Source organism: Aegilops tauschii, chromosome 5, assembly GCF_002575655.3.
Source record: "Aegilops tauschii subsp. strangulata cultivar AL8/78 chromosome 5, Aet v6.0, whole genome shotgun sequence".
NCBI lineage: Eukaryota > Viridiplantae > Streptophyta > Magnoliopsida > Poales > Poaceae > Aegilops > Aegilops tauschii.
The window spans coordinates 413,327,449-413,398,123 of record NC_053039.3 but is presented as its reverse complement, the minus strand read 5'-3'; the positions used below and the strand labels follow the sequence as shown (position 1 = coordinate 413,398,123).

At 48.1% G+C, this 70,675-nt stretch overlaps 4 protein-coding genes and 1 pseudogene across 7 annotated transcripts; 2 read left to right on the top strand and 3 right to left on the bottom strand.

Moving 5' to 3' along the window:
* The first annotated feature begins 27,864 nt into the window (after nt 1-27,864).
* Nucleotides 27,865-30,141, top strand: LOC109765519 (heat shock 70 kDa protein BIP4-like; annotated as a pseudogene).
* A 588-nt stretch (nt 30,142-30,729) lies between these two features.
* Nucleotides 30,730-40,809, bottom strand: LOC141022106 (uncharacterized). 3 transcript variants are annotated; one of them, XM_073497972.1, is made up of 3 exons: nt 31,584-31,725; nt 31,205-31,462; nt 30,730-31,088 (listed from the first exon to the last, which is right to left on the bottom strand). In XM_073497972.1, exons 1-3 carry the CDS (start codon nt 31,647-31,649, stop codon nt 30,954-30,956), a joined length of 459 nt encoding a protein of 152 aa, XP_073354073.1. In that variant the 5' UTR covers nt 31,650-31,725; the 3' UTR covers nt 30,730-30,953. The 3 variants fall into 3 exon arrangements, with proteins under 3 accessions (XP_073354073.1, XP_073354075.1, XP_073354074.1); XM_073497974.1 differs by lacking the exon at nt 31,584-31,725 and adding an exon at nt 40,707-40,809 and having other exon boundaries at nt 30,732-31,088; nt 31,205-31,467; XM_073497973.1 differs by having other exon boundaries at nt 30,732-31,088; nt 31,205-31,467; nt 31,584-31,727.
* LOC109765521 (uncharacterized) lies at nt 40,560-43,186 on the bottom strand. The gene is made up of 4 exons (XM_040390647.3): nt 42,767-43,186; nt 41,231-41,390; nt 41,030-41,092; nt 40,560-40,874 (listed from the first exon to the last, which is right to left on the bottom strand). Exons 2-4 carry the CDS (start codon nt 41,369-41,371, stop codon nt 40,830-40,832), a joined length of 249 nt encoding a protein of 82 aa, XP_040246581.3. The 5' UTR covers nt 41,372-41,390; nt 42,767-43,186; the 3' UTR covers nt 40,560-40,829.
* A 44-nt stretch (nt 43,187-43,230) lies between these two features.
* Nucleotides 43,231-46,899, top strand: LOC109765522 (calcium-dependent protein kinase 22). The gene is made up of 6 exons (XM_020324304.4): nt 43,231-44,216; nt 44,342-44,494; nt 44,723-44,838; nt 44,931-45,098; nt 45,621-45,851; nt 46,456-46,899. Exons 1-6 carry the CDS (start codon nt 43,367-43,369, stop codon nt 46,594-46,596), a joined length of 1,659 nt encoding a protein of 552 aa, XP_020179893.1. The 5' UTR covers nt 43,231-43,366; the 3' UTR covers nt 46,597-46,899.
* Nucleotides 44,540-55,213, bottom strand: LOC109765520 (uncharacterized). 2 transcript variants are annotated; one of them, XM_020324300.4, is made up of 10 exons: nt 54,831-55,213; nt 54,597-54,749; nt 54,035-54,249; nt 53,875-53,945; nt 49,418-49,577; nt 48,732-48,924; nt 48,366-48,521; nt 48,169-48,257; nt 47,350-47,443; nt 44,540-45,066 (listed from the first exon to the last, which is right to left on the bottom strand). In XM_020324300.4, exons 1-10 carry the CDS (start codon nt 55,114-55,116, stop codon nt 45,056-45,058), a joined length of 1,428 nt encoding a protein of 475 aa, XP_020179889.1. In that variant the 5' UTR covers nt 55,117-55,213; the 3' UTR covers nt 44,540-45,055. The 2 variants fall into 2 exon arrangements, with proteins under 2 accessions (XP_020179889.1, XP_045084985.1); XM_045229050.2 differs by lacking the exon at nt 44,540-45,066 and adding an exon at nt 47,127-47,249 and having other exon boundaries at nt 54,831-55,211.
* Between the last annotated feature and the right edge of the window lie 15,462 nt (nt 55,214-70,675).

Genomic DNA, 70,675 nt, shown 5'->3' with positions numbered 1-70,675 from the left:
CATGGTACATGCTATCCTAGACTACTCTACACATGAAACTGCCACACGAGCGTCCGGGCTGCGCTTGGCTCTTTGCCTCTTCGGGAAGTCGAACAATGATGGAGTACTACTGCACTGGAGGAGTACTACAGTACGCTTCTGGCCATCTGACACCGATTGAACTGCTGCATGTCCACCGCGTGCGGGAGGGAGAGCATGTAGCGAAAGCTTCTCCTAGTCTTGCCAGCCACCACGCTCATGGGAGAGGGAGGGACGCTCCTGCCTTTGCGTGTATGACAGGTGGGCCCGATAGGTGTGTGGCCAACCTGTCATACAGCCAAAGGCAGATGCAGTTAAGTCCGCGAGGGAGAGGATAATCAAACTTCTCGTTGATGTACGAGTTGACGCGACACATCAAAGCACTGCACTCGATATATTTCAATAATTTGCGGTTACCGATGCATTAATTACAATGCATGCATGCATGCCGTGACTCTCCTTTTGATACTTGCATGTGTTGATTTAATGCACCTTGAAGTAGTATAAAATATGTGACGGTAAAGCTTTGTAATACCCCGGCCCAAGTCGAGAGATGGTTGTGCACGAGGAGGGCGAGATCATGCAGACTGAACAGGACCCGACGATGGAGCTCTCCAAGGTCTCGATGGACCTCACCATGCTCCACTGCCCCTTGTGCCTCCGCCCCTTGAATTGTGGTTTCTCAACGAGTTGTGCTGAACTTCTTGTGAATTGTGGTGGTTTTCAGTAATGAAAATCGGAAGGGGCAAGCCCTTCCTTGATTAAAAAAATTTAATCGTCCTTATATATTCATCAGTCTTGCTATAAGTCGCAGTAGATGCTATATAGGTCCGTCGGATCTTACATCAAGATCCGTGCTTTCAGATTTTCTTTTTTCTCTCTTAAATCTCAGTCGAGTGAGACATAGCCACGCCATTAAACAGAGGCTCGGGTGCCATTAATGGAGACCTTGGGAGAGAGGTGGACGGCAGATGGAGGTCAAAGGGCTCTCCTCCCGATAAGCACGCGCAGGGGTCTGATCGCACGCCTCTCGTACTCAAATAGCTACCCTACACGGCGCCTCCTAGCTAATAAAAAATGGGGACGCGTGGCGGCACGTAAATGGTACTAGTAAGTAGAACGCCCACGGTTTCAATAATACTTGTGTTTCCGATTGTAACGTGACAGCACTTGTTCCAAAATGACTTTGTTGATTGTTAATGTGTGTGCCTTCGCAAATCGGACTGCAAATTTACCACAGCATGTTGGTGCCATGTCATGGCACCAAGCCAAGTTTCATTATTTTCATGCGTGTTTTGGATTTACAGGAATTAAAAAACTAAGTTTCTCAATGTTTCCAACCCAGCCACGACGCCCAGAATTTTGAATTTCATTCCCATTTCTTGCATGGAACCTAGAAATTTGCCCGAGGACACACATGTGATTTTTCAACCAACTTTGGTGCACTGGAACATGTGCTTGTATTTCAAATTTGAATTATGCACACAAAGGTGACACGTTCCCTCCCAGAACCACGAGCCTTCTTGAGAGAAGCTTCGATTTGCAAGAAGCTTATACCAAAATTTGTTCCTATTCGGCCTTTTTTTTACCATGGCATGGTACTACCATGACATGACACCATGCCAAGTTTCATGATTTTAAAACCAAGTTTCTCAATGTTCTCGACCGAGCCACGATGCCCAGATGTTTGAATTTTATTCTCATTTTTTGCATGGGACCTACTCCCTCCTTCCATCTATATAGGGCCTAATGTGTTTTTCAAGACAGCCTTTGACTATTGACAAGATTAATAGCACATGAGATGTATACTATGAAAATTATATTATTGGAAGCTCCTTTGACATACAAATTTGAAGGTATGCTTTGTGTAAGTTGCATGTCATATATTATTGCTCTAACGTTTGGTCAAAGTTAGCCTCGAAAAACGCATTAGGACCTATATAGATGGAAGGAGGGAGTAGAAATTCACCCGAGGACACAAATGTGATTTTTCAACCAACTTTGGTGCACGGGAGCATGTGCTTGTAGTTCAAATTTGAATTATGTGCATTAAATGACCAAAAACTCAATTAATGTGTAAATAAGGCCAAACGAAACCGGAATAATTCCAAAATTTAACAGGGCACTCATGTAGTTCTATGTTGCCTTTGTAAATAAACTCAAGGGGGACAACGTATATCGTTTCGCACTCAAAGGTGGCACGTTCCCTCTCAGAACCACGAGCCTTCTTGAGAGAAGCTTCTATTTGCAAGAAGCTTATACCAAAATCTGTTCTTATTCGGCCAATTTTTTTACCACAACATGGTAGTACCATGACATGACATCCATGCCAAGTTTCATGATTTTCAGACGTTTTTTGGATTTACAAGAATTTTAAAACCAAGTTTCTCAATGTTCTCGGCCGAGCCACGATGCCCAGATGTTTTAATTTTATTCTCATTTCTTGCATGGGACCTAGAAATTCACCCGAGGACACAAATGTGAATTTTGAACCAACTTTGGTGCACGAGAGCATGTGCTTGTAGTTCAAATTTGACTTATGCACATTAAATGACCAGAAACTCAATTCATGTATAAAAACGACAAACGAACCCGGAATAATTCCAAAATTTAACAGGGCACTAATGTAGTTCTATGTTGCCTTTGTTAAGAAACTCCAGGGGGGCAGCGTATATCGTTTCACACTCAAAGGTGGCACGTTCCCTCTTAGAACCACGAGCTTCCAAATCGGCCCAATTTTTTACCACAACATGTTAGTGCCATGACATGACACCATGCCAAGTTTCATGATTTCCAGGCGAGTTTTGGATTTACATGAATTTAAATCAAAGTTTCTCGATGTTCTCGGCCGAGTCATGACGCCCAGATGTTTGAATTTCATTCTCATTTCTTCCATGGGACCTAGAAATTCAACCAAGGACACACATGTGATTTTTCAACCCACTTTGGTGCACCAGAGCATGTGCATGCAATTCATATTTAGATTATGCACATTAAAAGTCCAGAAACTCAATTAATGTATAAAAAGGCCAAATGAACCCAAAATAATTCCAAAATTTAACAGGGCACTCATATAGTTCTATGTTGCGTCTGTAAATAAAATCAGGGGGAGGCAGCGTATATCGTTTTGCACACAAAGGTGACACGTTCCCTCTCGGAACCACGAGGCTTGTTGAGAGAATCTCCGGTTTTGCAAGAGGCTTATACCAAAACTTGTCCCAATTCAGCCAAAAATTATACGTATGAAAACAGGGTTTAGATTATCCCAAACATCTCGCTACCTAGACCAATAATGTACTATGATTTGAATTCAACATAAAATGGATACAAATATTTGAATTGGAGAGCGTATGGTACATGTAGTTCATAGTGAAATATGATTACTGCTATATGTATGTTTTTTGTTATCAAGATAATATTTAAATTATTGTATAACTTGACAACAATCGTATTCAAATAAGGAAAATTGATTCCAATTTAGTCCATATGGTAGACGACAATATATATGTTCACATGGTGGAGTAAAATGTTCATATATGATGGAAGATCAAAATGTACGACTACATCAATTATAAACCGCAAGGTCACCTAACGATATATTCGAATTCAACATAACATGGATTCAAAAATTCAAATTCGAGATCATGGCATCTGTAATCATATAAAAAGGGACATTACTGATTTGTTTTTTGTTGTTGTTGAGGGAAGTGCGAATCGATTTGGTACTGTGCAGGGTAATCTTGTTCTCCCGATTTTTTTTTCATTTTCTTGTAGTTTTTTCAATGGCATCTATAGCAATATAGTAAAAGCGGACATGACTCTCTTGTGTCTTGTATGAATTGTTTTTTTTACACGCTAAGTTTGTTCTGCCGAACAAGGAATCCGCACCTTGTTATCCCGAAATTTTCAAGCTCGGGTATCTTTTGTCTCACCAGCTTTGAAACTCCCGCTTCTTCAACCCGCGCCGCGCCTTGTTATCCCGAAATTTGGACGCGCGCGAGAACTCCCTCCTCATCCGAAATCACTCCCGCAGCCCAGACACGCGAAATCCCCCTTCTACCCCTCAGCCGGAAATGAAGCTCCGCGTTGCGGTGTCAAAACCGGTGGGGGTACGCTGGTAACTTACCCTACATTTCGGACAAGCGCGTCCCTAAGCTTGGCTCCCCCTCCCCCTTCGCCCCCCCCCCCCCCCATTCATACGCCGAGGCCTCCCGACAGCCGCCCAGCCGGAGACTCTTCCCCGACTACGTCGTCCACCGCAACAGCTCGCCGTCCCTCATCTACCGCACCGGATGAGGATCCATTATCGATCTCGTCGTCCCGCCGGATCAGCCGCCCCATCCTCCACCTCCAAGGAGCTGCCCCGACGTTCGCCTCGTCTATCGCGCCACCTCAATCCCCACAGCGCCGTCTTGACCTGCCCCACCGGAACCGCAGCACCCTCCCCAATTCCTCCGATGAAGCCGAGGCCAACTCGGCGCCACCAAGGAGGTTCTGCACTCACCGCTGCATTTTATCTTTTATTCGATCTCACGGGGCTGCCGGTGCTCGATACCGAGCAGACATGGCGTGTCTCCATTGACGGCGCCGTCACCGGCCACATCATCCACAGCGTCTCTCCCCCATGTCGTTGCTTCCTCGGCGGCGACTTCCACAACGGCACTAGCTGCAGCTGCTCCGGCTCTCGCTCGCGTTGCGGCTCTATTCTTGCTGTCGGTCGCGCTGCTGCACTGCTCCTGCTTTCGTTCGTGCTGCTGCTCTGCTCTTGCTCTCGCTTGCGCTGCTGCTGCTGCACGACCTCCGGCAGCTACAGGAGTTGCTGCTTTAGCACTCCCTCGCGGTGCTACTGCACGACTTGCTCTCTGCTAGTGTGTTCCCTGCTCGAGCGTCTGCTGATTTAGATCACTACTTCTCTACTACTAGTGCTTGAACGCCCTAAACATCTATTGCAATGCTCTGTTACTAGTTCAATCAGTTTCGACAGTAAAATTCAGTTTCGACTGTGAAGTTCATTTTCTTCAGTTAAGTTCAGAGTGAACAGTACTTACAGCATCTGTTGGAGTGGCCGTGGCGCGGCTGATGCGTTTTACATCTAGCACTTTTTGGTGATGTATTTTACATCATCTATTGCATATGATATTAGGGTCCCACTTCAGATTAACGTTGTCTGTCTTGTCATGCTTCAGCCTCATCGCCGTACACCTTAGCGGAGCTGCTCCAACGACGGAACCGTCCATCACAGCGGAGCAGTACCCTCGGCGCCGTTTCCAGAGGCCTCGGATCTTCTTCCCCGCCTCCGACAGTCACACCAGCATCATCACCATCGTCCACGTCCAACCCAATGATGCTGAGGTCCACAAGGCTATGCCAAAGAGGTTGTACACTCGTCGCATCACTTTGTTTCTCCATTCCTCTATTCCTCCAATTCATGTGAGCCAAACACCCAGGTTGACTGAAATCCTATGTTTCCAAATGCTCTGTTTTGCACGTGCATTCCTATCCTATTCCTGTGTTTTTCCTGTCCCTGCGTTTATAGAATCCTCCAATTCTAAGGAGCCCTTATAGATTTACTTCATTTTCATATAGGCGTCAAAGAAAACTCTGTGTGTTATGTCCTGCTCCTGCCGTGCCGTCATCCACCCCACCTGAGGTGCACCATCGACAGAAGTGTTCACTGCAGCAGAGATCCCCCCTGCAGACTTCCTTTCGCCGCCTCAGATCATCTTCCCCGTTGCCGGCAGCCACGCCAACTGCATTACCATCATCGACTGAGCAGATGAACCTGAGGACTACACAGTTCCGGAAGAGAGGTCGCAGTCTTTCGTGTTTGCTTACGTTATACATCGGTTATTATTACCTGCTACTTTATCGTTCAATCTTGAGTTTTCAATTGCCCATGGGTCTCATATCGAGCCAGCAACGAATAGTATCTGTCTACTATCTGGTTCATCTGGGGTCTTCTATGTGGTTCATGTTGGGTGGGCAACAAACAATAGATGATCCATTGTCTATCTTTTTAAACTGAAGCTATAATCTACCTGCTATCATTAGTTTTGGATCCATCCACTCGTTTGCTACCATCAGTCTTGATTTTTGCATGCACCCCTTAGGCCTTACAAAATCTAACTATTTTTTTATTATGCATGTCAGATATTGTACACAATCGTACTGAACATGTAGAGAAAAAGAGAAGACCGTTGCATGCAAATATAATGTCATGCAGACGCCGCTCCATGGTGGGCGAAGTGCCCCCCCCCCTCCTGCATTTCCAGATTGTATTCTAGAGGAAGATAATTGTTCAGATGGAGATTCAGAAGGAGCCGACCACGCTTGTTTACCACCTGAGGTGTTTGCTCTAACCTTGCATGCTGATGTTGGTCATATCATGCATATGGCGCCTTGCATTGCTTACATTATACATCTTATATGTCATCAGCTTAGTTTAGATTTGCTTTGTGTGAATGCCACCTGTTTGGTTTCTATATCATACTCCCACCATTCCTAAATATTTGTCTTTTTCAACAAGTGACTACATACGGAACAAAATGAGTGAATCTACACTCTAAAATATGTCTATATACATCCGTATGTGGTAGTCCATTTGAAATCTCTAAAAAGACAAATATTTAGGAACGGAGGGAGTATATGGGAATTATGCAATGCCATCTTCTTTAGCCAGGCATCATATACGTGAATCATGCAATGCCATCCTATTTAGCCAGTCATCGTATATGTGAATTGTATTGTGCCATATTTTTCCATAATGTATTCCATTTGTCAACAATGTTTATACATTCATCTACTCTTGCTGTGCATCAGCCATTTGAGTCGGTCATGGGAAAATCTGGAGTGAAAACAAGGTCTTCTGAGCAGTCAGTGCTACCTGTCGATGCAGATTTCTTGCTGGTTATAGTTAGCTCCTCGGAGGAGGATTCAGAGAGAGATGACCAGTCGTATCCCCCCCCCGAGGTGCATGCTCTAACTTGGCTGGGTTATATTGCTCATATCATGCATATGGGGTCTTGCATTGCCATGCCATCTGCTTAGATTAGACATGCTTTGTGTGAATGCCTCCTATTTGCTTTCTATATCAGATATGTGAATTATGCAATGCCATGTTTTTCAGCCAGTTATCATATATGTGAATTATGCACCGCCATGGAGCCAGGCATCATATATGTGAATTATCTCATGCCATCTTTTTTTATTACGTATTCCATTTGTCGACAATCTGTGTATATTGAACTACTCTTCATGTGTATCAGCCATTTGAGCCGGTTATGGAAAAATCTGGAGTGAAAACAAGGTCTTCAGAGCAAGCAATGGTACCTGTTGAAGCATATATCTCGATGGTTACAGGGAGCTCCTCAGACGAGGATTCAGAGACAGATGACCGGTCCTATATCCCACCTGAGGTGTATGCTCTAAGTTGCAATGTTTATATTTCTCATATGATGCATATGGTGTCTTGCATTGCTTAGTTTAGACATCATATGCACAATATTGAATTCTACCTGCTTAGTTTAGAGATCATACATGCGAGTGCCAGCTGCTTAGTATATGAATCAATTATGTCAATTATATCATGCCATCCTGTATACTTAGACAACATGTATGTGAATTATTTCATCCCAACCTATTTTAGAAAGACATCATATAGTTTTGTCATGTCATCCTGTTTAGGTACTCATCATATGTTGAATTATGCCATTATATCCTGTTAAGTTATCCATCATATATCTGAAAATGTGTCATGCTATCCTGTTTAGTTAGCCATCATATATGTGAAATTGTGTCATGCTGTCCTGTTTGGTTAGACAACATATATGTGAATTACCACATCTGTCTATCATACAATGTCTGTACGTTCAATTTCTTTTCTTGTTTATCAGCCATTTGAATTGGAGGGGGTGATGGCAGTATCTAAGGGAGCAAAAACCCGTTCTTCACAAAAGACAGTGCTACCCGTCGATGCAGATAGAACCATGGTTGTACTGGCCCACAAACTAGCCCCACCACACATAATCGAGACTCTTCCAGATTGCACACTTACACCGTTGGGCAGAGAACCAGCTACAACCCATCTAACCGCAACCCCAGCGGATAGTAACCCACTTATAGTTGACAAAGCACCATGTCCACCACAGAGTACCCCCACACGAGCATTCTATAAAGCTACTGCAGTGCCCAAAGCACGAAGACCACCACAGCTAACCCAAACTCCATGTTTAAAGCAGAAGAGCAACTGTTCTCAGGTCAGATTCCGTAGCTATGGTCCATACTCCTTTGCTGTTGCATCACTGTATTTACTCATACCAACTACTTTCGAATTTGAAGGATCCAATTGAAACTCCAATGGCGCAACAGGTATGTTTTAAACCTATTTCTTTAACTGGATTGCTGTTCTAACTTGTTGCTCTATGTTGATTTCAGTTTAAGTTGTATAAACAGTTATGTTCTCATGTGATGCACATTACAAGTGCTGCCAATATTGTGTAGTTTCTCACACTTATATTCTGTCTATGCTGCTGTGTCTTAAAAATATATGAGTTGAACTATGTCTCTATCTTGATTACGGAACATAAACTAGAATGATATGGACAATACAGTGACCATAGTACATAGATATATGTTTGTTTCATGCTGTTATCCTGTCCACCTTACTACTGAAACGGTTTACCAAAATGAGTTTCGTATACTACAAGCTAAACCTGTGATGTGTCTGCTTGTTTCTCTTGTAGTATGCAAACAGAATATTGGAGAAGAGCACCCCACTATGCAATGGTAGAGAAAGTAATGCAGATAAGGTTCAAGATAGTGAGACAACCCTGTTGGTCTCCAAGAAAGGTGATAAAAACGATCTTCTAGACAGTGAGAAAACCCCACAGTCCTGCGTTGATGTAGTGTTCGAGTTACTGGCCAGTACCGCTGGCACAAGCTCTTCGAACTCACTGCCTGAATCACTTCGGCTTCTTCAGTATCAGCTACAAGATGAAAGGCATCAGTCAGCTGTGCTGCGGCAAGAAGCCGAAGGACTGAGGAAGTCCCTGCAGAATTCAGATGCGTACTTTCTTGTGCAACGGCAAGCGCTGGAGGATTTAAGCGCCAAACAAGAGAAAGTTAATAAGCTTGCTAAGCATCTTGCCAGCATTATGGGTACCCAGGATATTGTTTCTTGAACTCTTCTGAAGTGGTTTCAGTTCTGGACTTGTTTTGTTGCGGCGTTTATATGTTGCTTTGTTCCCTATATTTGCACTGGTGGCGAACTATGATGCCCAGTGGATGTAATATGTGTAATAGCCGTGATAGCCTAGCATAAGTTGCTTGCTTATTTATTTCCTTGTTGTCTTGTTTATTTGTTTGCTTGTAGTCAGTGCAGTTCTTTTTCCGCGGTTTGCTAGTGGCTGCAATAACCTATTTTTTAAAACTAGGCCACAATAACCATGGGCTAATATTTACTGTAGTGACACTGGGCCTCCTACGGGCCGTAGAAACAGTGGGCCTTCTACGGGCCGTAGAAACAGTAGGCCTTCTACGGGCCGTAGAAACAATGGGCCTTCTACGGGCCGTAGAAACAATGGGCCTTCTACGGGCCGTATCATCAATGGGCCTTATACGGGCCGTATGATCGATTGGCCAAACATGGGCCAATAACAGGCCGCATTATGGCCGTAAACGGGCTAGAGTTGGAATCGTCCGTTCATGGGCCGACCATAACGGGCCATCGTTAATAGGCCGTATTTGATGACACTATGAAAACGGTCCAATGTATTAACGGACCACAAATGGGCCGACTGTAACCACGGGCTGAATTTGGCCCACAAGCAGAAAATGACAGTAACGGGCCGTAAGTAAACGAATGCTAGAAATGAGCCCAAGAATAAATGGGCTCTGAGAAGGCCGAAAGATAACATGGGCTGGAAACGGCCCAACGGAATAACGGGCCGTTAATGGGTATAAAGTGATACACTGTTCATTACGGGCCAGTTTCACCACGGGCCGTTAATGGGTGTAAAGTGATACACTGTTCATTACGGGCCAGTTTCACCATGGGCCGTTAATAGGCCAAGAGTTACATAGGGCCTCATATGGGCCGAAAGACGTCATGGGCCATACATGGGCCAGAAGTGAAAACGGGCTGGAATCATATTGGATGGCCCAGATGACACTACTGGGCCTAATTCGGATAGGGCGTAACGGGCCTTGGGTTAGCGGGTTGTAAATGGGCAATATGCGAGCAGGCCATTAACAGGCTTTCCATGGGCCGGCCCGCCAGCTTTTGACCAAGTCAAACGGGTCGGCCTTTTCACAGGAATGGGCCTCTGTTGGGCCGTGCCACGTGTCGACGTATCATAGGCGCCTTCTGTCCAATGAGTGGATGACATCTGTCCCAACGATGAGCCGACACGTGTTTCCTCCAGCCAATGATGATTTTACACGTGGAAAATCCCCATTGGTCGGGGCTGTTAACGGGTTATCGGATCCAAAACCCGACCCGATAGCTTAACGGCGTTCCATTACGGTGGATGCCACGTGTCGGTCACCCTTGACGAAAGCACTTCTGTGACGCGTGATTATCGTCATGGAAGTGGACACTTCCGTGATGATAATTTTGGTAATGTCATGGAACACTTCTACGACAGCACAGGTATGACTATCTTGATTCTGTCATAAATTTGTCATGGATGTACATGCATGACAAAAAACGCGACCTACTGTGACAAACACGTATCATCACGGAAGTGTATTTTTTTTGTAGTGTTGCCTCTAACAAATGGACGTACACCGACCGATCTCTCGCTATACATATAGCTAGCTAGGTCCTTATAACTCGTTTTTACCCACACGTCAATTGATCTACCTCATTAGTTGTGTCTCTCCCTTCCTCCGACAAACAACAATTGATCTACCGATCTAGTTAGGTTTGCTTACCAAACACATGGTTCCCCTTCATCATCCATGGATGCGTCCCGACAGATCTATCATGCACAGGCACACACAGAAACACATCCCCACTCTTATTGGTAACATTGCAGTTCCACCCTCAGTTTGTCTAGTAGGCCTCTCCCACCATCTTCGAGAAGCAACTCCATCACCCATCCAGCACTCTACCCCTCTCCCTCCCTCTCTCTCTCCTCTCTCTCTCTCTCTCTGTCCCATCATATTTCCCGTCCTTCAGTTATGTATGGATGTCAACCGATCTCCCTCAAGACATAGCTGGGTCTCTTGTTCTCAACACATATACGAGTCGTTCTACCTCTATAGTTAGGCCTCTGCCTACCCCTCCCCCCACCCCCCTCCCCCCACACACACCGATACATCGAGCACTCTAGTCATGTCTCCCTGCCACACACAAACTTGACATGTGCCCTCTAATGTTCCGGTAGGCCAGTCGCCCTATATCTTTGACTTGCACACACACACAATTTTGATGGCTCTCTTCATCGATCTCGCACCCACCCACTTGATCCTCTCTTTGACTCTATCGATAGCTATGACCCCTCCCTCTCTTCTCGTGGATTGCCCGACCCTCTATGTATGATATGCATAGGCCTCCATTTCACACACATTGCATGCAAAATTTTGTTTGAGATGTCATTGACACATATTCCCACAAATAATTCATGAAATCAACCCCCCACCCCACCCCCCACCCCAAAACAAAAAACACTCACGAACGCGGTTTGTATCTCTCACACACACCCACGTAGGTGGGGGACGTGCACGAAGAGAAGAGGTGCATGCACGGCGCACGTACTCCCGTCTCTTTCCCAACCACACCCGCGCGGGTACACGGTGGAGCTCATTTCTGTACGAAAAAGGCAGCCCACGTGGTAATTTGGCACGTGTACTGGTTATCCACTTGGTGGAGGGAGGATCGTCTACCACGGGTGAACAAACAAATTGCGACTTGACGTGTTATGTTAAAAAAAGAGGCAAACCATGTGGGGCCTACCTTAGAGGCAAGGCTCTATACACTGGAGTACTTTTGATGTGTCCCGTCAACTCGCAGAACGAGGAGAAGCTTGCTTAGTACGCTGTCTCCCCCGCCCACGGGCGCGGTGGCTCGCAGGATGAGGTGAAGCTTGCTCCGCCTTACGCCCGCTCCCTCGCCCATGCGCGCAGTGGCTCGCAGGACGAGGAGAAAAATTTACTACTCCCTCCGTTTACTCCTCCTCCCTACTACCTTGGTTATAGAGATTATATCATATTGTTTGGAATATATATGTCCTTTAGTAGATTTCATTATGAACTACTAGTACATACTCCAAACACTGATGTATATAGACGTATTTTAGAGTGTAGATTCACTCATTTTGCTCCGTATGTAGCACTCTCCCTCGCCCCTCGACCCTCGCCCATGTGGTGGACGTGCAGCAATTCATTCGGTCTCATATAGCCAGAACGATATATGCTGCACTACCATTATTGCTCGACTTCCCGAAGAGGCGAAGAGCCAATCGCAAGGTTAATATTTTGGAGATGCCAAGCGCAAGGTTATAGGAGAACGAGTAGTAGGTGCCGCGTCATTTATAAATAAAGTTTTTTTTCTTCAGTGGCACGTACGCAATATGATAGGTTCATATGGAGAGAAAAGGAAACCGCTCCACTATATACATAGTCAGGACGGGCCAGCCTACACGGTTGCTTGCTGGGGTTGCTCTCTTCACACTCTCTCGCACAAAACGACTGTGGCCACATCTCTAACATCCCGGCGAATCACGTCCGCTTGGGGAAGGGGTGGATGCTTAGTGTAGATGCGGTGGTCGTCGCCGACGGCGAAAACCCACTGTCGGCACGTCCCGATCAGGGGTCCCCGCCGTTCTCTCTCACAAACCCGGTGAGGTTGCCTTCGTCCCTTGCTCACTGTCGCGACGTGGGCAGTTGCCGCCTCCCGCCGCCCTCCTCAAGGTTGAGCTACATCCCTCAGGTACAACTCCCTTTACAGCCGGCTTGCACCACTGCTCCAGCTGCCCACATCACTCCCTGTGGATATTTCTCTACTTCTTTGACCCGCACATACCTCTACTGGCTTCTACGTACTGTATTTGTGATGAGTTTATGTCTCATCAACTAGTCCCAGTAATATTATTCTAATCACGCTTCTTCAATTTCTTTGCCACAGGGATGCTCATCTCGATTTTGGTGAAACTGCACAAAATGATCCGATGGTCAAAAGGTTGCAAACTTCATTTATTAGGAAGCTCGAACGTTGCCAGCAAATTGAGGCCTGGTCAGGGTTCACGATTCAATGGCTAGGGACTGCATGGATCTTTTTCTTTAGCTGCCTCTGTTCCAAAATAAGTGTCAACCTTAGTAGTAGTACAACTTTGTACTAAAGTTTGCACAAAGTTGAGACACTTATTTTGGAACGGAGGGAGTACATATTTGCTATGATCTGTCAATCATTGAGATGCAATAGCATGCATGTTAGTCAACTTTGTATTTGATGAAATGTTGCAACGGGCAACCTTGGACGCAAGATACATGTAACAGAAGCTGGAAGCTTCATAGCATTGTACAAATTTATCTCGCTGATAAATTACAGTACGTACTATACTAGTACTTCCTCCGTTCCTAAATATAAGTCTTTGTAGATATTTCACCATGAACCACATGTGGATGTATATAGATGCATTTTAAGTGTAGATTCATTCATTTTGTTCCGTATGTAGTGGAATCTCTACAAAGACTTATCTACTAGTAATAGCTAGCCCCCACTACTAGGAATTCTCTATCCTCTCCTTGAGCCACATCATCAAAATTGATGTAGCCGTTAGATGAAGTAAATCAGTCCATAATAGCCGTCTGATCTAGACGTTGAGAGGCTCCGCACTAAGCCACATGCAAGCATGCAGCAATACCGTGGCACATGCATGTGAGTGGGTTTTAAATCACATCAACATGTCTGCATGCAACCATGCACCGGTAGCATCCATGTAAGTGAGCTTTTAAGTCCCATTAACATGTCAAAAAGAACAATATAATCCCATTATGCAGTAGGAGTTGGCTGATCTTTTTTCCTTACGTGGGATGATCTAAATGATGATGGGAGTTTATTTAGTTTGGCTACCACATTTGTCATGCGGTTATAGAGTTTTTTTTAGTTCTATGAAATCGATAATTTTACGCAGAGAGATATACCGCTGTTCCGCGGCAACGCGCGGGGACTCATCTAGTAATATTTAGGAACGAAGGGAGTACTATGTAAAGAGTTAGGTGTCGCATGGTGATAGTGTGAGGTGGGCCATGTAATCACTGAGCCTGCGTGTTTTCACTGCTCTTGCATGCCTCTGCTGTAAGAATGGAGAAAATTGTAATCTAGTAGTAGTACCTCCTTTCGCCGAAAGCGTGGGACATCCAGCAGTCCTACCACCTCAGTAATAAAGCCCAATGAGCCGTCAAATCACATAGACCCAGCAGTAAGTTGGACGGACGAAGCAACCATCACTCTTGCGCCAGTGAGAGGTCGCATCCACTTTGCCCGGGCATGAATGGGGCACCGATTCTTTGGAGCGGCGCTGACCGTTTCGGGCGGGAAGCGAGCGCGGGCGATGGAGGGGCTTTGGGTGGGCCAGGCTGGTCAGGAGCGGGCGTGGCAGTTGTCCGCATGTCCCTACCGGACACGCCCGGAAACGAGAGGATGCACCGACTCTCGCGGCTAAAATCATACACTACACAACATCTCTCTGTAGGAGTAGGTCGATCTGTCGCTCTCTCTAACACACACATGCTGTTAAACACACACACACACACACACGCACGCACGCACCTTGGTCCCGTTGCACCTTCTAACGTGACTTATTACACCTAGACGAAGGGAGTAATAAGTATACGAGATACGGTGGCACACTGACTTAAGTAGAATACAAGTGCCCAAAATTTGTGTGCATGTTATAATAAGGATTCACTTAAAATAGTACGTGAGCGAACAGAGGGATCAATTGGACAGTGTTCTCGAGCAGTAGCGAAATGTGTGAGGTAAGATACACCGCTGGAGCTTTTAATTTTTATTATTAATTTGTTTGTTTCACCCTCTGACTGGTGGGACCCAACGTACTACGTGGAGAGAGGTAAGGTGACTAAGGCTGATTATTTCTGCACCACTATGGATAGTCTTACCACCAAAGCCACATGACATGATTATGATTGAAATCCCAATGACTCCCACACACACACAAAAAACACGGCATGCTTGTCACACGAATGCAGGAATGTATAAAAGGTTATTTCCCTCTCGTTGAACATAACGGGAGGGTTGTGTAGCTGGTTAGCCTGTTCACTCATCAAACTTGAGGTCTCGGGTTCGATAACTACACTTGAGCATAATTTGTGCCAGGAGGATTCTTTGACTGGTCAAAATGTTTTCTAGGGTTTGCACGCTTCACACTCTCTCTCCAGTATATATATACACGCTGGAGCCTCGGCACTTGTAGTTGCTCTCTTCACACTCTCTCGCCCTCTCCCGCTGGAGCCTCAGCGCTTGTAGTTGCTCTCTTCACACTCTCTCGCCCTCTCCAGATCTAAACAAGAATTCGTTGGCCTCTCTCTCCCCTCACTGCTGCTCAAAGAGCCGGCAGGATCCGTCCGCCGGGAAGGGAAGGAGGTTTAACGCTGTCACCATCGGCGAGGGACTACCGGCGCAGCTGTTCACTTTCCACCCAGCGGCGGCGCGGGAGGGCCTCCGACCACTTCTTCTTCGTCGCCGTCCCGTCGCCCACCGAACCACGCCCCAAGACCCCTTCTTCTTCGCCGCCATCCCGTCGCCCACCGAACCACGCCCCAAGAACCTTAAGATATAATTTACTTACTCCACATGCATTGCTCTAGCTGCATGTATACCATGAATCTAGGACGTGGTTCAAAGAGGAAAGGAGTGGGGGAAAGTAGTGGGAAAAGTTGTATATAGCATGAATCTAGGACGTGGTTCAAAGAGGAAATGAAGGGGGGAAGTTGTATAGCATGAATCTAGGACGTGGTTCAAAGAGGAAAGGAATGGGGGAAAGTAGTGGCGAAAGTTGTATCGCATAAATCTAGGACGTGGTTCAAAGAGGAAAGGAAGGGGCGAAAGTACTAGTTCAAAAAGGAAAGGAAGGGACAAGGCTGTAGAGTTTGAGCAGGACTAGATTTGCTGCGCTCACATAGGGAAAGGTGTCTAAAGATAACAAAACTGGGACCAACACAAATATGCTCCTTGGTTGTTTGTTCTTTGTTGCAACAGACTGTGCATGACCACAGTACATCGGTAGATGCACATGGTGCTGGTGCGTCCACTGTCCCGTGCAAATCATTAGCTGTTGTTAATCTAAGGCCATGTTTGGTTAAAAACTCCCTAGTCCCTACCTACTTGGTTCCAAGGACTAAACATGGACTAGAGGTTATTAAATGACATGCTAAAAGACCATGTTACCCCTAGTAATGAACTAATAGAGACAAGGTGCGATGCGTGGCAGGGGCAACTGTTGGAAAAAGTCCCAGAAAGACTCCCTCGGGGTCTTCTTTCTTTAGTCCCAAATGCCCACTTTTAGTCCCTAAAAGTCCCTCCTGTTTGGTTTAGATGGGACTGACACGGAGTTTTTTTAGTCCCTACACCAAAATGTCCCTGTAAACAAACAACCTCTAATAATGCCACTGGAAAATTGATGCAATGCCACAGTTAAAAGCAAATTACATGTTTAACGAATTTTATTGTTAATATAATCTCTATGTTAATATTAATCAATGCCACCGTTTGAGAAATGCTAATGTCTTGCTTTCTTTCCCATTTAGATAAGGTAGATGCTTCTTTTTGTTGGCTTCTGTGTCATCCACCGTTAGTGACCACTAATTGTTTCCTTTGCACCTCTGTGTAAACAGGGTTATCTACTTCACCTCGTTGCCATTGTGACCTTTTGTTGCACTGCACAAAACACTTTTGTTTTAAGAGTGTTTTGTGCAGTTCAACCAAAATGTCACACCGACAACGTTGCTTGATTGCTTGATCTTAGTGGAACTGCACAAGAGGAGATCTTACTTCCTATCCGTTAAGGCGAATTTGGTTCAGATCTTCTTCTTGTGAGTTGTTTGAATTCCGCATCATGAGAGGTCAGTACTAGCCTTCTTTCACTTGATTCTGCAGTGTGCTTTCATATGTTGTGCTACTTGTACGATAATGTTGCTTGATTTTAGTGAACTGCACAAATGGAGACAAGACTTCCAATCTGTATGTGCACCGTAATATCCCATTGAGGTAAGATAAGGATATTTCACAACTGCTGGCCTGTATTTTGCCACTTTCATCAGAAAATTAAGTTTAGTATTATACTTGTGCTCCCTAATTGACATGCCAAATCTTACATTGAAGGCGAAGCTTGTCTGTTATTGAACCAAGTGATGAAGGGGAAGAACAAGCGAAATAAAAACAAAAATCAACTCCCGGTGCTGTAATGAAGCACTGGAACTGTGATGACAGAAGTAATGATATAGTTTTGCATCTTAATTTATTGCTATGGCTGGAACGAGCAATTGTTTTGCCACTGATTTGATGCCACTCTTAATGTAATATGTAATTATCTCTACTTGTGCAAACAGGGATCTTCTTTGAAGATACCATATATTTTAGTGGAACTGCACCAAGAAGATGTTGGAAACATTAAACTAATCGAGGAGTATATAGTAAGCATGGCCACCACCGTAGATAGCAACAGATGGTTCCGGAGAAGTGCTTCATCTGTATGCTCTACACAATAAGCCTCCTGACAAAGGTTGGTACTCGCCCACTGATTTCATCCATATGATTGAGCTTTGTCATCTCTATTGGTGTTGTGCTACTGTTTAGAAATTGTCATGAAAAAGTGGTATTGTCCTTGAGAAGTGCTTCATCTGTGATGTTTTAAATATTTCCTTTCCTTTTTTTCGAGCAAACAGGGATGCTAGCATTGAGTAGTCCTCTTGTCTTTGCACAACAGGATCATCTTCCTCTGAAGAAGAATATGGAGTACGTGAAGTGACTAGTTCCGATTATGCCAGGATGAAGAAGCCCTGTCTATCTTCTCATCAGAAGGAGCAGTTGAAGGATGGTTACATTACTCCCCACAAGACCAAACTAACTTAAGCTCAGAAGGACTGACAAATCTCCTTTTTTTGCTGTGATGCACGAGTACAATGTTGTTTTAGGATTCTTTCTGGTGAGTTCCATTTTTCTAAAAGTGTGCTCTACATGGACCATGTATGTGCCTGTTGAAACTGTCAATTCATAGTACAGTTTGCTTTATACTAATCACTTTTTTGTATTTGTGCAAACAGGGGTGCTCAGCTTGATTTCAATGGGAACTGCACAAAATGTTCATGAATACATCGAATCATTCATTTCCACCACAAGAAAGGAGGTGCCGATAAGTTCAAGGCGTTGCAACATATAAGGGCGAAATCATACAAGCTACGCGCGAATTTGGTTGATTTTGGTGGAACTGCACAAAAAGAACAGCTAGTTTATTTAGCACGAGGTGCCATGTCAATGTCCGAACTGATGGCAAACCCTGCCCATTCCACAATCGTAGGCATTTGATATTTTGGAATGGGACAACCTTGTCAAATTTTGCTCATTGATTTTAGCAAGACATGCGTTTGATATTTTCGAATGGGACGCCCTTTGCTGTCAGCAGCGTCGATCATTTTTTTCTTTATTCTTTAGTTGTGAAGTAAATATTGCCTCTGACATGTGAGTCGCTGAGATGCATAACCATCGATTGTTTTGAATGTTCTCTATGAATTGCCAGGCCTGTGTGTTTGATTGCAATGTATAGCAACGCTAAAAAGCTGCTCAAACTCTTTATACTCCTTCTGTTCCTTTTTACTTCACACATTGTGAAAGTGCATACTTTTTTGTATAAGATTGGTCAAAGTAGAGATACTTTGACTGTAGACAAAACTTGTATGCAGACTAGAAAGGACCGGAGGGAGTACATGTGAAACTGCTGCAAACGAGGTGATCACCCTGGGAATAATGCTAGTACGTATTGTTTTGCATGTTCATCCAATGCCAGTGATACAGGAATTCGAACTAATCAAAATAAATTCATTCATACACGGTCGGATTTCATATAAACATGCCGGATTTCATTATACTTCATACATTCTTCAACTAAAAAGGGGTGCGCTGGAGGTATAATTAATTAACCGAAGCTACCCACCTGTGTCCCGCTGAGCCGAACAGAAGCTTCAGTGACTTAACTGCAGGTGCAGTTGCGTAACTGACATGTGGCCTGTTGGGCCCACGTGTCAGTCAGCCAACTGCACCAGCAGTTAAGTAGAAGCAGTGTTCTTCTCCAGCGCAGCTCTCCGACTCCACGTCGCCGCCAAGAAGCTAACCGGCCGTCAATGGTCAACCCGCCTAGCTTGGCTTCAACCGGAGGGTAGCAGCGGTGGCCTTACTTGGACCCGAGCGGCGGCGACCTACCGTGTTCTACTCTTCCTCGTTTTCTATGTGGCGCGGCCTCGTTGGCAGCAAGGCGGGGCCTCGGCGGAGCCGGCGATGTCCTCTGTCTCGTTGCCAGCGGGCGGCGCCTCAGCGGAGCGGTGGAAATCCTCCCCCACGTTGCCGGCAGGGTGGGGCCTCGGCTGAGCCGGCGATGTCCTCTGCCTCGTTGTTGGCGGGGTGGGGCCTCGGCGGAGCCGGCGGTGCTCTGCCTCGTTGTTGGCGCCGCGGGGCCTCGGTGGAGCAGGGCCTCGTCGACACCAGCGGAGCGGGGACTCGTTGGAGCCGGCATTGTCCTCTGCCTCGTCCTCGGTCTCGCCAAACAGCGCCTCGCCCGCTTCATCGCCCTCTTTGCTAGCCTCTTTGTAGGCGGCCACAGCCTCCGCCACCCGCATGCGGTACCGGCAGCGCTCGAGGCGGCCCTTGCGGGCGGAGCGGTATGAGTCGAGCAGCGCCTCCTGCTCCGCCCGCTCCGCGGCGATCTGCTCCTCCGCCTGCAGGTGCTCCTGGAGGAGATGGTGGTTGTAGGCGGCGTCGGCCTGCGCCTCCCGGAACTGCTCCTCACGCATCTGCCTCACCCTGTCCATATATTGGGCACGGGCCTCGCCGATGGTCATGGTGCAATGCACCGGCGAGGATGGCGCAGAGGAGGGGGTTGGCGCCGGATCGTCGACTACCATGTTCTCCATTGGGACGTCGTCGTCCTCCGGCTGCCTGCCGGCCAGCCGGTCGGCAGCAATGGCTGCCATCTCCTTGTGGTCCGTCGTCCGCCCGTCCCGAAGAGCGCTGGAGCGCGAGGAAGCCATGGTGGGCAGTAGTGGTGCGGACAGGAGAAAGGGAACGGATGCGGATGACTGCGGCTATGGCCGGCGCAGTAGTTTATATAGAAATTGTGGGCGGGCGGAGGGACGGACGTGTGGCGCCGGAGTAGCCGCCTCGGCAACCTCGTATCATTAATGTGGGCGGCAGATGGACGGACGGACGACACTTGTGTCGTTTGAAGGCGGAGCAATCGCCTGCACCGGGAAGCGGGGCGGGCAGCGCTGACTGTTTCGGGCGGAAAGCGCGCGCGGGCGAGGAGATGACTTTACTTTGAGAGGATGACAATGGGGACCCACCAGGTCCATAGCCTCACGTACGCAAGTGCCTCCTTATTTTATATATATATATATAACTATAATTTATTTTGCTTCCTCCTGGTTTCCTGACATCACGGTCCCACACCATTGTCAACCTATGTAGTAGTCAATAAACGAGAGAAATGCACAAGAAGCGGCCGACAGCTGGGACCAAGCAGCTCGAGCAGTATTTGTGTTTTTGAGGTGTGAGCACTGCAGAGTTTTCCGATGTTTAGCCCAGATATTAATTTTTCTCCTCTGAACAACAACGAAAACATCGCTGCAGGTATTAACTGGGCGGGCTATGGCCCGTCTAGCCCAGGCCAGATATCCAGCCCAGATATTAATTTTTTTCAAGCTGAAAATGGCTAGCCCAGCTATACTTTTTTTTAGGAATACCCAGGCAAGGTCAAGTTGTTATTCTCCGCCCCGCTAGGCTGCAAATCTTTCCTAGGAAGGATGCATTAGGCTTAACAAGAAAATGGGCTTTAAGAAATAATAAATGGGATGTAATTATAAAAACTGGGCAGTAACTATAAAAAATGCACCAAACACGTGATTACTTTATAAAATATTATTTTTGGATATTGAAAATTTTAATTTCATTAATTGTTGCGAGCGCAATGTTTTGTTGGATTTTTACGTAATATAAATTTATGTTGAAATTGTATTTAATCTGACTAGAAATTTCGGGATAAAAATATTTCGGATCCCATCAAAATGTGGGAAATTTTATTGAATTCTGTTTTGAACGGTTGGTTGAAATGGGTTGTACTTTTAACAAACTGTAAATGGGCTGTAGTAAATTCCATTAGAATTCAAAAATGGGCTACACATTCTTACAAATCTCAAATGGGCTATAAGTTCTCTGCCACACACTTCTGGCCTTACTAAGTTGACGCGTCCCCTAAAAAAACAGAGTTGACGCGTATGCAAGGCTTTGTCAACTTATAGTCAACACACGGTTCTACCAGCAGTGGCCGTTCGATGTCCATCCAACGGATGCCGTGCTTCTTCTTCAATCTCGGATATTCTAGCTTCACCCGTTCAAAAAATGATTCCTCCCCCTGACATCTGGGGCGCACCGTTTCGGAAGCTGACCTGTGGGCCTACTAAGTTGACGTACCAAGGGCTTTGTCAACTTAGTCAATATAAACGATTCTAGCTGCAGTGACCGTACGATGTCCATCCAACGGCCGTCGTGCTTTTCAACCTCTGGTCTTCTTGCTCCAGCCGCCCAAAGCAGCGCCGGTCGTGCAGCCTGCTCCTGCCTCCCGTGGCCGGCTGTGCTGCCGCGGAGGCCTCACCGCCCCCTATACTCCCACCGCTAGCCAGGCCATCCCTCCACTCACCCACACCCCCTGTTATTCTGCGGCGACGGCAGCGCAGCCGAACCAGTGAACCCTCGTACTCCTCTCCGCGTGTGCATCCACTGCCGCGTCTTCCCCGGCTCCGCGTCGTCCCCTTCCTAGGCCTCGCCATCGTCCACCGCCCTGGTGCTCTCGGCGCGGCGTGGTCAACGTGGTCAAGGAACGACTTCCATCGGACGTGGACTGTACGTGGAGAGGCTGACAGCTGGGTCCACGGCAGCCGCAAGGAATTGCCTCCTTATTACGCGGAAAATAATTATTCCTCCACCTGACAGCGGGGACCCACCGGACGGGCCACCCGTATTTTGCGAAAAAAATCGCTTCCCTCTGACTGCTGGGACCCACCGGACGGGCCACCGTATTTCGCGAAAAAACGTTCCCCCCGCTGTCAGCTCGGACCCACCGGAAGTGCCTCCTTATTACGCACAAAAAAATGAATACTCCCCCGGCTAGCTGGGACCCACCTTGGTGGGAGGCTGACTTGTGGGCCTACTAAGTTGACGGGGACGAAGGGCTTTGTCAACTTAGTCAATATGAACGATTCTAGCTCCAGTGACCGTACGATGTCCATCCAACGGCCGTAGTGCTTCTTGAACCTCTGGTCTTCTTGCTCCAGCTGCCCAAAGCAGCGCCGGTCGTGCCGCATGCTCCTGCCTCCCGTGGCCGGCTATGCTGCCGCAGAGGCCTCACCGCCCCCTACTATTCCCACCGCTGGCCAGGCCCTGCGGCAACGGCAGCCTCACACAGCAGCCGAACCAGTGAACCCTCGTACTCCTCTCCGCGCGGGTTTCCACTGCCGCGTCTTCCCCGGCTCCACGTCGTCCCCTTCCTAGGCCTCGCCGTCGTCCACCGCCGTGGTGCTCTCCGCACGGCGTGGTCAACGTGGTCAAGGAACGACTTCCATCGGAAGAGTACTGTACGTGGAGAGACTGACAGCTGGGTCCACGGCTACAGCCCAGTTTTTTTGTGATTTGCCAAGTAAGTCGCTTTTGTCAGGCCTGTTGGGCTGCAAATCTTTCAAGACGAGGAGAGCTTTCATTCGGCTGGCCGAGAAAATGGCCCATCAGTAATGAGAAATGGGATGTACATTTTTAAAACACATCAAATCGGCAATTAGTTTCAAATATTTTTATTATTATTTCAAGATTTTAAATTACATTAATTTTTATGCGTGAAGAATTTGTTGGATTTTATATTGATATACATTTATTTTTAAAATCAGTTTGGATGTGAGTCGAAATTTCGGGATTAAAAACAGTTCGGACCGCACCGAAATATGCAAAATTTCGTATAATTTTCTAACCGTGGCCACAATATGGGCTGTAATGCTAACAAAAAGAATATGGGCTCAAAAAACCCTTAAGAATTAGCAAATGGGCTGTAAATTATTAGAAATAATGGCAGATGGGCTGTATGCTGTTTTCCACAGATTTGAGGCTTTCATAAAAAAAGGTTGACGCACAAGCACTGACTGTTGGATGTCCATCCAACGGTCGTCGTGCTTCTTCAATCTCTGCTCTTCCTGCTCCAGCCGCTCAAACAAGCGCCGGCGAGATTGCCTGCTCCCTCCTCCCCGCGGCCGGCTGTGCTGCCGCGCAGGCCTCACCGCCCCACCGTACTCACGTCGCTGGCCTAGCCATCCCTCTACTCACCCACACCTGCTGTTATTCTCCGGCGACGGCAGACGAACCAGTAAACCCTCGTACAGTCATACTCTCCTCCGCGTGGGAAACAACTGCCGAGTCTTCCCTGCCTCCGTGTCGTCCCCTTCCTAGGCCTCGTCGTCGTCCACCGCCGTGGTGCTCTCGGCGCGGCGTGGTCAATGTGGTCAACGACCGACTTCCATCGGAAGAGTACTGTGCATGGAGACGCTGACAGCTGGGTCCACGGCCGCAGCAAGGAAGTGCCTCCTTGTTACGCGCAAAATAATTATTCCTCCACCTGACAGCGGGGACCCACCGGACGGGCCACCATATTTCGCGAAAAAAACGTTTCCCCCTTGACTGCTGAGACCCACCAGCTACACCTTCGCACGCAAGGAAGTGCGTCCGGGCAAAAAAACAAAACGATTCGCCCCCCTGACTGCTGGGACCCACCAGCTACATCTTCGCACGCAAGGAAGTGCCTGACAATCGGGACCCACCTGGTCGAAGCGTACGTAGCGTTGTCATTCTGGTCGCGAACGTGTACGTACATATATACTGGTGGATGTAGAGGCGCGCACGTGTTGTAGTAGAGGCGCGCACGTAGCATGTACACGTATGTACAGCGGCCAGGGTGCAAGAAAGAAAATACGGCCACGTATGTGTACATACGGGCGGGGTCTCGAATGCCTACTCGCGCATACGTACGGCGAGGGCTCGTTGACATGGCTGGGTCGGAACGGAGAAACAGCGTCGTCGTCGTGTTCATGGGGAGGCAACGGAATGCGTCGTGTTCATGGGGAGGCAACGGAATGCGTCCTGTTCATCGGGAGGCAACGGAACGCGTGGGAGCCAACCGGCTGGGTCGGAACGGAATGCGTGGTCGTGTTCATCGGGAGGGCTTGGACGGAACAGGCGATGGAAACGAGGCCTGGCGTACCGCAGAACGGAGGAGACGGCCGTGTGTTCGACCGGCCACGTTCGAAACGGGATGCTGTTCATCGGGAGGGGGTCTGGCGTACCGCAAAACGGACGAAACGGACCTCCTACGGTCGAAATAGGGGTCCTGTTGATCGGGAGGGGTGTGGCGTACCGCAAAACGGACGAAACGGACCTCCTACGGTCGAAACGGGGTCCTGTTGATCGGGAGGGGTGTGGCGTATCGCAAAACGGACGAAACGGACCTCCTACGGTCGAAACGGGGGTCCTGTTCATCAGGAGGGGTATGGCGTACCGCAAAACGGGACTCCACGGGATACTGTTCATCTCCACCGTCGACCTCCTCCAGCCTCCACGGGCTACCGTCGACCTCCTCCAGCCTCCACGGGCTCCTGTTCATCCAGCCTCCACCGCGCGCTACTCCACCGGCTACTGTTCAACCACCCCTCCACGGGGACCCCTCCACCGTCTACTGTTCATCCAGCCCTCCACACCACGGGGTCCTGTTCAACCATCCCTCCACGGGCACCCCTCCACCGTCTACTATTCATCCAGCCCTCCACACCACGAGGTCCTGTTCATCCAGAGGCAAAGCCACCGCTCACTGTTCATCCAAACCCCCCTCCCCCCGCAACGCTCACTGTTCATCCAATCGATCGGCTTCAGTTAGCAGCAGTAGCGAAGGAATCGCTCGATCGGGTTCAGTTAATAGTCATCGATCGATCGCTCGGATTCAGTAACGCGTAGCCTGCAGTGCAATCGCTCGGATTCAGTTAAAGCCCAACACATCGCTCGGGTTCAGTTAGAGCCAACGCCTCGCACACACGCGCGTACGTGTACGAGAGAAACGCGCATCGCTCGGCCCCCGACCTCCCACCGTAACCGGGAACTCCCCGAAATTTTCCTTCCCCTTGCTTCTACCATAATTTTTTCCGTCATGGCAGCCCAAAGAATGTCATGCAGCGGCGTCTCCGGCCCGCCCAGGACGAAAAGCCCATTTTCTGTCATGATTTTTTGTCATAGAAGTAGGAGCCCACCACATCTATGATGATACGGAGTTTTGTCACAATTATCGTTATAGAAGTGTCATATGTATGACAGAAAAAAATTTCGTTCGGCTCAAAATGTCATGGATGTGTATTTTTTTTTAGTGCCTCCTCCTGCCCACCGTGTTGTTAGGCAATCCCCAAGGGCATAGCCCTCTAGTGACCTCCATGATGCTCCGTCGGCGACGACGGCTTGCTCTCCGTTGATGTAATCAGCCAACTCAAGAGAGGAATAGCAATGAGTGAGGTGGTGCCGGGTTGCGTCTATTAGTGATGAGAAGCGGGGCTGAGGAGGTGACATCATTGTGTGGGGGATCAACAACGGGCAACTCGTTGTAAGATTAGCACACGATCGTCAATGTCCCGGATTGCCCCACAGTGGAACGGGAAGGAGCGAACGTGAGTTGGTTATTTTGATTTTCGTAAAAAGGACCCAAATATGTAGCGCCTGTCAACTGGAGGGCAGGCCCCAGTGAACATTTTGTTCGCTGGGGGAGGTTCATTCCAGCAAACTAAATTGCCCCATGTGGAACGTTCGCTCGAGCATGGTCCAACGCGACCCCCAATTGGCCCAGATAGCACGCGGGGGGAAAGCCAGGCCAAGTGAATTGGTTTTTTTAAATATCATCGGAAAATATCAAAAATGATGATGCATAAAAGGCAGAGAACATAGATTTACAAATTCCTATGCTCTAAAAATATGAAAAATGCCTATATTTTCTTTGCCGAAAATAAGAAATAAATTTAACATGCTATATATTAAAAAATGTCATGCCCTTCATAACAGAAAAAGGCATGCTCTTTATGATAAAAGAAATGACATGTTCGTACTAACTAAAATTGCCATGCTCTACAAAAAATTACATACTCTTTATAAATAAAAATGCCATTCTCTTTAAAATTATAACTGACATGCTTTATAGAAAAAAATGCCAAGTTCTTTATAACAAAAAAGACATGCTCTACAAAAACGCCATTCTATTTAAAAAGTGGCATGCACTTCAATAAAAATGACATGTTATTTAAAAATGCCATGCTATTTGAAAAATGCCATGCTCTTAATAACAAAAATGCCATGCTATTAACAACAAAAATGACATGCTATTTTAAAAAATGACATGCTATTTTAAAAAATGGCATGCTATTAAAAAATTCATGCTACTTTAAAAAATTCCATGCTATTCAAAAAAATGGCATGTAATTTTTTTAAATGACATGCTCTTAATAAGAAAAATGTCATGGTCATTAAAAATAAAAATGCCATGCTCTTAATAACAAAAATTTCATGCGCTCACAAATAAAAATGCCATGGTATATGCATTGCGAATTCCATGGTTTCTAAAAAAATGACATGGTTCCTACACGAAAATGCCATGCTACCTATAATATAATTGCACATGGAAAGTTTAGAAAAATTCCCCTCTAAACAAAGGTACTCCCTCTGTAAACTAATATAAAAGTGTTTAGATAACTAAAGTAATGATCTAAACGCTCTTATATTAGTTTACGGAAGGAGTACATGGCAAACAAACAAATATAATTTGCACATGGGAATTTTTTTTAAAACATGTTCTCTAGAAAAGCATGGCAACCTTTTGGATTTGTACGGATTTTTGTTCTTTTAAAGTATGGAATCTTTTTGGAATTTATGGATTTTTTTCAGTTGAAAATTTCAAATGAAAAAATAATTCATTTTAGCTGAAAAAATATGACAAGTTTGATCTGAAATGTCCACAACCAGCTTCCGATCCAAGTGGTGAGCCCGCCCTCATTTCTGCATGAGGTTGCCATATTTTTGTGGAAAGTAAAAAAAACTGTTCGCCAGGAATGTGAATGTAGCGAACGTTTTTCTGTAGCTGACGTGTAACCTCTCCCTGCTTCAAGATTCATGAGCAAGATCCAAGGGTTATTGGTGCGTTCGCTGGAGATCATCAAATACCTGACGTTCGTCAGTTAGATATTCCGTAAAAAAATCGTGAGGCCCACTCAGAACAAAGGGCCCTGAAAGGCCCATGAACGAAGGGAAACCGAAAACAAAACACATCGACGTTCCTACCGAGATCAGTCAGCATGCATACGACACGTCAGGGCATCTTCTTAGCCGTCAGATCAGCAAAACGCACGGCTGAGATCACCGGACGGACGCGTCCAGACGTCCCACGACGATCGGAGTGGGAGACCGCCTCCGATTCATCATGAAGCACGCACGCTATGCCGCTATATATACGAACGACGGCAAAGCAAAACAGACCAATCAAATCAAATCAAACCAAGCACAACGAGTCAGTCGGGATGGCTCGTGCGCCGATGTGGATGTTCGCTACGCTCGTCGCGGCATTGTTTCTCGTGATGCCAGCCGCTTCCGCTGCGCCCACGGGCGGCGACACGGGCACCGTGATCGGCATCGACCTCGGCACCACCTACTCGTGCGTCGGCGTCTACCGGAACGGCCGCGTCGAGATCATCGCCAACGAACAGGGCAACCGGATCACCCCCTCCTGGGTCGCCTTCGCTGACGGCGGCGAGCGGCTCATCGGCGAGGCCGCCAAGAACCAGGCGGCCGCCAACCCGGAGCGCACCATCTACGACGCCAAGCGCCTCATCGGCCGGGACTTCGCCGACGCCGTCGTGCAGCGGGACATCAAGCTGCTGCCCTACTCCGTCGTCGACCGCAAGGGCAAGCCGCACATTCAGGTGCGGGTCAAGGACGGCGACGTGCGCGTCTTCAGCCCCGAGGAGGTCAGCGCCATGGTGCTTGCCAAGATGAAGGAGACCGCCGAGGCCTACCTCGGCGAGAAGGTCACGCACGCCGTGGTCACCGTGCCGGCCTACTTCAACGACGCGCAGCGCCAGGCCACCAAGGACGCTGGCGTCATCGCCGGGCTCAACGTCCTCCGCATCGTCAACGAGCCCACAGCGGCGGCAATCGCCTACGGCATCGACGAGAAGGGGCCCGAGAAGAACGTCCTGGTGTTCGACCTTGGCGGCGGCACCTTTGATGTCAGCGTGCTGTCCATCGACAATGGCGTGTTCGAGGTCCTGGCCACCAACGGCGACACCCACCTCGGCGGAGAGGACTTCGACCAGCGCTTGATGGACTACTTCATGAAACTGATCAAGCGGAAGCACGGCCGGGACATCAGCGGCGACCTGCGCGCGCTGGGGAAACTGCGCCGGGAGTGCGAGCGCGCCAAGCGTGCGCTCAGCAACCAGCACCAGGTGCGCGTCGAGATCGAATCGCTCTTCGACGGCGTCGACTTCTCGGAGCCGCTCACCCGGGCACGATTCGAGGAGCTCAACAACGACCTTTTCCGCAAGACGATGGTGCCGGTGAAGAAGGCCATGGCGGACGCTGGGCTCAGCAAGGCTGACATCGACGAGATCGTGCTCGTCGGCGGCAGCACCAGGATTCCCAAGGTGCAGCAGCTCCTCAAGGACTACTTCAACGGCAAGGAGCCCAACAAGGGGGTCAATCCCGACGAGGCCGTCGCGTACGGCGCCGCCGTGCAGGCCAGCATCGTGAGCGGGCACGTCGACGAGAACACCAAGAAAATGATCCTGATCGATGTCGCGCCGCTTACGCTAGGCCTGGAGACGGTCGGCGGTGTGATGACGAAGCTGATCCCGAGGAACACGGTGGTGCCGACGAAGAAGACGCAGGTGTTCACGACGTACCAGGACAAGCAGACCACCGTGTCCATCAAGGTGTACGAGGGCGAGAGGAGCATGACCAAGGACAACAGGCTGCTCGGCAAGTTTGATCTCTCTGGAATCCCACCAGCTCCGAGGGGCGCACCGCAGATCGAGGTGACGTTCGAGGTGGACGTGAACGGCATCCTGCACGTGAAGGCGGCGGACAAGGGCACCGGCAAGTCGGAGAAGATCACCATCACCAACGAGGGCGGCCGGCATAGCCAGGAGGAGATCGACCGGATGGTGCGCGAGGCAGAGGAGTTCATGGAGGAGGATCGCAAGGTCAAGGAGCGGGTCGACGCTAGGAACAAGCTCGAGGCGTACGTGTACGACATCAAGAACACGCTCGACGGCAAGATGGCTGACGCCATGGAAGGAGATGACAAGGAGAAGGTACAGGATGCAGTGAGGGAGGTGAACGAGTAGCTCGACGACAACCCGGAGGCGGAGAAGGAGGACTACGATGAGAAGCTCCGGGAGCTTGAAGACGTGTGCAACCCTGTCATCTCGGCGCTCTACCAGAGGTCTGGAGGTGCACCGGATGATAACAACACTGAAGAGGACGATCATGATGAACTCTAGGCATGGGCAGTTTCACTTTTATCTATGTTGCATCTTCCTGTGATATAAACTTGTTATGTAATTAATCCTCTTTTGTAGCTTATTAATCACTAGTTCAACGTAATTTCCCCCAATCTTATGTGTGCGCTCTTTGTTTCAATGAGTCACGGGAAAGCAGGTATAACTCTAGCGAATCTCTAGGCTTGTGTGTCCTTAGTCCTTACTCACGATCCAAATTCTAGTCAAAACACTTCTGGTGCATTTATCTTTAAAAAAAATTCACATGGAGGGCTTAGATTGGACACTTTTAGACTATGCCCCCTCCAAACAAGCATATAGGCTAGAAGGTTATGCTTAATATTGATTTTATGGTTGCTGAGGTGGTTCCAGATAGCATGATATTGAATACACCGTCTCTCTAGGCCGACGGAAAGTACGCAAATTCCTAATATGGACTCTCACACTTTTCCATCCTTAGCATTTTTTGTGTACAAAACGTGTGATGCTGATGTTTACCTTGCATGATCAAGTAAAACTAGTGACAATACCATACAGCTCATGCAGTTTTCAGCACCATCTTCCTTACCATTTTCTCTTGCATAGAGATCCACCCGAAAGTGACCAGCTAATGGTTTCTTAGTTGTCACTCAAAGTAACTTTTTCTATGGACACTTCAGTATGACTTCTTGAAAATGTTCAAACTACACCCCAGATTATGGATTGTGTAAACTATCTTGGTCTCTCCCGTGGTGTGCTATCAAATTATTGATGAAATCATAGCTTAAGTGCAGTATGCACTTTCGAATATACTGGTGCAACCATGTATGTTCCATTCCAGTGCAACCCAACTAAGTCTATAAATTCTGGATCCAGCGGCACTTTACGAAATCAGCCATTGAGATTTTTGGCTGGCTTCTTCTTACCATAACATTAGTATTCCAAGATATATATAACAACAAAAACTCACAAATATAAAATGGCGCTTTTCGTCGCTAGTGCTTTTTATATATGATGCTCTTCATGCCCTTGCAAGTAACAAGCGTTCCAGTTTGAGAAACATACACAACTGTGCAACACTACGAACACACATGCAAATTTGCTCCATGTTCTCAATTCCTCCTCTCCTGCCGCCACCACAGCGAGTGGTGGTCGTTGGGGCCGGACCCCGGGTAGTCCTCCAGTTGCATCTCCATCTCCATCCTCTTGCTGACAGCACCGCGGTCGACCTCTCCCGCTACGACGACCTGGGGTGATCATACCAAAAAATTCAGGCCAATTACAGTTTGCACCTGGCATAGTATGGTCTGAAACTGCGACTAGCTACTTGGATGAACACAAATAGCCAAAATACTATCATCACCTGACCATCTGCTCCACTGGAATCTGGGATTGCCTCGGTCTCCTGCAGCTGCTCCCTCGGGGCCACTGATGGCATGGGACGATTACCAGGTGGGAATGAAATAGCAGCCCTCGAAGCATGGATGAGGCAGCAGAAGCCGAGCAGGGACACCACTGCCAGGTGCAGCGCAGGCAATCTCTCCATCTGTCTCCTCTTAAGCATTTCTTCAAGTGCTCCTACTCTTCTTCTTCTGCAACCATGAGGGCTCATGTAGAGGGCCTGAACTGCAAGCCATTTTATAGCACAGTTAAAAGTCATGGAGCAAGGAGCCACCCACAGATTGAGGCCTCTGAAGCAACCTCCACAACCTTAGTTAGTTGCTATATAAGTAGTTCATCACCTTTTCCAAGTGCTTCATTAGCTCACATGATGAGCTTTTTATGACTGGAAAGGAGGTGGCTAGCATTTCGTAGGCATGTGTGCTGTTTCTTGAAAACTCGGCGAATTGCTAGGCAAGCACGCGAAAAGGGGCAAGCAAAAAGGAATGATTATGGCCAGGAATAGGTTGCAAGGGGTATAAGTAAAGCAGAAAGTTAGGACTCAATGCAATTTCTTGCATATAGGATGGTGACATGGTGCAAATGATTCTGAAGATTTTTCTTCCAATTTTTCTTCCAATCCGGTACCGGATGTTCTTATCCTGATCGATGCAGCCAGTGTGGGCTTTAGACTTCAGGCAAACTAAAGTTGGTCCCTTTATTTTGAGCTCATAGTGGCTTCAGCACTTAGGTAGATAGTTTGTGAGCCTCCACTAAGCTGAATCAACTTATCTGATCAAATAAAATTGCACTCAAAAGCTCATCAAGTTGGTTTTGCCCAGTTGAACCTCGACACCTAGCAGAGAACATCCTAACGTCAAAGTTTGTCTCTAGTTTGACATGATCAACACTACATTCAAAAAATGGCAAACAACGCCAGACATTAGCTGGACTACTCGTTTAAGTTATATACAAAACCGAGGACTCAAGCGGCCTTGGTCGTTTTTTTGCGAGACGTGATGAGCTGTGTTTATTTAGAGAAGAACTTTCAGATCTCCCTCTCAGGGGGCTCGGCGATGAGGTGCACACCAAAGGCGCCCTCCCCATCAACCAATGCTCTGAGCTGCCGCACCGCACTGCTGGAGCCGATGTAGTTCTTTTTCAATGCCCCCCAGGAAAGTACTCACTGCCTTTATTGGGCATCTCATGGCGAGAAAGAATCTTCCCAACAAAATGACACGGAGAATAGCATACAAATTTACTAACAAACCTTTTGGTTGAGCGAATAGAGGTTTTGAAGAGAGCTTGCAGAGTAAGGGATCTTTTTTTTTTCGAGAGTACGCTAAATGCGTACCATATTTTTATAGAAGAGAGAATCAGTTTTTACAAGATTCGTGAGTGATGCGAACATCGTCACGATTACACCAACTCCAACAAGAATGAAAAGCTAATCTCTCACAAATCTAGCTAAACCCACAACTCCTACTCCCACAAGTTTCCATAGCTTGATGTCCTCAAAGATTTGATGCACTAAATTTTCCGGTGTTCTGATCTGATCAATCTGATTGAACACCCTCGCGTTCCTTTGCTTCCAAAGCTGCCAAGCTGTCGCGATGATGAAGGAGTCAAGACCTCACTTATCCATTCCCTGTAATGTAGCCCGAGTCCTTCCCCACCAATCCATGAAGGAGACATCATGGCTGGGGATGTGTAAGTTGACTTGTAGGTAATCGAAGCATCCGTGCCACACTTGCCTCGCAAAGACACATTGTGCCAAGATGTGGTCCGCATTGTCCTCCTCTTGACAGCACGTGTAACACGCGGAAGGAGCGTCCTGCAAACCGTGCCTCGCTCTCCGATCAGATGTCCACGGCCTGTTTTGGGAAGCTAGCCAGGCAAAGATTTTGCACTTGAGGGGTGCCCAGCTACGCCAGATCCTCTGGGCTGCGACATGACGCGTTAACCCCTGGCAAAGACGACTGTAAGTGGATTTCGTGGTGTAGACACCTGAGGTGTCGCAAGGCCAAGAGAACTGATCCTCCTCCGAGACATCCCTGCCAACCGTTGCAATTGCCTGTTGCAGGTGGATTAACTGCATGTGTGCCGTGAATGATAGCTCGTCTCTTATGTCATGTAGCCAATCGTCCTCCGTTAGAGCCTGCTGCACTGTTCTCTTTCTTTTTGTTCTGGCATCCACCATGCTAGCAATCAAGGGGGCTATGTCACCGACGGTGAACCCGTGTAGCCATCTATCTGTCCAGAACAAGACCCTGCTACCTTCTCCTACCTTAATTAGCACCATGCTTTCGAAGACTGCCCTCGCCTCCCGGTCCACCATGAGTTGCAGGCCTTGCCAAGGGCGAGTGAAATCAGTCCTCCTCAACCACTCCCATCGCACTCTCATGGCTAGTCCTTGCAACTGTAGGTTCTTGACTCCCAGTCCTCCAAAGCAGGTTGGTCTGCAAATAGTTTGCCATGCCACCATACATTGCCCGCCGTTCACAGAATCTTTCCCTGCCCAGAAAAAGGCACGCATCCATTTGTCGATCTCATCGAAAACCCACTGAGGCGCGCCCATGACTAGCAGGTGATGTATTGGCCGTGCCGAAAGCACACTCTTGACGAGCACAAGTCTGCCAGGCCTCTGGATCAGACCCCTTTGCCAAGATGGAATGAATTTCTTGGCCTGATCAAGCATGGGCTGCCAATCTGCTCGGGTTAGCTGATGGACACTAAGCTGAAGGCCAAGATATTTGCATGGCCAATCTTCCATCCGGCAGTTCAAGTAATGCTGAACCCTATGCCCATCTTCCTGTTGCCCTTGTATCACTATGGCCGAAGTTTTACTGTAGTTTACACGCAGTCCAGAAGCGTGACCAAACACCTGAAGCATTTCTCTCACACAAGAAAGGTCCTGGGCTGTGGGACGGATGAAGAGAGCCATGTCGTCAGCGTATATAGACAATCTCTGGTTTGCCTTGATTCTGTTGAAGGAGGAAAGCACGCCCTCGCTAGATGCCTTGCAGATGAGAGCGGACAAGGCATCCATGGCTATGACGAAGAGTAAAGGGGAGCTGGGATCTCCTTGACGCAACCCTTTAGCATGAGCAAACCTGCGACCTTGGGCTCCATTGACAATGATCTTGGTAGTCGCCGATTGGAGAAGAATTGTTGTCCATCTCAAGAACTTGTGTCCGAATCCTTTCGCAGGGAGGACTTCAAATAGAAAAGGCCACGAGATGGAGTCGAAAGCACGCGAGAGAGTAAGGGATCTTATTCACTAACACTATGTCGTATCCACCCTCGTCTCCAGCAGAGGCCTCGTTTCCCCTCTCCCATGCACGGCTGCCTGATAGTTTTGTAGATCGTCTCGACGAGGTTTCGTGGCAGATATTGTTCCCATCCTGGCTGCTGCAACCATCCAAAAAGTCATCTTCACAGAACCCTAGTCCTACTCCCGACAATGCATCCACCTCATCCTCTTGTATCACCGACAGGACCGTGTGAAGCTCCTCCCAGTCCCCAGCATAGAAATGGATGTCCTGAGGCAACTGTTGCCATGATGGAGTAAGAGGGCTTCCCTGTTGGTGACTCTGTTTGTCTCGAGCTTGCTCGAGATTTGCGAGCACATTGGGGATTGTTCTGCACCTTATTATTTCGGCACTGGGAACCTGAAAATGCACTGTCGAAGCTTCCTAAAAATTGTTTGAAAAAAGGATAATAGAAACATAAACAGATTGTTTGTGTATTTTTTTCAGAAAGGAAAGGATATTCATTGCAGGTGCATCAGCCAAACAGAGTACAGGTACTATGATTTTTTTTGCATGGAAACTGTTGGATAATGGGCAACTAGTATTCACTGAGGGCCAAAGGCCATTACATATACATGTGTGGTAAAGTGCAAGAAACCCCTTATACAGGATGTACCGAAAAGGAACTATACACATCTAACACCACCCCCCCCCCCCCCCCCTCCCTCAAACTCATGGTGGATCAACAACACTGAGTGTGGAGAGAAGAAAACTATGTTGCGCTCGAGTCTGTGCCTTCGTGAAGAAGTCCGCCAACTGTAACTCAGAGGGCACATAGTGGAGAGCGAGAGTCTGATCCTGCACAGCAGCACGCACAAAGTAGGCATCCACACCGATGTGCTTGGTGAGCTCATGCTTCACCGGGTCACGCGCAATACTGATAGCACCGGTACTGTCTGACAGTAAGGGAGTCGAGGTAGTAGCAGACACGCCAAAATCCTCAAGTAACCACCGTAACCAGATCACCTCAGCCGTCAACATAGCCATGGCTCGCAACTCAGCCTCTGTACTCGAGCGAGAAACTGCAGTCTGTTTCTTTGTCTTCCAGGCAATAAGAGAGCCACCGAGAAAGACACAGTAAGCAGACAGCGAGCGTCGATCAGAGGGATCACTAGCCCAAGTAGCATCAGAGTAGGCTTGGAGCTCAAGAGAGCTGGAGCGGGGAAAGAAAAGGCGCTGAGAGATCGTGCCACGAAGATATCGTAGAACACGGAGGAGGTGACTATAGTGGACAGAGGTGGGGGTTGAAACAAACTAACTCAGGACGTGGACAGGATAGGAGATGTCAGGACGCGTAACAGCAAGATAGACAAGGCTGCCAACAAGGTGACAATAGCGAGTGGGATTAGGAAGAGGGTCACCATCAGAGGCACGAAGCTAAACGTTGAGCTCCATAGGAGTCACAACTGTGCGCTCATCACCGAGAGCAACGCGAGCAAGAAGATCCTGACTATATTTTTCTTGGGAGATGTAGAAGCCATCAGAGGTCGAGGAGATCTCAATCCCAAGAAAATAGCGAAGTGGACCAAGATCAGTCATGAGGAACTGGTCGCGATGGCGAGCCTTAACAAAGGCAATGTAGTCAGAGTCGTCACCAGTGATGATCATGTCATCAACATAGAGAAGGAGAAGAGTCCGACCACGAGGAGATGTGTGAACAAACAGCGCGGGATCATGATCACTGGGCAAGAAACCAGCAGCAGTCACCACAGAGGCGAAGCGCTCAAACCAGGCGCGAGGGGCCTGTTTAAGACTATAGAGGGAGCGGCGAAGCCTACAGACCATACCATCAGGAGCATAGTACCCCGGTGGTGGCTGCATATAAACCTCCTCACGCAACTCGCCATTGAGAAAGGCGTTCTGGACATCAAATTGAGAGATAGACCAATGATGAACAGAAGCCACAGCAAGGAGAGTGCGGACAGTGGTCATGTGGGCCACAGGAGCGAATGTCTCATCATATTCGCAGCCCTGCTCCTGCTGAAAATCACGGGCCACAAGACGAGCTTTGTAACGCTCAAGAGAACCATCGGAGCGAGTCTTAATCTTGTAGACCCACTTGCAAGTGATGGGACGAACACCGGAAGGGAGGGAAACCAGATCCCATGTGCCAGAGCGCTCAAGGGCAGCAAGCTCTTCGGCCGTCGCAAGCTGCTATTTAGGCTGAGTCATGGCAGTCCGATAGGAAGTGGGCTCAGCAATAACAGACAGACCGTACCGATCAGGAGAATAGCGATCAGGCGGGGGGCGAGGCCGAGCACGGAGGTTATGAACCGGGGGAGGCGTGAGCGGAGGTGCACCAGAGGTGGAAGGCGCGTCAGGCGAGTCAGGGGAAGCATCCTCAGTACGAGGGCGGCGAGTATAGTGGAGAGGAAACGGTGAGAGAGGGCGACGGACTGGAGATGATGGTGGAAAGGTGGAGGAGGATGGGGAAGATGGTGTCGGTGGTGAATGAGAATGAATGAGAGGTGCAGGAGGAAGAGGTGAAACATGAGGCACATAGCAGGGTGTATCGGGAAGGAGAAGAAAAGAAATATCGTCCACGGAGAAGCTCGAGGAAGAAGGACGTGGGTAGTAAGAGCGAGACTCGTCAAAGGTCACATCACGCGAGATGCGCAAGCGACGACCAACAGGGTCCCAACAGCGATAGCCCTTGTGCTCATCACTGTAGCCAAGGAAAACACACTCAACCGACTGAGCAGTCAGTTTGGTGCGTTCTTGCGGGGCAAGAAGGACATAGCACACACATCCAAACATACGAAGGGCGGAGTAGTCAGGAGAACGACCAGTGAGACACTCCATAGGAATACCACCCTGCAGGGCAGTCGAAGGCTGAATGTTGATGAGGTAGGTAGATGCAGAAATAGCCTTAGCCCAAAAGTGGGGTGGAAGGGAAGCAGCAATCATCAGCGCACGAGCCATCTCAAGCAGATGACGATGCTTACGTTCAGCAACGCCATTCTGAGCATGAGCACCAGGACATGAGAACTGGGCAAGAGTACCCTGTTCCGCGAGAAAACCACACAATATCTAGGAGATAAACTCTCCAGCGGAGTCAGCACGAAAAGTATGAATGGGCGTGAAAAACTGGGTGTGAACCATGGCAGCAAATCGTTTGTATATAGAGAGAACCTCGCTACGAGATTTCATGAAGTAGAGCCAAGTGTAGCGAGAGAAATCATCAATAAACAAACATAGTAGCGATGACCACCTTTCGAATCAAAGGGAGCAGGACCCCAGACATCAGAATGAACTAAGTCAAAAGGACGCTGAGATACCGACTCACTGGTAGGATAAGGTAACTGAGTCTGTTTGCCAAGTCTACAACCATTACAATGTAAAGAAACATCTCCAGATATAGACCCTAAGAAGCCCTGACGCACTAAGGATGACAAGGGAGAGCCACAGAGGTGACCAAGGCGATGATGCCACTGCTAGAAGGACGCAGACGAAGAGGCAGCAAGAGCACGAGAGCTGGCAGAAGTGGTGGCAGCGGAAGGAACACAAAGCCAGTCAACCTCCCAAAGGCCCTCTGACTCACAGCGCCGGGGGCCAGCACCAACCAAAGCCTTGGTGCGATGATCCTGAATGGAGCAAGAGTCTGTATCAAGAATGACACGACAACCAGAATTAGTAAGTTGGGCAGCGGAAAAAAGATTCATGGTAAGGCGGGGAACATGTGAAACACTAGGAACAGAAAAAGGACGGAGTAGAAAGAATGCCACGACTAGCAACAGGAAGAGATGTGCCATCGGCAATAAGGACATTAATAGGAGAGTCAAGAGGGCGAAGAGAAGACAGCGCCGAAGAATCAGAAGACATGTGAAAGGAAGCTCCAGAATCCAGAACCCACGAAGATGTACCTGACGGTGCAGATGCCGGTGGTGATGAAGAGGTGCAAGCAGTCACAGCAGCAACAGAACCCGTCGATGAAGAACCAGAGGAAGCCAGAAGACGCTTGAGCCGCACAATGTCCTGGTCAGTGAGTCACGGAGTTGAGGAAGACGCAGGAGTCCCACTGGAAGAGGAGCGCCTCTGGTTTTGCTGCTTCTGGCGACAATCAGACTCTGGGTGACCTGGCGGGAGCAGTAGTCACAGAAGGTGTCACGACGCGACCGGCCCTTCTCAGCATAAGTAGGGCGGCCCACCCCCTGAAGGTGTGGGTAGGAGCGGGGGAGCTGTGAGACGAGCAGACGACACATGAGCTCGGGCAGCCAACACAGAAGGAACCACAAGCAAACCAGCAGAGCGAAGGCGGGTCTCCTCAGCACGAAGCTCAGCAAGTACCTCAGAGATAGGAACACGACCACGAGCAAGCAAGTGAGCACGGCGAGGCTCGAACTCGGAACGGAGGCGCGATAAGAACTCATGGACACGCTAAAACTCCAAATCAGATCGCATAGTCTGGCAGCAACGGCAAGTTCCACACACAACTGTCCGAAGAGAGTCAAGCTGACGCCAGATGGCAGAACTCTGTGTAGAACTCATCGACAGAAGAGTCACCCTGCTGAAGAGCATGCTCCTGACGCACCACAGGTAAGTAGAGAGCATCACCAGAGGGCTGATAGCGCTGACAGAGATAAGACCACATAGCTGCAACAGTAACGAGGCCCATGAACTCCGAGGCAAATTGAGGGAGGACACTCGCAGTAAGAACAGCAGCAGCACGAGCATCATCATTGCACCACTGAGTGTAAGCAGACAGATCATTGCGATAGGCAGAAAGGGCATCTGAATAAGCTGATCATAAGTATCAACTGCGGCATCATCGAGAGCCTTGGCTGCATCTCGATCGGCCTGAGAGGCATCAGCAGCAAGAACCGACGGTGCTGGCGGGGTAGGAGCAACATGACAAGGCGGACAGGGGACCTCGCCAGAGAGAACACCCCACAGAAGAAGACCGCGCATATGGATACGCATAAAACCCGCAAACTCGGCATAGTTGGTGCCATCGAAGATCACCGAGCACCGAGGAACGGCTACATAGCCCGAAGAAGACATGAGGAGCTCTCTGCTTTTTTTTGGAAGTCAACTGCTACGGTACGCCCGATCTGGATCGGGTAGAGCCGCTCACGAGGGGATCGAGCGGGGGAGCAAGCAGCTTACGAGGGGCTTGAGCGGAGGAACGAGCGAATGAGGGGGCCAGACAGGAGCCGACCCGAGAGCTGCGGATCAGGCCGCGTCCAGGAGGAAATCGGCAGCGGGAGCTGCGGATCCGAACGGGGACGAACTGAGCAGCGTCCAGGCGCGAGGCGACCGGAGCAGCGGCCGGGCCGGGGCGACGTCCAGGCGGGAGCAGCGAAGCCGGCCGGGCGTCATCCAGTCGGGAACGGCGCAGCCAGGCCGGTCGGCGACCACCGGAGCCGGGCCGAGCTGGGACGGTGGCCAGGGAGTGGCGGCGGATCCCGGCAGCAGCATACAAAGGAAAGAGACAACAACGGATGCAGGAGGGCCGACGGCCTAGGAAGAAGCGGACCTAGCAGCGGCGGCGGCTGGGATGGAGTGCGCACGGAGTTGCATCGTGCGAGAGAGAGGCTAACCTGGCAACTGATACCATGTTGGATAATGGGCAACTAGTATTCACCGAAGGCCAAAGGCCATTACATATACATGTGTGGTAAAGTGCAAGAAACTCCTTATACAATGGGGATGTACCAAAAAGGGACTATACACATCTAACAGAAACAATAAACAGTAATATACACCCTCTGTAAAGAAATATAAGAGCATTTAGATCACTATAAGTCACCATGGTAAATGATGTGGGAGACTGATGGCAAGTGAAATCTGAGGTTACTTCGTTAAAGTAATTAAGAGAAAACATGGATATAGCTGCTGTACCATCAGGCAAGAAAGTATCCCAGGAAGCCCATATCCACAGCCCAGCTGCATCAGTCAGAAAAATATATAACTGAAGCAATTCGCCAAAAGAACCGCGTAATCATTAAAGATTCAAAGGAACGCCCATACACGCGTTTGGCATCTGAGGACCTAAAGAACAGAGTCAACAGACCAAGACAAAAGAAGTAGGTTCGATGCAAGAGCCTTTTCGTCAAATAATATGTGTTACAGTCTTCCGTATGAAAGATCAGTTTAAGGAAGGACACTAATAAACAATCATGCATATGAGCATAGCATTATCAGAAATTACATAGTCCGAAGCTAGAGTAATACCTCTAAAACACGTTTGTTTCTGAATGTCAATAGCCCATCACGGATCTCATTCTTCATAACATTAACTAGCTCGAGTGAACTCTCACGGCATTTCAAGGGCCCTAGTGTAAAAGATAATTAAATCTAGACCTTCACCTTTCCAAGTAGTAAGTACACACTAAACTTCCCCTGAAACAAGTTTAAAACAGAAAATCACCAATTATAAGCCTACCACATAAATAGCCACTAGGATTAAATCATGTCCATAAATACTTACACGGTTCAACCACACTGAATAAAAATAAGATGAAAAGGCAGCAAGTATAGAAAAAGTAATCAATCACCTTGAATATATTCATGCTGTGCACTTGAATATTGTCGCCCGCATACTTGTATGGATGAACATTCTGCATACCGATGCAAACAACGCCAACTCAGTCAGCAGATAACGAAATGCCCTTATCGACAGGACATGGTCCAAACAGGCGAGACCAACCGACCACGCCGTGTAACTTTGCCATGAACAACAAATGGAAACAAGCAACCTGTGATGGGACGATCTCGACGGCCGGCGACGGCAGGCGCGAGTGGTACCTCACGGGCACGATGTCGCTGCAGTGCGCCGCGGCCTTGTCATGAGACAGTAAGCCGACAAGGCACTGCGAGAGCAATGACAGCGACCGCATTGCCTCGCCTCTGGTCAGTCTGAGAACCATAGTACATGAGTCAATTGCAAGAAACCACCACATTTGCGGCTAGGTTTGCAGGAAACCACCAACTCGCTAATCCGTTGCAAAAAACACCGGAAAATCTGTTAACTCGTTGCAAAAAGCACTGATCGGATGATTTGGCCCATTTAATCACTTTTTGACAGGTAGGGCCAATTTGTAAGGAGCTGAGTTGGCAAAATAATTGCATACGCACACCTGGATCCAAAAATAGAAAGCAATCAAGCCCTCCTGCTCTCTATCCCCTTCTCTGGATCCGATTGGGAGGAGGCTACAACCGACCGCGCCGCCCCCGCCGGCTCCTGTCGCCGCGGCCGGAAGCCCACCGCCAGCCACGCCTTTTCTCCTCCTCCACGCCATGCGTCGTCCACGATGCCGGCCAGGACCTCCGGCAGAGCTCGCGCCCCTAACCTCCGGTGAGGTGCCATCCCTCTGCCAGCGAGCTTTTTACCGCAGCAGTTCCTCCTCATGCGCGATGAACCGGACGCCCTGAGCCGCCGTGCCCTTCTCCTACCCTACGATTGCGTGCGCCGCCAGGATCCGAGTGGCCTCGACTGCCCCGACCTCTGCGGCCAGTCCATGGCGCGGACGTCGTCGCTCCTGGGCAAGGACGAGAAGCAGCACGCCCCGTGAGCTTGTTGTTGACCTGCAGCGAGGGGCGCCATGGGAGGCTGCAGGCCGGGTCACCGGCGCAGGCGACCATGGTGGTTGGCAAACCGGGTTGTGGTCGTGTAGGACGGCGGCCGTCTTGAGGCAAGTGGCGGAGGTGGTCGTCCGATGGGGCTGCAAGGGAGGCAGGGGCGGAGGCGCTGCAGGTCGGGCGGGAGGCGACGAACTGCGGCGAGCAGCAACAAGAAGGGGATGAAGAGAGGGTGCGCGGCATGGAGGAGCTCCCTGGTAGTTGTCCATAGGGGGGTGTTGATTGCTTTTTGTTTTGGATTCCAGGGGTGTTTGTGTCAACTGTTTGCCAAGTCAGCTTCTTACTATCCTGTCCTACTTGTCAGAAAGTGATCAAATGGGCTAAATCACCCGATCAGTGCTTTTTGCAACGACTTAACAAATTTTTCGGTGTTTTTTGCGACGGATTAACGAGTTGGTGGTTTCCTGCAAACCTAGCCGCAAATGTGGTGGTTTCTTGCAATTGACTCATAGTACATCCCACATCAGTAGTACTCCGTTATTACCTCATCTAAAAAAGACATTAACAGTAGCCAGAATAGAGGGGAGAACAGAGTAACTACACCGCCACGGCGCCACCCAATCCCCATTTCATGAATCGAAAATACCGAACCAAGCAACAGCAAGTGCTAAGCATCGCAAAACAAGAGCAAAATGAAGGGGGGAAGGTTTTACCTGCTTCGACGCAAGATCTGCCCACCGGGGGAAACCCGCGAAATCTCGCCGGACGCCGGACTCGGAGAGGGGAGAAGATGAACCCAATCAACCGAAGGAAGGAGGCAGTTGGCTCATCCGGAAACGGAGGAAGAAAGATGTTCGCGCGTGTGGGGAAACTGACACAGAAATGGACGAGAATCCGGGCGCTGTGTTGGTCCCCGTTCTCTGACAGTCTGATTCGCCGGGGCGCTGGCGGGCGAGTTCGTCTCTCCGTTAATCTCCAGAATGCCACTGCTGTCTGATGGGACAAGGCCTCTCAAATGACCGTGGGCCTAGACGGGCCGGCCCGGCTGGGTTCCTCCCGTACACAGGCCGGAAGTACGGGCCACGCAAGCAGTGGCGCGCGCTCGCGGGCTCCGAGACCAGCGGCCGACCGCGCAGACCGGTGGCGTCCCCCTTCCCTCCTCCCAACCTCCTTCCCTTCCACCCCGCGCGTGCGTGTGCGTGGAACGCGCGAACGGAGCCGAGGCAGGGGGCGCGCGCTGAGGCGCAGGCGGAGGCGGAGGCGGAGGCAGGGGCAAGCACCCGGCGGCCTCCGTCTGGCCGTGCGACGGCGTCATGGGTGGCTGCTACTCTGTCATCGCGGCCTCCAGGCTGCTGGCCCGGAGGCGCGCCGCCGCCGCCATCATGCCCGTGGCCAGCACCGACGACTGCCCCACCGACAGCGACGCCAACAGCAGCAGCTGCTGCAAGAAGAAGCGTAGGTCGACCAAGTGGAGGCGGAGCGCGCCGATCCTGGGCGAGGACGACCAGTGCGCGCCCGGCGGGGAGTCCTTCGCCAAGCGGTACCGGCTGGGCGCGGAGCTGGGGCGCGGGGAGTTCGGGGTGACGCGCCGCTGCGAGGACGCGGCCACGGGCGAGGCGCTGGCGTGCAAGACCATCCGCCGCAAGCGCCTGCGCCGCGCCGCCGACGCCGAGGACGTGCGGCGGGAGGTGGAGATCCTGCGGCGCATGTCGGCGCTCGAGGGCGCGGCCGGCGCCGTGGTGCGGCTCCGCGAGGCCTGCGAGGACGCCGAGGGCGTGCACCTGGTGATGGAGCTGTGCGAGGGCGGCGAGCTCTTCGACCGCATCTTCGCCCGGAGCCACTACACGGAGCGCGCCGCCGCCAAGATCGGCCGCACCATCGCGCAGGTCGTGCAGCTGTGCCACGACAACGGGGTCATGCACCGGGACCTCAAGCCCGAGAACTTCCTCTTCGCCGGCAAGGAGGAGGACTCGCCGCTCAAGGCCATCGACTTCGGCCTCTCCGTCTACTTCGAGCCCGGGGAGCGGTTCACCGAGGTGGTCGGCAGCGGGATCTACATGGCGCCGGAGGTGCTCATGAGGAGCTACGGCCCGGAGGCCGACGTCTGGAGCGCCGGCGTCATCCTCTACATCCTCCTCTGCGGAGTGCCTCCTTTCTGGGGAGGTGCATGCCTTTCTTCCTTGCTTCTTTCTTCACCTTCTTCCGCATGAAGAATGCAGGTCCATTCCTCCTCTCATGACTGATTCCCAGTGCTCATGTGATTTTATGTCCCGATGAACCGGGCGCAGACACCGATGAGCACATCGCCGAGTCGATAATCCGGGGTGAAATCAAGTTCGAGAGGGAGCCATGGCCCAAGGTCTCCCAAACTGCAAAGGACCTTGTCAAGAAGATGCTTGATCCGGATCCTGCTACCCGCTTGACAGCAAATCAAGTCTTTGGTAATGGCCACCTTAATTTGGTCTAGTTTCCAGCTCGCGGACAGGCCAAACAAACACAATATGCACTCACAAATTTGCTACAAGTTCACAGCAAACTTGCTAGAAGTTTGCTACTCCTGCAAATTTGCTTATTTCATGGTATTATTGGGAAACCGGAGGTCTAGCGATGCATGACAAATGGTGTTATGCACTGAACTAAGAGCATTAATTTCTCCTCCTACGAAACAGAGCATCCGTGGCTCAAGAACGCCGACAAGGCTCCAAATGTGTCACTTGGAGAGCTTGTTCGATCCAGGCTTAAGCAATTCTCATCCATGAACAAGTTCAAAAAGAAGGCACTCGGAGTAAGTTGCACGGAACCGGGCCACATTGTTCTTGATTTTTCTTCCAGTGTGATATATTCTTGATGTGAATCATTTTCCAATGATTAATGAAGGTCGTTGCCAAGAATTTACCGGCGGAGGACATCGAGAACTACACTCAGATGTTTCAAATGATAGACAAGGACAAGGACGGTACTTTGACGCTTGAGGAGCTCAAGGAGGGCTTGCGGATAAACGGTCATGCTGTTCCTGAGACAGAGATACAGATGCTGTTAGAAGCTGTGAGTGCCTACTATATGCACTTTGACGTTTTCATTGCTCTCTTATAAGAACAAAGTAGTTACGATGATTGGGATAGTGGAAGCTAGATTAAAATAAATCAAGTGGAAGCTGTACAAATGCAATGAAAAATGTTCTGGAAAATCTAGAGATGTGCCATTGCAAAGCACTCGATTCCGAGATATGCCGCTACAGAGTTCTACTTTTGAGAACCGACTCTGCTAACTTGCTGTAGTTGTTTCAGATGACATTGTGAGGCATGAAAAGACAATGATACCATTATCTTTCTTTTAGAAGGAGCATTTTCTTCCATTTAGAGGGGTATTTCGGTTATAATAGGATTTGAAAAATAAATTAAGCAGCGTCATTTTGAAGTGGAACTTCGTGGGGCATATCTCACAATTGAGTACTTAGCAGTGGCACATATCTAGCTTTCCCAATTCTGGCACGAGTCTAAATGCAATTGAAACCAAGTATTTATCACGAGCTACATTATGCTCTAACACACTTTCTTCCTTTTCCAGGGTGACATAGATGGAAATGGCACCTTGGACACTGACGAGTTTGTGACAGTCTTACTTCACATCAAAAAAATGAGTAATGAGGAGTACCTACCTGAAGCTTTCAAATACTTTGACAAAGATGGCAATGGATATATTGAAATGGAGGAATTGATGGAGGCTTTAGGTGATGACGAACTAGGCCCAGATGAGCAAGTGATCAAAGACATTATACGTGATGTTGACACGGATGAGGTCAGTTTAGACTTTAGACAACAAATTAATCAAAAACATTGATTACTTAATGCTGCTGTATCTCAAGAAAGTTGACCTTGCTGATTTTGAATCCTGATACTGTAGACACCATTTATCCATATCAAATGAGTCCAGGGAAATTTTAAGCTAGCTGGATTGTTGACACTAAACCCCCATTTTAAATCCTGATACTGTAGACACCATTTATCCATATCAAATGAGTCCAGGGAAATTTTAAGCTAGCTGGATTGTTTACCCTAAACCCCCATTTTAAATCCTGAAACTGTAGATGGTTTGAGGCTGTTTCCAGTGAAAAGGGCACATCCGAAAATTACCTGCTTTCCCCCCTCGTTCTCAGGAAGTGGCAACTAATGTTTGACAAAAGGAAATTACTACACCTCGAAAGAAGCGTAAATCAACAACAATCCCCATAATTTGCTGAAATGCCAGCACTGTTTAGTGTTTACCTAATTCTAGTGTAACGAGAAATCCATGAAGCAATAACAACTTACGTATTACTGCCATCCATGGGGTTTTCCAGTCCAAGAGTACACAAGCACATTCTTCTATAGGATAACTGACATTTTATATGCATATGCAACAGGATGGTCGCATTAGCTATCAGGAGTTTCAAGTGATGATGAGATCTGGCTCAGACTGGAGGAATGCTTCTCGGCGGTACTCAAGAGCAAATTTCAGCAACCTCAGTCATCAGCTCAACCTCAGTCAAAAGCTGTGCCAATGACTTCTATGGAACAAGACCGATCCAAGCAGCAGCTAACCCACTGAGTGCATCGAATAGAAAGTAAGCATCAGTAGATGACCTAAAACTCAAATCGGATTGCTGGGTTTGGAGGACGTCAGGATTTAAAGAATAGCTCATAACCCAGTTGCTCGGATGACAAAGTTCCTGAAGCAGAAGCAGAAAACCCAATGACATCGCCCTTTGTACTGAAACCAAAATATTTCACACCTAGGATACATACTAATGACTTAGGTACGGACAGATGTAAGGGAAGAAAAGCACTTCCCCAATTTTGACATTTTACTACTGTGTCAAATTTTAAAAGAAGTTGAATCCAATAGAAACGAAAATTTCATGGATCAACATTACGAATTGCCAAAAGGAGCATTCCAATTTCCATCCAGTATACTTTGCGCAATGAACTGATACGCGGCATGCAGAGTTGCCATGAACTCCAATGAGAATGGAGAAATCCAGAAGAAAACTGTTAGTTAAATTAAGGCAGATATAAATCAGGGTGACAGCCTCCATTTCGAAACTAAGGTAAATTGTATTGATATGCTATATAGGCCCCTGTCCAAAAAACATGACAACTGACACGAATTACATTAAGTCACCTTCAAAGCTAGCTGCCAAGGCGTGAAATATCAGTCCTAATTTGAGACCATGTTGCAGACATAAATAATGTCATTATATTGAACCATACCAGCAATTTAGTTGCAAAAAGGTTACCATGATGTTTATTAGAATTACCTGAAAATCTATTTTCTATGGAGAAAGGCGTGAAGTCCACTCTTCCAGGGTCACCAAGAATCATATCTGTCACCATTTCAGCAGTACCTAGCGCCTGAAGTAAAAATGGCAGAAGAAGAATATCATTTTTTATTAACTTTTTTAAAAGGGAAATAGCAGTAGAAATTTATCCCAACCATTAAGTCGACCATATCAAGAAAACTGTATTTAGTCGACCATATCAAGCAAACTGTGTGTTGTTGTTCTATTCATAGCAAGAGAATGTCTGTTATGTCACTGCAAATGTCAACAATGTTTTGAGCTACTTGTATTAGCAAGTAAACGACACATTATCTATGTACACGGAGCTTGATCATGCACAACATGAAAATGCCTTAGGCTTTAGCTTCTGGTGGTCGAAATTCACCAGAGTCTGCATCTAAGTACAGCCTCATTCTGCGCTCTAGATAGGCGACTTCCAGCTTATGTATATGGAAACTCAAAAAGTGAAGAGGCTCAAAAAGAAAGCAACGTGCCTGCTGACATATGGTTTACTCTATCTCATTTGGAATATGATGCCCGCATGCAGGGTCATTCAACTGGCCATCTCACAGAACTAGAAATACAAAAAAAAAAATGCAACCAGGGTAGCACAGTGCACAATTAATTATATGCAATGAATGGGAACACTCCCAGGAATGGGGGCTGGGATGGGGCTATCTTTGTTGCAACTCCTCTTCTCCAGGAGCATGGAAATGTCATATGCTAAACTGCTTACAAAAATACTAAGCACAAAGAAGGAAAAACATTAACTGGAGCAGGTTTGCCCAATCGACTTACCAAAGCAAGTCCACTTCCTTCATGTCCTGTTGCAATCAAAACATTTGACATATCCGGAACAAATCCAATTACTGGCTTCCCATCAGGCACTGAAACAGATGAGGCATTTCTATCAAATATAGAGTGCAAAGCTAATAACATTGCATTGAATTATCTTTGAGGCACTATTTTGTTGTTCTAAAACCAAAGGGCCTTACTGTAGGGACGGTGCCCAATTCTGATTTCTTTGTCCTCATCAATATCAAGATGAACATTGTTGATGGCAGGAAAGAATTCTCCTGCACGGTCCCATATACTCTTCAGTATGGATTTATCAACCTCCCTTGAAAATCCTTTAAACTCCCTGCTGCTTCCTGTAAAAAAAATATTTGTGATCCGGGATTCATATTTTCTAACATAGTTGGCAAAAAAAAGTTATATAGAAAAGATATTCTTGTATGAATCAAAAAAATATTTACTGAGAAAAAACTTGATCCACTCATCCATAGATTTATTTCAGAAGATCTCCAAAAAGGTCAGCAAAAAGGTGGAACAAAGGGATAAGTTTGGACGCTATAGATCACCTAAAACTAAATGCCCTTTTGTATTTAATGTTGCTGTCATTGATATGGATGCGGCGTCATGCTCATCTTTATTGGATGTTGAGGACAAGTGTATGCTATGTGAATTATCGCCCTGATGGTCAACATATCCCAGCTCCATTATGCCATGATTCAGCTTTAGCATGTCAAAATTTTCCAACACAAGCAGATGACCCTGAAATGGATAATGTAAAAATTACACTTTTTATGTTGTGAGATGTTGAAACAATCAGTTCTTAAATAACACGAAGGACCAGCATGCAAATATTATATTAGGGAAGAAATGCTGTCGACAATTTCGCATGGTTTATTTTGAGCTAGCATAAGTATGTTTTCCATAGGATAGTTTTGAGTGTTGGGCGCATGCCTAGTATATGCAAATTTTATTTATAAAGCAGGTATAATCTGGTTTGGTATTAGAACGAAGACGTTAAAATACAAAACAGTGTCACAGAAAGTGCTGCACAACAGAGATTGTTTAAGTTGACTATCTCAAGTAAATATGGAAAGAAGACCATAAAGAGTGGATCTTTTTGTTTCATCCCAGTTTGTTTATACTTACCATGTTAGGGAACAAACTAAACTTTTTACTACGAGAATGCCAGGAAAATCAATCAAAATATTTCATATCAAAGGTTAATCAAAGAAATTTGGAAAATACCACGTACCTTTCGTGGCTTCACAGGAATATCCAGTGTAGAATTTGGTCCTAAGAAACTATGCAATAAGGACCGAGTCCAAGCACCAGAAGCAACTACAGTAGCTTTTCTGCCATATAAGATGTTCTTAGAAGTTTGGACACCTTCAACCCTTCCAGTAACCTCTGATCTGCATAAAGTAAAAAAGAAACATCAATACAGAAGAATGGAAATGGTTTGGAATGAATGAAAAAGGCACCCTAACAGGGTGATAGATAACAAAATTTTCAAGCTAATTATAGAAGCTACTTTGCTGCAATTCTAGTAGCCTGATAGCTCGCTGCGATCGCAAGGCTGACCCGCCTGGACGCCCAGGCTCTCAAGGCCGCTGCTGGCATGCTAGGTGCTGATGGAGAGGCCTCTGGCCGCCCGGTTTCCCCATGTTAGACCATCACCGTAGTCGACGACAACCAGCCAGGGGCTGGGTGAAGTTAGGGTGTAGTTTCTCGGCCTTAGGCCTCGCGAGTTGTAACAGTAGTTGGGCATGGCTGCTAGCTGTTTGCCGGCGGGGTTTTGGGCCTATTGGTGGCCGCCGGCAACCCCCGGATGGTAGGAATGTGTACTCGTGGTTATTTTCAGTAAAAGTTGTCGTCGTCGTTCACCCCTGGCTCGCGCCTAGGGCCAGCCTCCTGCGGATGATATATGTTTCTGATGAGTAGCACAGCCGGCCCGATCATGAGTTGGAACGTCCGGGGCCTGAATAATCCAGCCCAGCGCTCTGTAGTACAGGACACGGCAAACACGCACCGCCTCGCCATTCTCTGCATCCAGGAGACCAAGCTTGAGGAGTGGACGGCAGCGATCGCTAGGGAAGTAGGAGGCCAAAGGCTTGACGACTGCATTGTCCTGCCAGCTAATGGCACAAGAGGAGGCGCTGCTATTTTCTGGGATTCGACCTCGGTCAGAATCCAATCCCATGCGATCAGCGAGTTCTCCATCACGGCCAAGGTCACAGTTCTCTCCTCGGGAGCTAGTTTTTGGCCGACGACGGTCTACGGCCCATCTGAGAGCGCGCGAAAGGACATCTTCCTGGCTGAACTAGTGAGAGGCGCCCCTCCCCGAGGAGAGCCCTGGCTCCTAAATGGTGATTTTAACATCATCTACGAGGCCCGCGACAAAAACAATAGCAACATAAATAGGAGGATCATGGGTAAATTTAGGGCGGCAATCGACGCCGGTGGCCTGCGAGAGATCAAATGCAAAAATAGGCGTTTCACTTGGAGTAGCGAGCGTCAAGATCCAACTCTTGCGAGCAAAGACAAGTTTTTCTGCACAATTGAGTGGGAGGTCATGTTCCCTGACTTCATGCTACACGCGGCGTCCACCTCATGCTCGGATCACTGCCCGCTGCTCCTAGCTGCTGTTGCTGCCCCTAGGCTGGCGCCCCGGTTTCGTTTTGAATCGTTCTGGCCAAGGTTCCCGCGCTTCCACGAGACGGTACAGCGAGCATGGCAGCGACCAGCGCCAGCGGCCTGCGCGTTCGCTCGCCTGAACATCAAAATGCACCGGGTAGCTAGGGACCTCAAAATTTGGAGTAGATCGCTGTTTAGCGATGCTAAAATGCAGCTGCAGCTGGCCACGCTGGTGGTACTACGACTAGATATAGCGCAAGAACGCCGGCCGCTCACGCAGGGTGAGTTTCACCTTCGAAAGCTTCTGAAGCTGCGAATTCTTGGGCTGGCAGCGGTGGAAAGGGCCCGGAAACGCCAGGCATCTAGGATAACATGGCTGCGGGCAGGGGACACCCAAACAGCCTTTTTCCAGGCCAAGATCAATGCCAGGCACAGGAAAAATTTCATTCACTCGCTGCACGGATCGACTGGGGTTGCCACCACCCATGATGAGAAAGAGGAAATCGTCCATAGTCATTTCGCTGGATCATTAGGGACTAGACAGGGCCAAGCAAGCACTATTGACTGGAGCTACATCGACATGCCAAGGGTCCAAGGTGGCGGCCTAGACAATCCGTTCACTGAGCAGGAAGTGTGGCAGGCGATAAAGCAATCACCGGCGGAGAAATCACCTGGCCCGGATGGCTTCTCCGGGGTTTTCTTCAGAAGCTGCTGGCCAACCATAAAAAGGGATGTCATGGAGGTTTTCCACCAGTTCTACCACCTAGCCGGGGAAAATTTCCAAATGCTCAACACAGCTGTTGTAGTTCTTCTTCCTAAGAAAGATGGTGCCGCTGAAATCAACGACTACAGACCGATTAGCTTAATACACTCTGTTGCAAAACTAATCTCCAAAGTGCTCTCGCTCCGCCTTGCAACGGTGATTCAAAGCTTGATTTCCCTGGCGCAGACGACTTTCCTCAGAACCAAATGCATACATGATAGCTACCTCTACGTGCAAAATTGTGTCAAGTCCCTCCACACTAAGAAGACTCTGGCCCTGCTACTCAAATTAGACATCTCCAAGGCTTTTGATAATGTCTCTTGGGATTATCTGCTCGAGCTGCTCCAACAGTTAGGTTTTAGCGCGTGGTGGCGCGACTGGATTGCCCTCCTTCTCTCCACCTCCTCATCGACCTTCCTGCTCAATGGCGTCGCCGGGCCGAAGATAGTGCACCGAAAGGGGTTGTGGCAGGGCGAGCCCCTCTCGCCGCTCCTTTTCATCCTAGCCATTGATCCACTACATAGAGTACTCAAAGCAGCGATGGAACACGACCTGATCGCTCCTCTGCCAGGCCGTGAGATCAAACTTAGAGTTAGTCTTTATGCGGACGATGCAGTAATCTTCGCAAACCCGGACCAGCATGAAGTGCAAACCATTATGGAGATCCTAACTGAGTTTGGGAACGCCACTGGTCTGCATATCAACCCGGCCAAATCAACAGCGACACCGATTAGATGTGAACACATTGATCTCTCTGAGATCCTCAGGAGTTTTGGTGGTTCCATCACCTACTTCCCCATTGATAGGATCAGAGCTCGGTTAGCCGGTTGGAAGGGCCGCCTTCTCCCCCTGGCCAGCAGAAGAGTGCTGGTCCGCAGTGTCCTCAGCGCCATGCCCACTTTCGCCCTCTCAGTACTGCGGGTTCCACCAAAATTACTCAAAGAAATTGATAAGTGTAGGAGGCGTTTCCTTTGGAAGCAGGAGGAGGAAATAACTGGGGCCAGCTGCAAGCTAAACTGGCCAACGGTCTGCGCACCAACTGAGAAGGGAGGGCTCGGAATCCTGGACCTGCAAAGTTTCAGCCGAGCACTCCGGCTACGCTGGCTATGGATCGCTTGGAAAGACCCGGACAGACCATGGGTTGGCACACCACCGCCATGCGACGACGTGGACAGAGCTTTGTTTGCTGCAGCAACAACGGTGACAGTTGGAGATGGCAAGACGGCGCTTTTCTGGCAATCAACATGGCTGGGACCTGGAACCCTTGCCCAGGGCTACCCAGCCTTGTTCAAGCACTCCCGGCGCAAAAACAGGACAGTTTTCCAAGCTCTACAAAACGAAACATGGATCAACGACCTTGAACACGGTGATATCAACCTGATACTACCGGACTTCCTGCGGCTGCACCGAAGAATTCGCGAGGCAAACATTCTGCTAAATGAAGAAGAAAGGGACCAAATTCGGTGGAACATGGAGGCAAAAGGAGGATACACAACAAGCTCCGCTTACTAGATGCACTTTCGGGGCCGGCATACCTCAGAGTTCGAAGGCATCATATGGAAAGCTTGGAGCCTGCACTTTCGGGGCCGGCATACCTCAGAGTTCGAAGGCATCATATGGAAAGCTTGGGCTCCAGGGAAGATTAAGGTGTTTTGCTGGCTGCTGCTGCAAAACCGAGTCTGGTCCAACGACAGACTCCAGCGGCGGGGCTGGCCAAATGGCTATTTCTGCCAGCTCTGCCACCGGAGCCTTGAAACAAGCAAGCACATTATCTGGGAATGCCCCGAGGCTTGGAGAGTGTGGCAACAGGTGGCATCATGGCGCGGCTGCTCCACCTTCACGCCGACGGACGAGTGGCGCCATAAGAAACCATTGACGATTATCAGAGGAATCATCAACAGGGCAACGCCAAGGGAGCGAAAAGGAGCAAAAACCATGCTCCTTGCAACATGCTGGGAGATTTGGCAGGAGAGGAATAGATGCACCTTTCAAAACAAGATAGCCTCCACCTCTGACATTGTGAGAGAATTGAGAAATTCACTGGAGCTATGGAGACTCGCGGGAGCGAGCTGTATTGAGAGCCCCTTCGGGGAACCACCGTGAGATTGTAGGTTTTTTCAGAGGTCTCTCTTTTTACTTTTCTCTCCATTTTCTCCTTGGTCCCTGACCGTCACGCACTTTTTGTTATCATCATGTTCTCCCTGCTATGAATCAATGAAATAGCCAGCAATTGCTGGACATTTTCAAAAAAAAAAAGCTGGTGCTCTTGTGTTCACCAAAAGAAGTAGTCTGAAAAGAAGAGACCCTCATACCTTATTAATGACATGGCAGGATCATTGTAGAGCTCCATATATCTCCCTTTTGGAGAATATGACCTATTGATCTAAGAAGAGAAATGTTAACAGTTAGAGATGTGCGAAGATTCTTCTAACCACACCTATCATAGAAGAGCCGAAGTTAGAGATAAGAAACCTTTTCAATCAAAGACACAGCCTGGAACACATCGATTTGACGGTCTTCAGGTAAGAACATAGCACCACCATCATTTCGGACACAGAGTGCGGGTTCTAATGCATGCAACGAAGAGGCGGACAAGCACTCCGCATTGATTCCTGCCTGAGACAGAACCTTAGTCTTCTCCTCCAGCGTAGCCAGCTCTTTAGAGGTTCTTCCAACTAATAAGCTTCCTTAACAAAACAAGCATTTCACATTCCGTTCAATCTCTCTCGCCGTGACTGAGAAATAAATAATCTGGGATGTGCATATAGTGAAGATGCAGTAAGACATGCCATCGAAGAAGTAAGTTATTTCAAGCGCCATATAGCTGCACATAGCATCAGAAAGGTCGGAGTCCAGAGTAGCCTTAATTAACTAACGAGTCACCATAGTCAAATCTACTTGACCAGAGGAGATGCAATTAACCTTTTACTGCCATTTCGAGCTAAATGTACTGCTACTGTAGTCTGTATTTGAGGGGGGAGAAGTTAATCCGCAATTCGATCAGAGACTTAAGACAACTGTCACATGGCTTTACCTGTCTTCATCCACCCAAGGCTCTCACGCGCGCCGCCGGCGCGGAGGCCGTCCATCTCGGCCGCGAGGTCCTCCCACAGCTGCTTGCTCCGCACCGCCAGGTCCCACGTGTCGCTCCCGGGCGTCCGGTGCGACATCCACACGTACCCCTGCCCTGCAGCAGCAGCACCGCCGAACCGAAATCAATCAGAACCCTACGGGATGCATCCAAGCTGACCTCTGGAGGTGATGCTACCTGCGCCTGTTGCGCCGGAGCAGGGGACGGCGGCGTCGGCGACGGCGACGGAGAGCGGGGTGTGGAGGAGGAGGTGGCGGGCGATGGAGAGGCCGACGATCCCGGCGCCCACGACGACCACGTCGTGGTGGGAGGCCGAGGGGGCGGCGCTGGATCGGAGGGCCGGGAGCGGGCGCCGCCGCCGCGGGCCGCGGATGGAGAAGCGGTGGCCGCGCGAGGACGGGGAGGCGGAGGGGAATGGCGCGGCGTTGGGGCTCGGAGCGGGGGAGAAGGCGAAGGCGTCCATCGGCAGCGGAGACGGAAGGCGATCAGGCGAGGGAACGGCCGAGGAGGAGGAACTGTGGATGTGAGCTCGGGAGGAAGGGAGTGGCAGCAGGTCAACGGCCTTCGTTTCATACTAGTACTAGAGTAGTAACGAAGCTGACGTGGCCTGTGTGGCCCCATCATCCAAAAGTAGGCCGTATTTCGTATCGGGCCTCAGTTTGAATCATCGTCGTGGCCCACACGGGCAGATCATCATGTGTACACTTAGAGCAACTCTAGTGAGGCGACCCAAACGGACGGCGATTTCGTCCGCCTTTTATCTGTTTGGATCGGCCGCCCGCCCGGCGTCCGCCCTGTTTTAGATATGGGTCGGTAGCGCGCTCAACGCGTCGACCCATATGTACTGGCGTGACCGGCTGGCCCAGGGGCGGAGTCAGGATTGGTTGAAGACCAGGGCCCCAGGCTGCTACAGTGTGCTACAGGGTTGCTATAGTGCACATGGCGCTATAGTAACGAAGTAATGCTTGTTCACGCCCCGGGCCCAGGTCCCCCCAGCCTGGGTCCTGGATCCACCACTGGGCTGGCCACCCTATTTCAACAAATAGTTTATTTTTGCATTGATGAATTTGCATTTAAACATATAGTAACATAGTTTGAACTGAATAAAATAGCATATTAGAAGCCGAATAAAAATAAAAATGTCTCACATAGTTTTTACAAGCCGAATAAAAATAAAAATGTTTCACATAGTTTTGCAAGCCGAATAAAAAAGATACACCTATTGGTTGCCAACATGAGCCCACATATGCTCAACCAAATCATTTTGCAGTTGCACGTTGATTTCCCAATCACGCATGTCATGATGAAATTGGGTGAATTGTTCAAACGTTGCCGCTCCTCCATGTTCAGGCACCACATTCTCACCCTGAAACTGAAACCCTTAATCGTACAGACGTTCCGGACGCTCGTCTTCTACGATCATATTGTGCATGATCACACAAGCAGTCATCACCTCCCACAGTTTCTGCGTGCTCCAGGTATTAGCAAGATACCGAACGACGCCCCATCGAGATTGCAAAACACCAAAGGCACGCTCGACATCCTTCCTAGCACTCTCTTGCTCTTGGGCAAATCTTTTCCTCTTCTTTCCGACAGGGTTGGGGATTGTCTTGACAATAGTGGTCCACTGAGGATAGATACCGTCACCCAGGTAGTATCCTTTGTCGTAGTTGTGGCCGTTGATAGTAAAGTTCACTGGTGGGTTGTTGCCTTCGGCAAGCCTAGTAAACACCGGCGAGCGCTGAAGCACGTTGATATCATTGTATGATCCAGCCATGCCAAAGAAAGAGTGCCAGATCCAGAGATCTTGAGACGCCACGGCCTCTAGTATGACAGTGCAAGCCCTGACATGGCCCTTATACTGCCCTTGCCAAGCAGAAGGGCAGTTCTTCCACTCCCAGTGCATGCAGTCTATGTTGCCAGGCATCCCTGGGAAGCCCCTGCTGGCATTCATCGCCAACAAACGGGCTGTACCTTCAGGAGTCGGCTCTCTCAAGTACTCAGGGCTAAACACAGCAATAACAGCTTTGCAGAACTTATATAGGGACTCTAGGCATGTAGACTCGCTCATACGGACGTACTTGTCAATGAGATCACTGGGCACTCCGTATGCAAGCATTCGGGATGGCGGCAGTGCATTTCTGATAAGAGGAGAAACCAATCTTGCCAACGGCATCCTCTTTGCACTCGAAATACTCATCATAGCTGACCACCCCCTCTCTAATACGGTTGAAAAGATGCCTACTCATACGGAAATGGCGGCGGAATTTTTGATGTTTGAACAACAGGTTTATTGTATCAAAGTAGTCCTTCCAAAGAAGGTAATGCCCGCTCTCTCGGTTGCGATTCAACGCCGGAAGGTGGCCCAGAATGGAGCCACGGAACAATGGCCGCTGGCTGTTGAGGTGATGATGGACCAACACGGCAGCCAATATCTCTTCCTCGTCATCGGACGACGAATCGTCGGAGTCGCAAAGGAAATTGTGAAAAAAAAACTCGTCGGCGGAGTCCATTTTGTACCTTGGGCAAACTATCGAACAACTTGCAGGAGTCGACGAAGGAGACGGTCGGCGAAGGGAGTCGCGGCGCGCACGGACCAGCTAGCTGCCCTGCCTGCGTCCGACGAGTGGGCGGGCGTCCGACGAGCGTGCTAGTGAGGATCTGGCCGGGGCGGCAAGGCGGCTTCTTGGTCGCCGTCGCGGCTGTATGGTGGTGGGGGAGCGGGGGTGGGAAGCAGTCGGCTCCCCGACGGCAAGAAGGCGGTGGCGGGCGACGTGGGAGTTGGCGGCGTTGCTGGGCGGATGTGGAGGCGCCGGCAGCTGGCAGAGTCGCCGGAAAAAATGGGCGTCGGCGTCGGTGACGAAGGAGGCGGGCGAGGGTTGCTGTTGGATGGGGGAGGCCAATGTGACACCGACCAGCGGGCCCGGGGGAAGAGAAGGTGAGCGCGCGCGCGTCCGTCTCGTGTCCGCGCTGACGCAAATCCGGCTAAAAAATGGGTCGGGAATGGGTCGCCCGCGGACGAAAAGCGGACGCACGTCTGTTTGGGTCCGCGCGTTGGGCCGCCTTTTGTGTCCGCGCCGACCCAAACGGACAGCGGTGGATGAAATGGGTCGCCCCATTGGAGTTGCTCTTACGGCCTGTTCGTTTTTTAGGGAAAAAAAAGCTCTCGGCTACTTAGTGTGTGTATGTGTCTATGGTCATGTCAGACATGTCAAAAAAATTCGGAAAGGATCAGATCTATTATAAAGATTCATCAGAAGTACAAAGCACCCAAACATAATAAAAATTACGTCAAAGTCCATGGACCACCGAACGACCAATGCCGCCGCCAGAACGAGCCGCTGACGCGCCATTGTGGCCGCTCCCATAACGGAGCCGGCCTGAACTTGTTGATCACAGCTGGGAAGTCTTCATGCACACGCCCCTAAGGACCAGTGTCCCGGAGCTGCAGTCGTCGTCGTTGAATCCTTGAATCGATCTGAAGAACCCAACACCAATCTTCTTGTTGTGTACGGACGTGAAACCCTAACCTCGCCGCTCCGAGGAGTTGGCGGGAATCTACGCCGGAGCTCCATCTAATCGTCCCGACGAACGAACTTGAGGAGGATCGGAGCCCGGAGACTAACTCGAAGAAGAAGCGCCGCCATTCGTCTGAGCACCGCCCCTGCAAGGACTAAAACCCTACCTATCTAAGCCGAGACACCTGGAATACCTTCTCCATCATCGGGAATTTCGCCAGCGGAGATCAAAGGGAGGAAGTCTTTCCCTAATCGCCTTGCCTGAGGGGAAAGAAGCTTCCAGCAAACTTTCGCGGTAAGAGCATCTAAAGCCGGGCGGCCCAAACCCTCCTCAAATGCTCGGGCGGCCTGCCCGGTCACGAAAATCTGACCCAGACGCACGCCTCAAACGGGCCTCAAACGCCTGGGTTGATCGGCACCTTTCATATCCAGCCCAAATATGGGACGGATATAGGGGTGCCCGGGCGCGTCCGCCACATCGGACCTGCCCCACTCAGGCCCACCCGACTCCATATATTCGTCCCCGTCCGCTCGCCGGACCAAACCTAGCCACTTCACACTCCTTCCCCATCACCGGTACGGCAGACTATGAGTCAAATCGGGAACGGGTAGCCCGCCGTGGGAAGAAGAGGATAAGAGCCGCTGAGGCCCTTATCGCGGCGGAAATGGCGGCGGCGGAGGCGGATGATGCGGTGGTGCAGGCAGCCGTAGAGGAGGAAGCCATTTGCGCCCGCATTATGAAGAAACGGCAGCCGAGAAACACGCGCGCCCTCGCCTGAGAGCAGAATTGGGCGGTCCGTGCCATGGCCGGGCTGCGACCGAAGGAGGAGAAGAAAGACAACGACGACGAGAACAGCTCCGACGACGAGCAGATCCGGCTTGATCCCTATTGCGTTTTCGACCGGTACTTCCATGAAAAGGACGGCAAGGACACCGGAAAGGGCAAGTGCAGTCGTGGATGATCTCCACCATAGCCAAATATGCCAAATTTTGGTAGTCCGATGACATGTTTAGTTAGTAGTGATGGAGTAGCCGGACGATGCGTGTAGTTGCATGAGTTTGTATGGATTTGAGATATGATAATTGAGGTGTCCGGACGTGAATTGCATTATTTAAGGCATGACCGGTCAGTATCGGTGGACACAATTGATGGGCCAGATTTGCTCATCGCGGTTGTAGATGATCTAATGTAGGGAATTATCTGGCCAATGCGGATGCAGCGACTAATTTCAGATGGTAGCTAAAGATCCTAGGACCACGCGCTGGATGTCCATCCACATGAAAAGGAGGATGTCAACACTATGGCACTCCAAGCCTGAGTGTTCCAAAAGAGGACAGCGTTTCGCCATGCCCAAACCAAACCCGTGCTTTGCCCCTTTAAAAACGCGCCCGCCGCTCAGATCTCATCACGACTTTCACAAGTGTCCCGCCATCACATCTCCCCCCCGTGCCTGCGCATCTGCGGCAGTGCATGTTCCTCCTCCGTATGCGTCGATTGATTGCTTGACGAGCTAGCGAATAGAAGCTGGATCCGGAGGAGTGACACTGAGAAAACAAGTGCGGATTCCTTTTTTGACTCGTATTTGGATCGCAGTTGTTTTCCCAGGTCACCCCTTTGGGCTGCTTCCCTTGATTGATTCGGCGACCAGTTTGGGATCCGTGCTACTCGGACGAATTGCTTTCCCCTGCTGCCGAGGTGAGACGGTGCCCGCTGCGTTTTCATCAACCGTGTTTTCTCTTGTTTCTTTTCTTCCCTGCTGAGTGCGCAGTGATTCTCGGGAAGATAATGCGGTCGGCGATCGGCATGGACAAGAAGACGGACCTCAAGGTGGGCGGATGCCGGCCAGGGCCAGGCTGGTGCGGAAGCGGAACGCCTCCCGCGCCCAGCGCTTGCGTGCCGTGCGTGTCCGCTGTCCGGTGCTTCCAACGCCGCCGAGGTGCTCAACGGCCGGCATTGTTCCGTGGATGTACTAGTGGCAGGGGCTTTGGAAAATGTCCATAAATAATTTTTTCTATAAACTTGATCAAAATTTACTATCTTGAAAATGTTTATATTCACTACGATTTGGCAATGAGGGAATATAAAGGAATAAATTCCCGTGAGATGCAGTTTGTGACACTTTTTAAACTGTTTGGCAGATTCAAAATAAGCAAACTTTGTTTGGGTTTTTACCCCTTAAAAATGTTGTTACCCCATTCTGTCGGGATTTTTTGTCGAAACAGACCACATGCCCATTGGAATTGTCAGAAAAGACCCCCTCCTGACGAAATTGACAAAAAAGACCCCTTGGGCCGTGGCGGCAGGCGACACGTGGCACCTGCCGCCACGCCAGGAGGCGGCGGCGCGGTGTATAACGTGCTTTGTACAGTTCTTCGTGCCGGGACGGAACGGGGCGAGCCTGGTGGACCCAGCCAGTGGGCCACGCCGCCACTGCGGGAGGCGGCCTCTCTGCTACAAGCGACAAGGGGACATTGACGGCGCTGATTCCCGTGTGCGACAGCGACGCTGATGCTACCTCTTGAGCACTGCGTTGGTTTTCCCTTAAAGAGGAAAGGGTGATGCAGCAAAGTAGCGTAAGTATTTCCCTTAGTTTTTGAAAACCAAGGTATCAATCCAGTAGGAGGCCACACACGAGTCACTCGCACCTACACAAACAAATAAATCCTCCCAACCAACGCAATAAAGGGGTTGTCAATCCCTTCACGGCCACTTACGAGAGTGAGATCTGATAGATATGATAAGATAATTTTTTTTGTTATTTTTATGATAAAGATGCAAAGTAAAGAAAACAAAATAAAAAGGCGTCAGAAATAGCTTGTTGTCGGGAGATTAAATATGATGGAAAATAGACCCGGGGGCCATAGGTTTCACTAGTGGCTTCTCTCGAGAGCATAAGTATTACGGTGGGTAAACAAATTACTGTTGAGCAATTGACAGAATTGAGCATAGTTATGAGAATATCTAGGTATGATCATGTATATAGGCATCACGTCCGCGACAAGTAGACCGACTCCTGCCTGCATATACTACTATTACTCCACACATCGACCGCTATCCAGCATGTATCTAGAGTATTAAGTTCATAAGAACAGAATAGCGCTTTAAGTAAGATGACATGATGTAGAGGGATAAACTCATGCAATATGATATAAACCCCATCTTGTTATCCTCGATGTCAACAATACAATACGTGCCTTGCTGCCCCTACTGTCATTGGGAAAGGACACCGCAAGATTGAACCCAAAGCTAAGCACTTCTCCCATTGCAAAAAGATCAATCTAGTAGGCCAAACCAAACTGATAATTCAAAGAGACTTGCGAAGATAATCAATCATACATAAAAGAATTCAAAGAAGATTCAAATATTGTTCATAGATAAACTTGATCATAAACTCACAATTCATCGGTCTCAACAAACACACCGCAAAAGAAGGTTACATCGAATAGATCTCCACAAGAGATCCAAAAAGAAAGAAGAAGCCATCTAGCTAATAACTATGGACCCGAAGGTCTGAGGTAAACTACTCACACATCATCGGAGAGGCTATGGTGTTGATGTAGAAGCCCTCCGTGATCGATGCCCCCTCCGGCGGAGCGCCGGAAAAGGCCCCAAGACGGGATCTCACGGGTACAGAAGGTTGTGGCGGTGGAATTAGGTTTTTGGCTCCGTATCTGGTAGTTTGGGGGTACGTAGGTATATATAGGAGGAAGAAGTACGTCGGTGGAGCAACACGGGGCCCACGAGAGTGGAGGGCGCGCCCAGGGGGGTAGGCGCGCCCCCCTACCTCGTGCCTTCCTGGTTGATGTCTTGACGTAGGGTCCAAGTCCTCTGGATCACGTTCGTTCCGAAAATCACGTTCCCGAAGGTTTCATTTCGTTTGGACTACGTTTGATATTCTTTTTCTGCGAAACTCTGAAATAAGCAAAAAACAACAATTCTGGGCTGGGTCTCCGGTTAGTAGGTTAGTCCGAAAAATAATATAAAAGTGTATAATAAAGCCCATTAATGTCCAAAACAGAATATAATATAGCATGGAACAATAAAAAATTATAGATACGTTGGAGATGTATCAAGCATCCCCAAGCTTAATTCCTGCTCATCCTCGAGTAGGTAAATGATAAAAATAGAATTTTTGATGTGGAATGCTAGTTGGCATAATTTCAATGTAATTCTCTTAATTGTGGTATGAATATTCAGATCCGAAAGATTCAAGATAAAAGTTTAATATTGACATAAAAATAATAATACTTCAAGCATACTAACTAAGCAATTTTGTCCTCTCAAAATAACATGGCCAAAGAAAGTTCATCCCGACAAAATCACATAGTTTAGTCATGCTCCATTTTCGTCACACAAGAATGCTCTCATCATGCACAACCCCGATGACAAGCTAAGCAATTGTTTCATACTTTAGTAATCTCAAACTTTTTCAACCTTCACGCAATACATGAGTGTGAGCCATGGATATAGCACTATGGGTGGAATAGAATATAATGATGGGGGTTATGTGGAGAAGACAAAAAAGGAAAAAGTCTCACATCAACGCAGCTAATCAATGAGCTATGGAGATGCCCATCGATTGATGTTAATGCAAGGAGTAGGGATTGCGGATTGCCATGCAACAGATGCACTAGAGCTATAAATGTATGAAAGCTCAACAAAAGAAACTAAGTGGGTGTGCATCCAACTTGCTTGCTCACGAAGACCTAGGGCATTTGAGGAAGCCCATTGTTGGATATACAAGCCAAGTTCTATAATGAAAAATTCCCACTAGTATATGAAAGTGACAAAACAAGAGACTCTCTATCATGAAGATCATGGTGCTACTTTGAAGCACAAGTGTGGAAAAAAAGGATAGTAGCATTGTCCCTTTTTTTGCCTTCTTTTTTTATTTGGCCTTTCTCTCTTTTTTTTATTTGGGACAATGCTCTATGAATGATGATCATCACACTTCTATTTATTTACAACTCAATGATTACAACTCGATACTAGAACAAAGTATGACTCTATATGAATGCCTCCGGCGGTATACCGGGATAGCAATGAATCAAGAGTGACATGTATGAAAAAAATTATGAACGGTGGCTTTGCCACAAATACGATATCCACTACATGATCATGCAAAGCAATATGACAATGATGAACATGTCATGATAAACGGAACGGTGGAAAATTGCATGGCAATATATCTCGGAATGGCTATGGAAATGCCATAATAGGTAGGTATGGTGGCTGTTTTGTGGAGGATATAAGGAGGTTTATGTGTGAAAGAGCGTATCATATCACGGGGTTTGGATGCACCGGCGAAGTTTGCACCAACTCTCAATGTGAGAAAGGGCAATGCACGGTACCGAAGAGGCTAGCAATGATGGAAGGGTAAGAGTGCGTATAATCCATGGACTCAACATTAGTCATAAAGAACTCACATACTTATTGCAAAAATCTACAAGTCGTCAAAAACCAAGCACTACGCGCATGCTCCTAGGAGGATAGATTGGTAGGAAAAGACCATCGCTCGTCCCCGACCGCCACTCATAAGGGGGACAATCAAAGAACACCTCATGTTTCAAATTTGTTACATAACGTTTACCATACGTGCATGCTACGAGACTTGCAAACTTCAACACAAGTATTTCTCAAATTCACAACTACTCAACTAGCACAACTTTAATATCACTACCTCCATATCTCAAAACAATCATCAAGCATCAAACTTCTCTTAGCATTCAGCACGCTCATAAGAAAGTTTTTTACTAGTCTTGAATACCTAACATATTAGGATCAATTCCCAATTTAAGCAATTTACCATGCTGTTTAAGACTCTCAAAATAATATAAGTGAAGCATGAGAGAATGATAGTTTCTATAAAACAAAACCACCGCCGTGCTCTAAAAGATATAAGTGAAGCACTAGAGCAAAAACTATATAGCTCAAAAGATATAAGTGAAGCGCATAGAGTATTCTAATAAATTCTGAATCATGTGTATCTCTCTCAAAAGGTGTGTACAGAAAAGATGATTGTGGTAAACTAAAAAGCAAAGACTCAAATAATACAAGACGCTCCAAGCAAAACACATATCATGTGGTGAATAAAAATATAGCCACAAGTAAAGTTACCGATGGAAGTAGACGAAAGAGGGGATGCCTTCCGGGGCATCCCCAAGCTTTGGCTTTTTGGTGTCCTTAGATTATCTTGGGGTGCCATGAGCATCCCCAAGCTTAGGCTTTTGCCACTCCTTGTTCCATAATCCATCAAATCTTTTACCTAAAACTTGAAAACTTCACAACACAAAACATAACAGAAAATCTCGTGAGCTCCGTTAGCGAAAGAAAGCAAAACACCACTTCAAGGTACTGTAATTAACTAATTCTTTATTTATATTGGTGTTAAACCTACTGTATTCCAACTTCTCTATGGTTTATAAACTATTTTACTAGCCATAGATTCATCAAAATAAGCAAACAACACACGAAAAACAGAATCTGTCAAAAACAGAACAGTCTGTAGTAATCTGTAACTAACGCAAACTTATGGAACTCCAAAAATTTAGCAAAAATAGGAAGACCTAGACAATTTGTTTATTGATCAGCAGCAATTGGAATCAATATTTTATCACGTTCTGGTGATTTTTAACTATTATATTCGTGAACAGAAAGTTTCTGGAATTTTCAGCAAGATCAAATAACTATCATCCAAGAAGATCCTATAGGTTAAACTTGGCACAAACACTAATTAAAACATAAAAACACATCTAACCAGAGTCTAGATGACATATTTATTCCTCAACAGAAGCAAAAATCAAAAAAACTAAAAATAAAATTGGGTTGCCTCCCAACAAGCGCTATCGTTTAACGCCCCTAGGCCCTAGCTAGGCATAAAAGCAAGGATAGATCTAGGTATTGCCATCTTTGGTAGGCAATCCATAAGTGGCTCTCATAATATATTCATAAGGTAATTTTATTTTCTTTCTAGGGAAGTGTTCCATGCCTTTCCTTAACGGAAATTGGAATCTAATATTCCCTTCCTTCATATCAATAATTGCACCAATCGTTCTAAGGAAAGGTCTACCAAGAACAATAGGACATGAAGGATTGCAATCTATATCAAGAACAATAAAATCTACGGGCACATAATTCCTATTTGCAATAATAAGAACATCATTAATTCTTCCCATAGGTTTCTTAATGGTGGAATCCGCAAGGTGCAAATTTAGAGAGCAATCATCAAAATTACGGAAACCTAGCAAATCACACGAAGTTTTAGGAATCGTGGAAACACTAGCACCCAAATCACACAAAGCATAGCATTCGTGATCTTTAATTTTAATTTTAATAGTAGGTTCCCACTCATCATAAAGTTTTCTAGGGATAGAAACTTCCAACTCAAGTTTTTCTTCATAAGATTGCATCAAAGCATCAACGATATGTTTAGTAAAAGCTTTATGTTGACTATAAGCGTGTGGAGAATTTAGCACGGATTGCAACAAAGAAATACAATCTATCAAAGAGCAATTATCATAATTAAATTCCTTGAAATCCAAAATAGTGGGTTCATTAATATCTAGAGTTTTGATCTCTTCAATCCCACTTCTACCAATTTTTGCATCAAGATCTACAAACTCCGAATTTTTGGAACGCCTTCTAGGTAAAGGTGGATCATATTCAGTCCCATCATTATCAAGATTCATATTGCAAAACAAAGATTTAATAGGGGACACATCAATAACTTTTAGATCTTCATCTTTATTTTCCCAAAAAAATTCCGGCTTAGCGGCCATCTTATTAACTAAGGTGGCCTGCTTATCCGAAACTTCCGCGATTATCTTCTCAAGATGAGCAATATGACATTTCAAACCATCAAATTCTTTAGACATATCATCGAGCTCTTTATTCATATAAACCATAAAGCTTTTTTGTTCCTTAGGCTCGTTTCTAAAGAAATTATTATGCTCAAATTGTAAGACCATAAAACTCCTGACGTTGCCTTCGATCTCTTCTAACCTTTTAAGGTGAAGATCACCAAATCTGGGTAGAGCCATCATGGCAAGCAAGCAATCCAACACACGAGCAAACAAGAAGCGAGCGAAAAAAGCGAACGGAAAAGAGAGGGCGAATAAAACGGCAAGGGTGAAGTGGGGGAGAGGAAAACGAGAAGCAAATGGCAAATAATGTAATGCGGGAGATAAGGGTTTGTGATGGGTACTTGGTATGTTGACTTTTGCGTAGACTCCCCGGCAACGGCGCCAGAAATCCTTCTTGCTACCTCTTGAGCACTGCGTTGGTTTTCCCTTAAAGAGGAAAGGGTGATGCAGCAAAGTAGCGTAAGTATTTCCCTCAGTTTTTGAGAACCAAGGTATCAATCCAGTAGGAGGCCACGCACGAGTCCCTCGCACCTACACAAACATATAAATCCTCGCAACCAACGCAATAAAGGGGTTGTCAATCCCTTCACGGTCACTTACGAGAGTGAGATCTGATAGATATGATAAGATAATTTTTTGTTATTTTTATGATAAAGATGCAAAGTAAAGAAAACAAAATAAAAACGGCGTCAGAAATAGCTTGTTGTCGGGAGATTAAATATGATGGAAAATAGACCCGGGGGCCATAGGTTTCACTAGTGGCTTCTCTCGAGAGCATAAGTATTACGGTGGGTAAACAAATTACTGTTGAGCAATTGACAGAATTGAGCATAGTTATGAGAATATCTAGGTATGATCATGTATATAGGCATCACGTCCGCGACAAGTAGACCGACTCCTGCCTGCATCTACTACTATTACTCCACACATCGACCGCTATCCAGCATGCATCTAGAGTATTAAGTTCATAAGAACAGAGTAACGCTTTAAGTAAGATGACATGATGTAGAGGGATAAACTCATGCAATATGATATAAACCCCATCTTGTTATCCTCAATGGCAACAATACAATACGTGCCTTGCTGCCCCTACTGTCACTGGGAAAGGACACCGCAAGATTGAACCCAAAGCTAAGCACTTCTCCCATTGCAAGAAAGATCAATCTAGTAGGCCAAACCAAACTGATAATTCGAAGAGACTTGCAAAGATAACCAATCATACATAAAAGAATTCAGAGAAGATTCAAATATTCTTCATAGATAAACTTGATCATAAACCCACAATTCATCGGTCTCAACAAACACACTGCAAAAGAAGGTTACATCGAATAGATCTCCACAAAAGAGGGGGAGAACATTGTATTGAGATCCAAAAAGAGAGAAGATGCCATCTAGCTAATAACTATGGACCCGAAGGTCTGAGGTAAACTACTCACACATCATCGGAGAGGCTATGGTGTTGATGTAGAAGCCCTCCGTGATCGATGCCCCCTCCGGCGGAGCTCCGGAAAAGGATCCAAGATGGGATCTCACGGGTACAGAAGGTTGTGGCGGTGGAATTAGGTTTTTGGCTCCGTATCTGGTAGTTTGGGGGTACGGGAGGAAGAAGTACGTCGGTGGAGCAACGTGGGGCCCATGAGGGTGGAGGGCGCGCCCAGGGGGGTAGGCACGCCCCCCTACCTCGTGCCTTCCTGGTTGATGTCTTGACATAGGGTCCAAGTTCACTGGATCACGTTCGTTTCGAAAATCACGTTCCCGAAGGTTTCATTGCGTTTGGACTCCGTTTGATATTATTTTTCTGCGAAACTCTGAAATAGGCAAAAAAAACAGCAATTCTGGGCTGGGCCTCCGGTTAGTAGGTTAGTCCCAAAAATAATATAAAAGTGTATAATAAAGCCCATTAATGTCCAAAACAGAATATAATATAGCATGGAACAATAAAAAATTATAGATACGTTGGAGACGTATCAGCTGACAGCGGTGATTCCCATGCGCGGGAAAATGCATGCTGATGCCCTGCTTTAGGTTCTTTCGCCTGGGAATCAGTCCTGCTTTAGCTTCTTTTGCCTCAGCGGATGGGACGGCACTGTGAGAATCGCTCTGGCTATTGCTTGAGCGGATGCGGCGGCACTGCGGGAATCAGTCACTCGCTGCGGGAATCCGATGCTGCGGAAAGCTGTTGTGCCGACACTACAGGGATCCTAAAATTTTCCGCCTAATTTTTTCGCCATCATTTATCGTCTGAGCTTATAAAAGGAGACACCGAGGCTCTCGTCCAGCCATCCTCGAAATCGCCACTGCGCAAAGTGTGTAACACATTTTTTCAGTCGGTATGAGTTTGCCTTGCTCGGACCAAAGCATTAGGCCGAGGAAAATGAAGAATGCAAGTTTGCCTCCGGGGGTGGCAGTCCTGCAGTGTTGGTGTGGCAATCTTTGCAAGGTGAAGGAGGTTACGGATTTTTCAGATTGGTTGGGCATGAAGTTTTTGATGTGCGCCAATTATGAGGAAGATCCACCCATAGCTATTTCAGAGTACGACAAGCCTCCGGTATGCTTTAACCATCACGAATAGATATTGTTGGTATTTTGATAGATTCTTTAATAACATTCTTGTTTCTTGTTGTAGTCTCCTCCGCCTCTATGCATGTACTATCGTTGGATTGACACGGAGATGCCGGCTTGGGCAATGACTGAGATTCATGAAAGAAGTCGCCGTGCGTGGAATAGTTTTAGTTTCTATGCGGAAGAGCGACGCGAGAAGGCGGAAGCTGAGGAGAAAGCAGAGCAAGAGAGAGAGTTAAAAGAATATTATGCAGAGCAACACCGTTTTTTTCAGGATTTAGGAAAGAAAAACAGGGAAGAGGCTCGTCGCATGGAGGAGCCGGAACAACATCGAAAGGAGGCTCGTGAGGCCGAGAGGCAGAGAAAGAAAGAAAGGGCTTGTGAGGCCAAGGCAGCAGAAGAAGCTGGCGATGGAAAAGGAAAATATCCACGCTGGACTCAGTAGATTCCTGTGGTAGTATTTTAAATTTCACAAACATTTGTATCTTTATTTCTGCTGTTTAATGTAGCTTTATTTCAGTAGTTAAATGTAGCTTTATTTCAATTCTATGATGTATCTTATTTTCAGTTGTACCATGTCGTAATGGACAAAAATATAGTTTTAGAATAAAGTAGTGGCATTTTCTTTCCCTCCACTAATATCAAACATCGTGCAACAACTACAAAATGAAATTAAGATAGAACATAATGCCCTACAATAAGAGAGTACAAACTAATAATGCAAGTACATCTGAATTAAACGGTAGAACTGGAATACAGCTTAAAACCTACATGAAGGCATCATCGTCATCCTCCGTCGATGCAGAACTCTTGCCCTTCGAGGATGCAGAACTCTTACCGTTGGACGATGCAGAACTCTTGCCTTTCGAGGATGCAGTACTCTTGCCCTTAGACGATGCAGAACTCTTGCCCTTTGACGATGCAGAACCCGGAAGCGGCGGCATGAAGATATCATCTTCGTCCTCGCTCTCCTCAGTCCATAAAAATGGATGCTTTTCTGCAGTCCTTCTGAAAGTTCCACTCTTCGGCTCCACTACCTTCTTCCACCTTGCATGCAACCTAAGAAGTTCTTTACGTACCTCCTCATAGGTCCTTTCAGGCCACCCAGACCTACGTAATTGGTGAGCCAACTCATTCACTATGGTGTCACTACCGGTGAGTTCGTCCCATGGAACTATCCTATTGTCCATCCTGAAATCGGTAGCTAGCCTCAGAAGAGTCCTGCTCATCCCAGGGTGAAAACTACGATCGAAAGGATAATGGTATCCACCTCCGTCTGAAGGGGGTTTTATAGGTAGAGAGGAGAAAATGGCGGGAAAGAACGACTGCGATATGGCGGGAAAGGGTTGGCGGGAACATATGACGGGAAGGGGTTGGCGGGAAACGGGTGGCGGGAAGATATGGCGGGAAGGGGTTGGCGGGAAACGGGTGGCGGGAACATATGGAGGGAATGCGTTGGCGGGAAAATATTGAGGGAAAAGGGTTGCGCGAAAATATATTTTTTCAATGTCTAAGATGGGCAATGGTTGCACAATATTCATCAGCCAAAATAAAAAAAAATCATTTCGGCCTAACATAAGCCGAAGAGTGAAGCGGGATAGTATGGCGGGAGATATAGGCGGGAAAAATTGTTCCTGACTGGTGCATTTTTATTTCAGCATACATAGATATTCAAATCGAAAAGTCTGATACTGACATATGTAGATACAATGGGTCGCGCACGTGGATAGATGAATCAGCCTAGTTTACGACGACCACCTAGCCTTTCCTTACGACCGGAAAGCGACAAGCGATTAGGTGGCCGAGTTACACGAAGACCGAGGCCGTACTCCACTTCGGCTTCATGTGTCTGTGACTCCTGCGTAGGTGGTGGAGTCGGGAATCCTTGTTGCGAACCTGAAGCGTAATTGTAGGCGTATGGTTGTGACTCCGCGGGGATAAAAGATGGGCCAATAACGTCCCCTCCGAAGAACTCTGTAACTAATGATGTAACCGTGTCGCCATGATCATGTGATGCTTCCCGGACGCCTGTGTTGAGGCCACGTTGGGTGTTCTCATCGCCCCAATTAACATCAGTAT

Coding starts and splice junctions, on each gene's coding strand:
- LOC141022106 (XM_073497972.1), bottom strand. CDS start 31,649: ATGCTAGCCACCTCCTTTCCAGTCATAAAAAGCTCATCATGTGAGCTA. Junction 31,463..31,583: donor TAATGAAGCACTTGGAAAAG/GTGATGAACTAC, acceptor CTTGCAGTTCAG/GCCCTCTACATGAGCCCTCA. Junction 31,089..31,204: donor CCAGTGGAGCAGATGGTCAG/GTGATGATAGTA, acceptor TGATCACCCCAG/GTCGTCGTAGCGGGAGAGGT.
- LOC109765521 (XM_040390647.3), bottom strand. CDS start 41,371: ATGCGGTCGCTGTCATTGCTCTCGCAGTGCCTTGTCGGCTTACTGTCT. Junction 41,093..41,230: donor TCGAGATCGTCCCATCACAG/GTTGCTTGTTTC, acceptor ATCGGTATGCAG/AATGTTCATCCATACAAGTA. Junction 40,875..41,029: donor ACAGCATGAATATATTCAAG/GTGATTGATTAC, acceptor AACTTGTTTCAG/GGGAAGTTTAGTGTGTACTT.
- LOC109765522 (XM_020324304.4), top strand. CDS start 43,367: ATGGGTGGCTGCTACTCTGTCATCGCGGCCTCCAGGCTGCTGGCCCGG. Junction 44,217..44,341: donor AGTGCCTCCTTTCTGGGGAG/GTGCATGCCTTT, acceptor AACCGGGCGCAG/ACACCGATGAGCACATCGCC. Junction 44,839..44,930: donor TCAAAAAGAAGGCACTCGGA/GTAAGTTGCACG, acceptor TGATTAATGAAG/GTCGTTGCCAAGAATTTACC.
- LOC109765520 (XM_045229050.2), bottom strand. CDS start 55,116: ATGGACGCCTTCGCCTTCTCCCCCGCTCCGAGCCCCAACGCCGCGCCA. Junction 48,925..49,417: donor TTCCTGTGAAGCCACGAAAG/GTACGTGGTATT, acceptor TATCCATTTCAG/GGTCATCTGCTTGTGTTGGA. Junction 47,444..48,168: donor AAGGAAGTGGACTTGCTTTG/GTAAGTCGATTG, acceptor TTTTTACTTCAG/GCGCTAGGTACTGCTGAAAT.